The sequence below is a fragment of the Pristis pectinata genome, chromosome 25, assembly GCF_009764475.1.
Source record: "Pristis pectinata isolate sPriPec2 chromosome 25, sPriPec2.1.pri, whole genome shotgun sequence".
Lineage (NCBI taxonomy): Eukaryota > Metazoa > Chordata > Chondrichthyes > Rhinopristiformes > Pristidae > Pristis > Pristis pectinata.
The window spans coordinates 4,217,773-4,289,861 of NC_067429.1; the positions used below are offsets into that span (position 1 = coordinate 4,217,773).

Genomic DNA, 72,089 nt, shown 5'->3' on the forward strand with positions numbered 1-72,089 from the left:
CTGTGGGGAGTTTATACATTCTCCCCGTGTGTCTGCGTGGGTTTCCTCTGGGTGCTCCGGTTTCCTCCCACATTCCAAAGACGTACGGGTTAGGAAGTTGTGGGCATGCTATGTTGGTGCCAGAAGAGTGGTGACACTTGTGGGCTGCCCCCAGCACATTCTCAGTAACGCAAAAAGATGCATTTCACTGTGTGTTTCGATGTACAAGTGACTAATAAATAAATACCTTATCTTATCTTATACTGTGCAGATCAGGCAGCATCTGTGGAGTGAGAGAGAGATTAGTCTAAGTCAATGACCTATCAGAATGCTCCCTAAACCAGGTGAGATATTTCCAGCAATTATTTCTGTCTCCCAGGTTTTGCTTCAGTAAATGTTTGTCATTTTATTAACCCTGGTTCCACTTTTCCTCAGATTGTTCATTAATATTACTATCTCACTGTCTCAGCGTTTGATCTTGAACAGTTTTTTTTCCCCTCACTTTTCACTTCATCCTTCAGATTCTCAAACTCATTTTGAATATTGTTTTCCTCCCATTTAACTCCAGATTAATTCCTCCCATTCCGTTGCTCGTCACCCACCATTAGTTCCAAACTCTGGCTAACTCTTCAGAGTTCTCCCCCGATCTTCTATTGCCCCACTGCTACTGGTAATCCCACCTAAGCCCTGTATCTGGGATGTTTGCTGAAGTCCCACAGAGCCATCCTCATGCACATTCCCATCACTGGTAACCGGATGAGAACTAGTCTGACACCCATGGAACTATTCCTTCACTGGGGAGGGAGAGAGATCAAACAAGAATGATTTCTTAATGCATCAAGGACAGATTAGCAAGGGACTATATTATCAAAAACTATTGTCAGTGCAGTATGCAGGTTTACTCAAGATGAGTCCTCATGGTAAATTTGTTAGCATAATGAGCTAATTTGTTTGATGCAAGCCTGTTTATAATTCATTGGTTATGATAATACTGAATGTCTTTCACACATAGAAGTTGTTAGGTCAGTTTGCAAAGTTAGCATCCAATTTTACATTCATTTGAGAAAGCAAATGGGGATTCCACTTAACAAAGCATCCCATAGCTTAACTGCTATAGTGCAGCATTCCTTCAGTACTGCCCATGGGTGTCAGCCTCAATTTCTGTGACGAGTCCCTTTATTTAACATACAGCAAGGTCGACAATGAAGGTGCGACAAGACCAGTGGGTTAGCGCGACGCTATCACAGCGCCAGCGGTCGGGGTTCAATTCCCGTCTCTGTCTGTAAGGAGTTTGTACGTTCTCCTGTGTCTGTGTGGGTTTCCACCAGGTGCTCCGGTTTCCTCCCACATTCTAAAGACGTACGGGTAGGTTAATTTGGGGCTTAAAATGGGCAGCGCGGACTTGTTGGGCCGGAAGGGCTGTAAATAAAATTTTTTAAAAATTAAAAAAAAAATTTTAGAAAGGGTGAGGGAGAAGCAGAGGATAAAATGGCAATCATGGTTTACCTTGCTGGACTTGGTCAGCAGGCCAGATACTACAACAGTGTCTTTAACATACCAGAAGTCCCAAGTTGTTTCCAGAAAGTAAGTGATGGCAAACCTTAAGTAGATGAGTCATTAAGTCATTCCTCAAAGAAATAGGCCCTTCGGCCCATGTATCCATACTGACAATCAAGTACCTACCTATACCAGTTCCAAAAAGAGTTTGAGGAGACATCCAAGGTTCAGAGCTGATGTCTGAAGTTCAAGTAGTGAGGTGGTGGGGAGATAGGGTTGGGGGGGTGGGGGGCACTGTTGAGGGTATAGGGACTGCTGAAAATGAGGGCTGTGGATGGGGTTGGTGAGGTGTGGGGTGCACTGAAGTTTCTGTAACCATGGTGAGACTGTGGAAAGTCAGGCTGGAGGTTGCAATGGAAACAGAGACAGAGTGTGACTGACGAAACATTAAGAGTGGAAGGAATCTTCCATTTAACAATAAATACACCATTGACTGAAATCTCCATTGGTTCCCTCGGTTGTGCCTATGCAGCAAATAATTTGATCACTGAATTTTATATTTATAAAATTCCAATTCTTTTTCAGATGAGCATCTAGATATAAACAGCAAATGTACAGATAATTATTTTTTGTGTAATTATGGAACATTTTCAGATGATTGTTTGTTTATATTGATACATTAGCAAATACAATCAAGGCAATGTCTATATCAACATAGCATTTTCTTATATAACATTGAATTCAACAACAGGATGTGGATAGTCCATTTTTGTGGCTTCACCATGACTCTGCACACCAAGTGGTCTGAATGTTGAGTAGTCTGAGGTGTGGCATCGTGCATGAGAAAGATGATCCTGTGATGTAGATATCTAGTCATTGCAAATAAATGAATGCACTTACTTTTAATTAATGGTCATGCAAGAATTAATTTTTAATCAATGGCCATGCCACTTTCTTGCAGCTACCATTGGGCAGGAGGTACAGAAGCCTGAAGTCCCACACCACCAGGTTCAAGAACAGCTACCTCCCTTCAACCATTTGGTTCTTGGACCAACCTGCACAACCCTAATCACTACAGTTTAGCAACACTATGACCACTTTGATCACCTTGCACTAAAATGGACTTTGTTTTTGCTGTTCTAATTGTGTACTTTCTTGTAACAATTGTCTTTAACTTTAGTTTAATTCATGTTTTTCTTGTGAATGCTGTTTATCTGATGCTATGTGCCTGTGATGCTGCTGCAAGTAAGCTTTTCGTTGCACCTGTGCACACACGGACTTGTGCAGATGACAATGAACACAACATTGACTTCTAAACTTGACTTTGACTTATTCCAAACCAGTAATGGGCCTCCTGTTAATTAACTTTCAAGTTGAAGGGCGGCACTTGTTCCCCATTCCTGATTACCCTGAGAAGGTGGTGATAAGCCATAACCTTGTACTGCTGCCGTTCCTGTGGTGAAGGTACCCCTAAATTTTTTTGCGGTAGTGAGCTTCAAGCCTTTGCCACAACAGCAGCGACATATTTCCAAATGTGCATGGGGTGGGGAACCTGCAGGTGGTGGTGTTCCCATGCACCTGCTGCCCTTGTCCATCTTGGTGGTAAAGGTCACGGTTTAGAAGGCGCTGAAGTGTGAGCCAAGGCAGATAACTTCAAAAGAGTAGCGCGGTGTGGATGGGCAGAATGGTCTCTCCTTCAGTGAAATATCTATGATTCTGTGAGAGCAATTGGAAGGCACTGGGTTTGAGACACTGGAGCAACAAACAATCTGCTGGAGGAACTCAGCGGGTCGAGCAGCATCTGTGGGAGGAAAGGAATTGTCGACGCTTCAGGTCGAAGCCCTGCCTCAGGTGTTAGACACTGTCGGTTTTGTACAAGGTGGAAGCGCTTGCCCTCAATAGAAAATATTCATATCACTGAAAATCAAAAAAAACTGCAGATGCCGGAAATTTAAAACAAAAACAGTCCCGACCAGAAACATTGACTCTGTTTCTCTTCCCACAGATGCTGCCCGACCTGCTGAGTGTTTCCAGCATTCTCTGGTTTTTGGTTTAATATTCACATCCTTGTTCAATGCAGCAGGACATGAAGAACAGGAAGCACTGGGTGGAGTGAGCACCCAGCAGTAAGCTGATTGACGTTAGCTGGGCAACCACAGGAATTGCAGTAACCCATTTGCAAGGTGAGTCAGCGTTTTTTTAATCTAATCATGATTGTGTATAATTTGTTTACTGAGGAATTTCATTCAGGGTCAACTAATCAATGATCTCATCTGACCTCAATGTCAAAATAATACAGCAGGGTTCTTGTTAACCCTGTGCTTACCAAGCAGCTTCTCCAACCGTTTGATCTACTTAGTAAGGTCTACTATAATTATTCTCTTGAAATAAAAACATCTTCCCAACAGCTCTTCATTAAACTTTTATTTCTTTTATTCTTCCCTCCCTGTGCGCCTTTGTTCGATGTGATGGTGTAGTCCTGCTTCATGGTTTTAAAATTCTCATTCCTATGTTCAGACACCTCCATGTTCTCACCTCTTTCTAACTCTGCAACCTCCTCAATGCCTCAGCCCCCTGAGCTCAGCAAACTCCCAGTTCTGGCTTCTTTACGTCTCCAATGTTGGTTTCCTTATCAATAGCGGCCATGCCTTCAGCTCCCTGGGCCCTAACTTCCTTAATTCCTTCCTTTAATCTTTCTCCTGAAACCTCTTTAGCCAATGGAGACGCAAGAGACTGCAGATGCTGGAATCAGGAGCAAAAAAAAGCAAAACTGCTGGAGGAACGCAGTGGGTCAGGCAACATCTGTGGAGGGAAGCGAATGGCCGACATTTCAGACCGAGACCCGTCCAGGTGAAGGGTCTGGACCCGAAATGTCGACTGTCCATTTCCCTCTGCAGACACGGCCTGACCTGCTGAGTTCCTCCCGCAGTTTGTTTTTGCACCTATTTGGCCAAGCTTTTGGTCACTGGTCAAAATATTTTCTTACATTGCTCAATGTCAGATTTTGTTTGTAACACCCCCGATGGGTAACTTGTAATAGGTTTACTAGACTACAAGTGCTAGACAAATGCAAGTTGTTTTTGTTGAACTCACTGTAAGGCTTCATGAGGTACACTGGTCAGAAAGAGGGGCATCAGATTTGGACAGGCCAGTTAATAACAAGAATGCATCCTTACAAAATGGGTTAAATGCAGTTGCATAAGGCATAATTGTTAGTAGGTAGATATGCAACATTTATTCAAGTGAATCTCAAAGCTTTTATGGAGAATTCTTTCATAAATCAAGAACAAATGTCAGAGCTTTGAAGGTGATCACTGTGGATCCAACCAGAGGCAGTGCTAATGATCTGTCACTGTTAACCCCATGACCCAATGACTAGCTTCTGGGGAGAGGAAAGTTTTTGTGTTCTGGGGATAGAAGTGAAGTTTGCTTGTAAAGCTTCTTGACTGAAGAACAGCAAGGGAGTGGAGCCTTTGCAGTAATTTGCCTTGTTAGGTGTGGCCAGGCCTGTCTTAGAAAAGTGTGAGCAGCTGATTGCCAGCTCCTTCTCTTTACTGTGGGTGTTGGTGGTATATCCAATTTGCCAGATTAATTGTAATAATATTGGTACCTTGGGAAATGTTTCTTGATACAGGCCTGAAGGTGCCATGTAAGTACAATTGCTGCCGGTGTTGCTATTGACTGCAGCCTTTGTAGCTGGTGGAACATCAGTTCTACTGAAGAACAAAATTCCTCCCTCCCCCGTTTGACACTGACTGCCCCCATAACTAGAGGTGTCTGCTCCCTGAGAGAGAATGGACAACGTTTAGTCACAAGGCACTGAGAATTAACTTTATTTTTGATGTTGTGAGTGTTTCCAACCACTCATGATCTCCTGCAATAAGTCCAGAAGCAGAGGAGACCAAAGCAAGGGTCAAAAATATTAGATAGTCACAAATAAGTTGGATGTTGGCCTTCATTGTGAAGGATATGGAATATAAAAATGTGGGGGGGGGGGGGGGTGTGGGTGTGATGCAATTTTACAATGCATAGGTGACAGTACACCTGGAACACCCTATACAGTTTTGGTCTCCATATTTAAGGAATGATATACCTGCATTGGAGGTTGTGTGAAGAAGGTTCACTACATTGATTCCTAGGCTGACAGATGAGGGAAAGCTGAGCGGCAATTGGCTGATTCCGGCTCCTGTTTTTTTTAAGTAAGAAATGAAGAACTGATGTTCTGTGTAGCTGCTATTGAAATATGACACATTTCACTAAATGTGCAACCAGTGACCTTGCTTCCATCATAAGGTCAGAGGGAGGGTGCCTGCTAACGATTGCACAATGTTCAATTCCAAATGCAATTCTTCAGCAAATGAGTTACTCCGTGTCTGCAAACAGCAAGACCAAGAAACCATTCAGGTACGGGTTGGCAGGTAACATTCATGCCACAAAAGCTTCAGGTAATGACCATCTCCAACAACTGAGATTCTACACACTACCCTCCAGTTGCCAGGTCCCCCGCCATCAATATCCTTGGGGTCACCATTGACCAGAACTTTGACCGGACCTGCCATATAAATACCATGGCTACAAAAGATCAGAGGCTGGGTACCCGGCAGCAAGTGACTCACCTCCTGACGCTCCAAAGCCTTTTTGCCATCTGCAAGACAGAAATCAAAAGCTAGATGGAAAAATCACTCCACTTACTTGGATTAGTGTGGCTCCAACGTTCTCTCAGGAAGTTCAACACCATCTAGGACAAAGCAGTCAACCTAAATAGCACCACACCCACCACCCTAAACATTAATTCCCTCTTCCACAGGTACGCTGGCTGGAATGTATACCATCTGCAAAATGCACTGAAATTACTTGCCTAGGCTACTTTGGCAAACCTCCCAAACCTGTGACCTCTGCCTCCAAGAGGGACAATAACAGCAAGTGCGTGGGAACACCACCCCCAGCAGATTCCCCTTCAGTCACACACCATCCTGACTTGGAAATATATTGCTATTCCCTTGCCATCACTGGGTACAAATCCTTGAACTCCCTCCCTGGCAGCACTGCGGGCACAACGGTTGAAGAAGGCAGCTCGTCACCACCTTGCCAAGGGCAGTCAGGGATGGGCAATAAATGCTGGCCTTGCCAGTGATGCTGAGATCCTGAAAAATGAACCAAAATAAAAAGAATTGCCTCCTCTTCACAGAAGGAAAACAGCAACTCTTGGGACTAGGCACAGTCTCAGGCCAGTGTAATCAGCATATTTACAGAAAATGCATTTTTAACTGTGAAAATCTATACCCACCTGTCTTGCTTTGTAATGTACAGATAAGTACAAATCTTGCCTCCATTCCAAGCATTAACTTCTTTCAGTTAAGCCTTCAAATCTAAGGGGTTCAGATTTTAATCCTTTTCTCTGAGATCACGAAGTCTGTTTTAACTGCCCCCATACACCCTTGCTAACCTTACATCTGAAATATTAGGGCTGCCAATCAAAGCTGCTACCCTAGGTGTCAGTCTGACCTTCATTGTGGAAGCTTGTTGGTTCTCTGACCCCTGCCTTGGAAATGGAGAAGATCCCACCAGCACATCAGTTCCCACATGGAGTCATCTCCCCAGAAAAGCACCAGATGTTTAAAATTATACGTACAACCCTACCACAGAATAACTTATTAACACTTCAAATCACTATAGTAACCAGACCAGTTCCACACTACTGGCTTACTATTGAGAAGTAATATAAAGTGCAAGCTTAAGAATTAACCCTTTAAGTGTCAAATCAAGCATTGCAGGAGGGTGTAAGTTAAAAGAACGAATGGATTTTTGGACTGTAGAGGAATCGAGTGTAATGGGTATCAGGCAGGAAAGTGGAGGTGAAGCCAAAGATCTTTTTTTTTCAATATATTCATTCGAGGCTTCGCAGGCTGAGCCACCATTTAATTGCCCATCCCTAGTTGCCCTTGAGAAGGTGGTGGTGAGCTGCCTTCTTGACTCACTTCAGTCCTTGAGGTGTGGGTGTACCCACAGTGCTGTTAGGGAGGGAGTTCCAGGATTGTGACTCAGCGACGGTAAAGGAACGGCGATATATTTCCAAGTCAGGGTGGTGCGTGGTTTGGAGGGTAACTTCCAGGTGGCCCTTTTGCTGCCCTTGTTCTTCGAGCTGGTCGAGGTCGTATATTTGGAAGGTGCTGTCTAAGGAGCCTTGGTGAGTTGCCGCAGTGCATCCTGTAGATGGTACAACCTGCTGCTACTGTGCGGTGGTGGTGGAGTGAGTGAATAGTGGTGGATGGGGTGCCCATCAGTCACAAGGGAGCAGGCTCATAGGACTGAATGCCTGTCTCTCACTCCTAGTTCTTACATTATGGATCCATCACAGGTAAGTATCCATTTTTCCAAACTTTTGCCAATGAAGCTTAGGAAGTGGTCACTCAATGGGCTTTAAGTTGATAAAAATACATCAAAAGTCGAGAGAGATTTGATAGGAGTCACAAGAGACTGCAGATACTGGGATCTGGAGCAGCACAAAAGCTGCTGGGGAACTCAGCGGGTCAGGCAGCATCTGTGGAGAGAAATGGACAGTTGGTGTTTCAGGGTAGTCCAGATAAAGAGATCTTATATGTTTCTGTTTAGCAGCTCTAATGCAGGGTCTTTGATTTGAAAAGTTAACTCTATTTTATTTCCATAAATGCTGCCTAATCTGCTGTGGGCTTTCAACATTTTCTGTTTGTATTATATTTGAAATGTTATCAAGGGCCATCATGTGATTACTGAACTGAAAATTACTCCTACTAACTATAGAAGCAATAAGAGAGAGCAGCCAGAGAAACTTTCAAGAGTAGGAGATGTAAGCAGGAGCAGGGCACTGAAGTGTGGGGGAGGAAGGAGAGAGAAGGAACATATCAGGGATGGGAGGAGCTGATGTTATGTTTGATACAAGGTCATGCGTGTAAACCAATTTGAATGAAACAAGACAGGGAAGAACGTGTGGTAAAGGGGGATCCTAATGGAGGTTAATATTCCCAAGGATGAAGTTTCTCAGGGGAGGAAGTTTTACTAGAATTTAGCATGGGATTGAGTTGTCATTTTTGACCTATGGAGTTGGGACAAATTCTCCAGGATAAGGTTGTGGGTGAAAGATAGCTTTGTTCGTGAATTCCATGACTCATTCTACAAACCAGCACAGCTCAATCCAGCAATTAGTCTGGAGATCTTCCTGATTTGGAAGTCGCAATATCCCAGAGAAGAGTGGAACACAATCAGCTATGCCAGCAATCATTAGTTCATTAATAGCTGCACTTTTATCTCTGCTTTCATACTCTATCAGATTTCAAAGATACAATCAATTCGTGTAAATATACTTTTTATAAAGAGGTTTGCCGTCTGTATTTGGCTGGGGTTACTGAGTGAATGATTACAAGGGCTAGTGAATCAGCAGCTTGGCTGTTTGTGTTTGGAAGCTTACATCAAATCATGATCCATTATAATCCTGCATAGCTGACAAATTGCTTATAACTTGATGATGATTTAATTATACCAACAACATGATGGTAAATAAATAAAGAGGTTTAAGAAACGATCAGAATTTAAAGCAAGAAATCTGTGTTTCTGACCCCTTGCCACAGTTGAGGTGGGAGAATGCTTGCCCCTGAGCCAGGCTGACACCCTAGTGAAGTCTCAGGGGGGTGCTGCACTGCCGTCGGTGTGGACATTTGCATGAGATATTAGAGTCAGAGAGATCCAGCACGTAAACAGGCCCTTAGGCACACTAGGTCAGTGCTGACATTAATCCCATGTTTTCTCTCCCCATATTCTCATTAACTCCAGGCCAAGAGGGCACAGTCTTAGAATTCAAGGGTACCCATTTAGAACAGAAATGAGGAGAAATTTCTTTAGCCAGAGGGTCGTGGATTTATGGAATTCGTTGCCACATCCAGCTGTGGAGGTCTGATCATTGGGGATGTTTAAGGAGGAGATTGAGAGGAGGTATCTAATTAGTCAGGGTGTCAAGGGATGTGGGGAAAAGGCCGGGAATTGGGGCTAGATGGGAGAATAGTTTAGCTCATGGTGAAGTGGCAGAGCAGACTCGATGGGCCAAATGGCCTACTTCTGCTCCTTTGTCTTGTGATCTTGTGATCTTGTAAACTCGCATCGTTAGTGTTCATGGGACCTTCTCTTGCACAAATTGACCACCACATTTTCTATGTTAAAACAGTGACTGCAGTCTTTACTCACTACAGAGTGCTTCGGGAAATCCTGAGGTCAGGAAAAGTCCCATTGAAATAGAGTGTCTCTCTTCTTCTACCTCCTGAAAGCAGAGCGGTTTTACCTGGGTACTCCTAATCTTGTCGGTGGAAAGCAGAGGATGGGAGCAGACCTTCACCCAGGGAGGGGAGACAGTGATGGAACAATTACTCCAGGGTCGTTCTTACCAAACTTAGTTACAGGCAACACACGGGAGGGCATGTGAACCGGTCGCATATTTTCTCAAGCAGCAAGAGGAGTAAAGTAGTAACGATGAGAACGAAGGTCATTTACAGAGAAACAAGAGACTGCAGATGATGGAATCTGGAGCAAAACTAAACTGCTGGAAGGACTCAGTGGTTTGAGCAGCACCTGTGGAGGCAACAGGGCTGTGTCGACGTATCAGGACTGGGTGGGTGGGAGGAGGAAAGATCCCCAGTATATTGAGGTGTTGGGGAGGGGTGTGTCAGGAGCCGGTAGGTGATAGGTGGAGCCAGATGAGGAGGGGAATGATGGGCAGATGGGCCCAGGTTGGGGTGTGTGGGGTGGAGGGATGGCAAAGGTGAACCAAGGGAGAGAGAACCCGTGTGGACCAGTTGGAGTGGGAAAGGAACACATGGGGAGTGGGATACCTGAAAGTGGCAAACTTCAATGTTCATACCATTGGGTTGTAGACTACGCAAGCAGAATATGAGGTGTTGTTCCTCTCGTTGGTGTTTGACCTCACCGTGACAGTGGAGGAAGTCGGGGTGGGAACGGGAAGGGGAGTTGAAGTGACATGCAAGTTCAAGATGGCCATTGTGGACAGAGCAAGACAGAGATAAAGGTCATTTATACCTTTCCATTGTACCAGGACAGTAATTTGTTGGGCCGTTGTCAGTTACTGGTTGCTAGTCTCCTCTGCGTAATGTGCAGATCCATTTCCTCTCCTCCCCTGTTGCCAGTTGCTGGCTTGAGCAAGATCCTCTTCATTTGCAAAAGCATACGATGCAATTCCTTTTTTATAACTGATTATTGGTGAAAGGATAAGTTTATGGTAGGGCACAAAAGAGAAGTTAGAGTCACGGAGAGATACAGCGCAGGAACAGGCTGCTTCAGTGCGCCGTCCACGCCACCTATCAAGGGCTTTCTATTCCTACCCAAATCCAGATTATTCTCCCCACATTCCCATCAACTCCCCCCAGATTCTACCCCTCACCTGCACACTAGGGGCGATTTACAGGGGACAATTAACACACCAACCTGCACGTCTTTGGGGGTGGAACCGAAAGCATGCCGGGGAAACCCACGAGGTCACAGCATGATAATGCAAACTCCATGCAAACAGCACCCGGAGGTGAGGATTGAACCCGGATCACTGGAGCTGTGAGCCAGCAGCTCTATTAGCTGGCACTCTGCCGCCCAAAGTTCCTTGCTCTTTTTTGATTCGACGTACAGGGTCCCTTTGAGAGGAAAGTGGGCACCTCCAGTTACTGCTTCACCTGAAAGACAGTACTTCTAACGTGCATTACGTCTGCAGTACTGGAAGGACAGTCTTGGTTTTGAATTTGTCTCTGAACCTGGTAGTTGTCATCGATTGACTTGCTGATGGAGAACGTTCCATGGTTGCTAGTCACTTTCCAGTGTCCTTTGTCACCCATGACAAATGAACATAGCAAGATATTTAACCTTGATCGCATCAACGCCAAGTATAGTCCTGCTCACATTTCACAGTTAGAGCAAGGGTGAGCAGTCAGAAATTGGGATGGATACCTTGCAGAATTTTCCCTTCTCTGATTCAGGAGTGCTGTAGAAAATGATAGGATCTATTTGACCATCATGGATGGGATGAACAAAATCCCCATACGTACCAGTAGAGTTACAGGAGATGGGGACTGGGCAGGAAAATGGGCTTGAGGCAGAAGATCAACTATGACATTATTGAATGGCAGAGCAGTGCGAGGAGACACCTAGTCTACCCCCACTTCTCTTTCTTACACTATCTGATCCAGAGCAGATGTGGTAATAACCTTTCTTGCCATATATGGCATTTCAGATCAATAATAAACCCCCACAGAGCTACATATTGTTTGTTGTTGCTCCTACATGATGCTCACACAACTGGAGAAGAGGGGTATGATAATATTACAGCAAATTTACCAGGTTACTTGTTTGTCTTTCCAATTCCAAAGAAAGCCGGTGGTGAACTATTTACTGCACCTAATACTGCAGAGCTGGCCCTGGAACTTGGCTCAGGAAGTACCTCCTGAGTCTCCTTTATTTCTTTAAGTACCTCATTCTTCATCCTTTTTCATTCACTGAATGGTTTCTACTCACTCGTTCCCCAACAACCCAGTGCAATGCTGCACATTGTGACTCCATGATATTTTGTGGGGCTGCCAACTCTTCAGGGTAAGGATTTAAAGGCACTGCAGCCCAGGGAGATGCACCTCCAGAGCATTAAATAAACCTCGTTCTTCAAACCAACCTTTGACCACCTTTGTTTGTTAGTCGTGCAGCTAATGCAGGGAGGTAAAGGGCCAATTGACTGACAGTCAAGGATCGTCAGACAAGGAAGAGTCAGTTTTTCAAATGACTGTGGCAAGGCAAGTGTCACCACAACAGGCTGCCATCCTGAGCAAAATATCGCAGCCATCTCCTGCCCTCTTCATCTACCTGATCTCCCCCCACTTCTCGCTTTACCCATTCCCTCCTGTTTCTCACCTCAACCACTCCCTATGTGTGACTCCCACATTCTCACCCTCAAAGTACAGAAGGTTCTCCTGAATTTCCAGCTGGATTTATTACTAGTCATTGCCCTAATCTTCACCTCTTCACAAAAGGAAACATCTCCTGTGCTCCTAGCATCACCCTCCCTAATTTTCAAGACCTCTTGAGAGTCACAGGGGCATCCACATGGAAAAAGGCCATTTGGTCCACCAAATTCCTGCTGACGATTGAACACCCATTCTCACTAATCTTACACTAATCCCATTTCATTCTCCCCACATTCCTCTCCAACTGCCTCCAGGTTTTACCATTCACCCACCAACATGCACACCTTTGGGACGCGGGAGGAAACCTGAACTCTGGAGCTTAGAAGAATGGGAGCTGGTCTCATTGAAACATAAGATTCCATGAAGGGACTTCACAGGATGGATGTGAAGATGTTTCCCTCGGTTTCATGACTTCAGATTATGGGGTCATGCATTTTAGACTGAGGTCAGGGGCTGTGGGTAAATGGAACGAGCTGCCAGAGGAAGAGGTAGAGGTGGGGACAATTCCAACTTTTGAAAGATATTTGGACAGGTACATGGATGGGAAAGGTTTAAGGTAAGATAAGGTAAGATTTCTTTATTAGTCACATGTACATCGAAACACACAGTGGAATGCATCTTTTGCGTAGAGTGTTCTGGGGGCAGACCGCAAGTGTCGCCACGCTTCCGGTGCTAACATAGCATATCCACAACTTCCTAACCTGTACGTCTTTGGAATGTGGGAGGAAACCGGAGCACCCGGAGGAAACCCAGGCAGACACGGGGAGAACGTAGAAACTCCTTGCAGACAGCGGCCGGAATTGAACCCGGGTCGCTGGCACTGTAATAGTGTAACGCTAACCGCTACACTACCGTACCTGCATGGGTAACATCTAGGTGTTACCCTAAATGGGTAACACCTTATTGTTAAACATTGACCCTTTGTTCTAGATTCTCCCCAAGAGGAAATTCCTCTCCACATCCACCCTATCAAGATCCTTCAAGATGTTACATGTTCCAATTACATCCCTTCTAACTCTTTTGAACTCCAGTAGATACGTCTTGTCTGTCGAACCTTTCCTCATATAGACAACCTGCCCATTATTAGTCCACTAATCCTTCTGTGAACTGCTTCCAACACATTAACACCTTCCTTAAGTAAGGAGACCAATACTGTACACTCCAGATGTGGTCTCACCAATGCCCTACATACCTTGAGCTCTTTGCTCATTTACACATTATCCAAGGAATATGTGCCCACCTTGTTTTTCTTACTGAAACCCAACTGTTCCCACTTACCTAAACTGGAATTCCTTTGAAAGCTGACATGCCCTTTCTGCCTGATTTTGATGTCAACATGTGCCTTCCTTGCCTTCTTTGTAATTGTAAAAATAGACTTTGCACTCATTTAGCCTTCGTCTTCACTCCCAGCTCAGCACTGAAACTATTTACTGCCACCTCGTGGCCCCTGGACAATCTACAGCTGGTGCAATGATTTGTGATTCTCAGAATCAGAATCAGGTTTATTATCACTGACATATGTCGTGAAATTTGTCGTTTTGCAGCAGCAGTACAGTGCAAGACATAAAAATTACTATAAGTTACAAAAATAAATAAATAGATTAAAAGAGGAATAACGAGGTAGAGTTTGTGGGTTCATGGACCATTCAGGAATCTGATGGTGGAGGGGAAGAAGCTGTTCCTGAAATGTTGAGCGTGGGTCTTCAGGCTCCTGTACCTCCTCCCTGATGGTGGTAATGTGAAGAGGGCATGTCCCAGGTGGTGAGGGTCCCTAGTGATGGATGCCGCCTTCTTGAGGCACCGCCTCTTGAAGATGTCCTTGATGGTGGGGAGGGTTGTGCCCGTGATGGAGTTGACTGAGTCTACAACCCTCTGTAGCCTCTTTCAGTCCTGTGCATTGGAGCCTCCATACTAGGCTGCTCTCCACCATACATCTGTAGAAATTTGCAAGAGCCTTTGGTGACATACCAAATCTCCACAAACTCCTAATGAAGTAGAGCCACTGGCGTGCCTTCTTCGTGGCTGCATCAATGTGTTGGGCCCAGGATGGAGGTATTGAAGCAGTGATCCCCATATTTAATAACCTGAGCCTTCAGCATGCATTGGCAGAGGGTGAGTGGTTGCAGGTACAAAATCTGAGGGTCCGGGAATCCTGACGATTGCGAGCCTCAGAATTCTTCTCCAACTTTCCTGACTGACAGCCGGTTTGATGGACAGCTGGCAACCCACCAGCTGAGAGAGTGCAGTGAAAGAACAGAGCAAAGAACCAGAGAGAAGGAGCAGGGAGAGAAGTTGTGGGTGTCGGGGTGGGGTGAAGTTGAACAGTTTAGCTTGTTGGACCTGGAAGAAATTCTCCTGCTGTTCATTTCCTCTGCATACAGCTACTCATGGATCTAACACACAGAATCTTTTCCTTTACCAGTTGAACACAGGAGGATATAAATTGTATAAAACATTAATTAAACCAGAGCCAGAGTATTGCCTGAAGTTCAGGCTCCACGTTAAGGAAGGATATAATGTGACTAGGGAGGTAAAGAGGTGATTTACAAAATATTGTCAGGAATCAAAAATTAAAGCAGACATTCCTGAGCTTTCTTTGTAGAAGTTTTTGATGTGTGTTTGACTGAGTCTGCAGTTGTTCAGTGTGGGGGACTGTTGCCACTAATCTGGACCATGCACTCAAGTTTGATGGTTTCTGTCCAATCAGACAAGTTGGGTAGGACCACATGTGGAATACCATGCGGTGCAGCGATCTCTGCACAACAGAAATAAGAATGCATGAAGTCTGAGCGATTGGAGCAGCTTTTGACTGACAAGAAAGATTGAAGAAAATAAGGCTCTTTTTACCTGGAAAAAACTAAAAGTGACTTGATGGGCCAATGAATGGGAATGTTTTCACTTGAGGGGATATCCAAATTCTAGTAACCATAAATATAAGATATTTATCAATAAATCCAAAGGGAATTACAAAAACATGTTCAGTGATATTGCACATGGAGCTCACTAACACATAGAAAGGTGGATCTGAAGAGAAAGACCTTCACTTGCAGGGAAATTTTCACATCTGTTTCAGAATGCTGCTATTTGTAAGCAAAGTTATCATTTTTGAAAGATAGTTACGATCAAAAATGTGACAGCCAATTTGTACGTACAAAGCTTCCACAAACAGCAATGCAATAACATTCTGTTTACAGCTGTTGATTGATGGATAAAAGTAGTCAGGAAATCCTTGATCAAAATATGTCATGTCATCTTTTATATCCACCTGTGAGAGTGAAATAGAACTTAGTTTAATGTCTCATCCAAAAGACAGATAGTACAGCACTCCCTCAAGTCCTGCACTGAGCATCAGCCTGGTTTTCCTTCAGGTGTCCAGAATAGGATTCGAAACTGGTACTTTCTAACTCAGAAGTGAGGGAGATTCCTATTGAGCCACAACTGGTGTGGTGGGTGGAGGGGGGAGTGGGGAGTGGGGAAGGTTTGCTGGGTATGTTCAGGAATGAGGGAGCAAGGAATTGAAAGGTCTGTTGATAAGGGAGAGGATTGAAGGAGACTTACGTAGAACATAAACATCAAATGATCTATTTCTGTGCAGTGACATTTCTTGTAACACTGTGTAATAGATGGATTTGTACAGAAGAAAGAGCTAACAATTAATTCTGTAGCATCAGAGCCCAGCTTCCCAAACTCCTCATATGGTGTGAACAACTATGTAAGGAGAATATTGAAGAGAAAGAAAGTTCCAAGTAAAACAGTGGTCTTTAGCTCACTGCAAAGTATGTGCATAGGAGAACAGAATGTACAAAAGGGACCTCAGCCCTCATGGTCTCGAACTGCAAGGCAGCTTGATGTGGGCGTTGAACTGAGGATGTTCACAGAGATAATTTAATCTTGTTTTTATAGAGAGAGCCATAGAGCTATACAGCATGGAAACAGGCCCTTCAGCCCAACTCGACCATGCTGACCAAGTTGCCTAACTATGCTAGTCCCATTGGCCTGCATTTGGCCCTTATCCCTCTAAACCTCTACTATCCGTGTACCTGTCTAGATGTCTTTTAAACATTGTAATTGTACCTGATTCTACCACTTGCTCTGGCAGCTCGTTCCACATACTCACCACCCCCTGTGTGAAAAAGTTGCCCCTCAGTTGCCCCTTTTAAATCTTACCCCTCTCACTTTAAACCTATGCCCTCTAGATTTGGAATCCCCTCCCCTGGGAAAAAAAGCACTTTGGCTCTTCACCTTATGTATGCCCCTCGTGATTTTATAAAGCTTTTTAAGGTTTTGCTTTATGCTGGAGGGCGGGGCGAACAATAGGCTCCAGTGCTCAAATCACTTACACTGAACTCAGGAGCTGGAGTGGAACATCATTGTTGTGCTTTGGGGGCTTCCTTCCAGGTTGCTGAAAAATTGAAGGACTCTCATGGTTAAAATGTCACAATAAATCATCTTAAAATTTTACAAAACATTATCCTTTCAGATGAAATGTTAGCTTCTCTTGTGGATGCAGAATATCTCAAGGCACTATTCAAAGAAGATCTGAAAATTCAATGAGAAACAGATTAGCTCTTCATTATCAGTGCTGGTTGGGAAGCTTGCTATGCACAAATTAGCTGCTTCACCTCTTACATTACATGCACAAGATATAGTTCAAGAAGTAATTCAATGTTTGCAAAGTGTTGGGACATCCTGAGACTCTGAGAGGTGTGGAAGAAATGGAAGACTTTACTTTGCACAAGAAGGGTTATAGTTACTGGGATTATTGGGTAACTAGTCACTCAGTAAAAGTGAAGGGCTCTGCCTGAGGTGTGAATGCTTCCCTTTTCCTACTGATCCTGCCCAACTTAAACGAGGACAGAAAGTGCTGGGAACACTTGACTGGTCTGGTAGAGAGAAAGGCAGAGGTAACATTTACAATTAATGACTTCTCATCAGAACTGAAAGAAAAGGCAGAAGTTTTAAACTGGAGCAAAGGGAAAGAAAGATCAAAAGGGAAGATCTCTGATAGGGTGGACTGTAGGATGGATTTATACGGATAATGGTGCAAGGGAAAATTAGCTAATAACTCCCTCACTGGTGTGTGAGAATCTCTGCCCTGTGGAAGAAGAACATCTGGAGTGTTACTGAGAAGCCTCCTCTCCATGGACCCTACCTACACCTCGCTGTCTCGGTAAAGCAGCCAGCATAATCAAAGACCCCACCCACCCTAGACATTCTCTCTTCTTCCCCCCCTCCCCCCCCCCCCCATCGGGCAGAAGATACAAAAGCCTGAAAGCACGTACCACCAGGCTCAAGGACAGCTTCTATCCTGCTGTTATAAGATTATTGAATGGTTCCCTAGTACGATAAAATGGACTCTTGATCTCACAATCTACCTCGTTATGACCTTGCACCTTATTGTCTACCTGCACTGCATTCTCTCTGTAGCTGTGACACTTTATTCTGCATTCTGTATTGTTTTACCTTGTACTACCTCAATGCACTGTGTAATGAATTGATCTGTACGATCGGTATGCAAGACAAATTTTTTACTGTACCTCAGTACAAGTGACAATAATAAACCAATACCAATTCCAACCTCAAGTCTTTTTCGGATGGATCTCAGCCGATACCACCACCCATCCTGTCATGTACTCTTGCTCCTTATTCAGCACAGTCTGTGGATCCCGTACTGACCTCATCAGCCACTTCAGAACCCATGGAACTGGAGTGGGAGCAAGTTTTCCTCAATGCACAGGGGCTGCCTGAGAAAAAGGTATAAAATATGTGTCAAGAAGAGGTGTAAATAGGAACTGCAGAACTGTTATCTAAAACTGTCGAACTCAGTTTTGAGTCTGAAAATCTGTAAAAGTGGAAAGATGAGGTGTTGTTCCTCAAGCTTACCCTGAGGTTCATGGGAACAGCATAGGGGGTCTAGGGCAGAGACCAGGCTTGGAGTATGATGGAGGCTGACCAGAAGTTCAGAGTCACATTTGCAGACAGAAGGAGCTATTCGAAAAACATGGAGACACAAAAAATTCTGCAGATGCTGGAATCTGGAGCAATACACAAAAAGTGCTGGAGGAACTCAGCAGGTCAGGCAGCATCCATGAAGGGAAATAAACAGTCGACGCTTCGGGCTGAGACCCTTCATCAGGACTGGAAAGGAAGAGGGCAGAAGCCAGAATAAGAAGGTGGGGGGAGAGGGAGGAACACACGCAGGTGGGGGATAGGTGAGAAACAGTCTGTGTGTTTGGTTTCTGTGTGGCAATCACATTGACCCTACTAAATTCATGGGAATACAAATGAGTTGCTGCTTGAACAGGGAAACATTTTTTGAGGCTTTGGATCATAAGAGGGGAAGGGGAGAAAGGACAGATATTGCATTTGACTTACTAAGCATTTCCAACCTTTGCTCTTTTGTCTCAGGTTGACTAAAATAACAATGACAATGTAATCCACTAGCAAAGGATACTTCCAGGATTTCTTGGTAATATTCTATTGAGAGAATAATGTGGTTTTTATCTGCCTAGAATCAACAGTGACTATGACAAATATTTGCCAATATCCTTCCCATCATTAAGTTAAAAGCCATGTTAATTGCTGTATGATAATTACATTGTTTGAACGTGCCCTAGAGTACTTTAGAGAGAATTGTTTTTGTATAATGCACTGACATCCTGGAAATGTTTATTTTACAAAACTCAGTTCTTGCTGTTGCTGGCTGAGGGGGGAATGTTGGTTAAAGCCAATGGCTCTTCGGAAATAAAGCCCAAGAATCTTCATCACCCACCTGAACCAGTGAGGCAGATCATTAGGTCTTGGTTCAACACCTCAGCAGAAACTAGGCACATCAGTTAAATACAGACATGAGGGATTAGATGCTTGAGTACTGGCACAAATTTCCATCAATTTTTCAATAAGCAGGGGCCCATAATTAATGCAATTGGCAAAAAAATCAGAAGTGGGATGAGAGTATTTATTTAAGATGTTTATTTGTTAGTCACATGTACATTGAAACACACAGTGAAATGCGTCTTTTTGTGTTACTGAGAATGTGCGGGGGGCAGCCTGCAAGTGTCGCCACTCTTCTGGCGCCAACATAGCACGCTCACAACTTCCTAAACTGTAAATCTTTGGAACATGGGAGGAAACCGGAGCACCCGGAGGAAACCCACGCAGACACGGGGAGAATGTACGAACTCCTCACAGACAGCGGCCAGAATTGAACCTGGGTCGCTGGCGCTGTATTAGCGTCACACTAACTGCTACACCACCATGCACAGTGAATTGGTCTAAACTGGGATGCACTGGGTATTGGAAATAGATTTGATTGTAACTTTCAAAAAAGAATTATTACTTGAGGAAGTAATAATTATAGGGTGCAGGGGGACTAGGACTAATTGGTAAGCACATTCAAAGAGTTGGCAGACATAATGGTCTGAATATCTTCCTTGGATGCTGTTTGATTCTGTTCTTGGGCTTTGGACATCACCGGCAAGGCCAGCATTTGTTACCCTGTCCCAAGGCGAGGTGAGCGTTCTACTTGATCTACTGAGCTAGTGGTTTGAGTCTGAAAGTCTGTAAAAATGGGAAGGTGAGTGTGTTCCTCAAGTTTACGTTGAGGTTCGTGGCCACATGAGAGACAACCCTCTCAGAATCTAAAACTAATAAATAGAAAATAACCACCCACGAATCCATTCAGGAAATAAGGAGAAACGTCCTCACTTGGAATGATTGGAATGTAAAACTCCCGGAAGCAGGATGTGGTGGAGGAAAATGGGTTAGGTATTTTCAAAATGAACTGCACATGTGCGTGTGAGTGAAGGGACAGGATGATCAGCTGGAAGGAGATGGAACAGATGGGGATGTGCATCGATTGTGAACACTAAATGAGTGGCCTGTTTCTGCCACGTGCACTTGTTGGCGTTGACCTGGAATCTCATGCAGTCCACACCAGGTAAGTACAGCAGGTTGCCGTGACTACAAACCTACAGTGATGCGTTACCATTTGATTGGCGGCCCATCCGCCACCTTCATCACTTATCCCACCCGTCGTTGGTGCACAGTGGCCGCACTATGTGCCACCTACACAATGCACTCACCTTGGCTGCTCCAAGGGCACCACCCAAACCTGATGCAAGAGGGAGCTGGCATGTCGGAAGATTATCCCCTCCGAGTTTGCCTTCAAGCCGCACGCCATGCTGACATGTATAGCCATTCCCTGGTCTAAATATTAGAACATAAAGAAGTAAAGTAGGAACAGGCCATGCAGTCTGCTCTGTCATTGTAAGATCTGGCTGAGGTTTTATCTCAGCACCACTTTCCTGCACTAACCACATGATATCTGGGGAGGTCTGCTGGTCTGGGGAGGTCTGCTGGTCTGGGATGGTCTGCTGGTCTGGGGATGGTCTGCTGGTCTGGGGAGGTCTGCTGGTCTGGGATGGTCTGCTGGTCTGGGGAGGTCTGCTGGTCTGGGATGGTCTGCTGGTCTGGGGAAGTCTGCTGGTCTGGGATGGTCTGCTGGTCTGGAAATGTCTGCTGGTCTGGGGATATCTGCTGCTCGGGATATCTACTGGTTTGGGGAGGTCTGCTGGTCTGGAGATATCTGCTGCTCGGGATATCTACTGGTTTGGGGAGGTCTGCTGGTCTGGGGTTTGCTGCTCTGGGGATGTCTGCTGGTTTGGGGATGTCTGCTAGTCTGGGGATGTCTGCTGGTCTGGGAGGTCTGCTGGTCTGGGATGGTCTGCTGGTCTGGAGATGTCTGCTGGTCTGGGGAGGTCTGCTGGTCTGGGGATATCTGCTGCTCGGGATATCTACTGGTTTGGGGAGGTCTGCTGGTCTGGGGTTTGCTGCTCTGGGGATGTCTGCTGGTTTGGGGTTGTCTGCTAGTCTGGGGAGGTCTGCTGGTCTGGGGATATCTGCTGGTTTGGGGAGGTCTGCTGGTCTGGGGATTTCTGCTGCTCCGGGGATATCTGCTGGTTTGGGGATGTCTGCTAGTCTGGGGATGTCTGCTGGTCTGGGGAGGTCTGCTGGTCTGGGATGGTCTGCTGGTCTGGAGATGTCTGCTGGTCTGGGGAGGTCTGCTGGTCTGGGGATATCTGCTGGTCTGGGGATATCTGCTGGTTTGGGGAGGTCTGCTGGTCTGGGGATTTCTGCTGCTCCGGGGATGTCTGCTGGTTTGGGGAGGTCTGCTGGTTTGGGGAATTTGTTATGTTGTTGCTGAGAGTTAGTAGCTTAAAAGAGTTGGAGTCTTTGGAGTTTAGAAGGAGGGGTGATCTTATTAAAACACATAAGGTCCTGAGGGGATATAACAGGGTGGATGGCAAGGTGTTTTCACTAGTTCAAGAATCTTGAACAGGGGCACCTAATTTTAAGATTAGGGGCTGGTCATTTAAAACTGAGGTGCAGGGAAATATCTTCTTGCACAGAGAATTCTCTATCCCAGAGAGTTGTGGGTGCCAGCTCATTAGAAGTATTTAAAGTGGATATCGATAAATATTTGAAAGATCAGGAGACTTGAGGACAACGGGGGTCTGGCACAGAGAAGGAGTTGTCAGGTCCATCAGCCATGATCATACTGAATGGGACCTACTTCTGCCATTGTGTTCTTGTGGAGAAAACTATAAATAGGAAACGATGAACATTCTGGTAGGAAAGAGTAGAGTGAATAGTCTCAAGATGTCATGAATATTTACATGACCAATATGTGGGTTACTGAGATTTCTTAATATTGACATAGAGTCAGACGACAATGAATGAACTTCAAATTAATCTTTATTTCACAAAGGGAAAAGCCTGGCAATGCTGATCTCCATCCAGTGACCTCTGCTGGAAAATTAATTGATTGAAGCTCCACTTCAAAGTCCCTGCGAGTGAATAGTTCTTTGTCACCCAATATCAGACTCACGTGTGGGGAATGCTGAGCTGGGTGAAATGGTGGAGAGGAAACAGTATCCATTCAGTCCTCCTCCAGTGTCGGTCAGCCCCTTCACTGAACAACAGACGTGACATAGGACCTGGAGGAAATAAAACGTAGACCTTTAACTCGAGACACAAGAGACTGCAGATGCTGGACTCTGGAGCAACACAAAAGACGCTGGAGGAACTCAGCAGGTCAGCCAGCATCTGTGGTGGGAAACGGACAGTCAACGTTTCAGGTCGAGACGCTTCATCAGGTCCAGATGAAGGGTCTCGGCCCGAAATGTCGACTGTCTATTTCCCTCCATAGATGCTGCCTGGCCCATAGACCTCTAACTGCCATCTTGACCAAGATGATCGAGGGACTGGACCTTCCTCACATCTCCCATTCACCCTGGTGTTTACTGAATGGCTCTCAATGACGCAACATCTCCCATGCTTCCTCCTGCTTTCTGTAACCTCCTCCAAACCTACTGCCCTCCAGGATACCAGCTTTCCTCTCTTTCATCCCAGATTTTCATCACATCACCATCGATAGCTGTATCTTCAGCACCACAGTTCTGGAATTCCATACCTAGATCTCTCTGCCTCATTGAAGGCACTTCTTAGAACCCTTTGTTCCTTGTCCTAGTATTTTTGTCAGCCTTGGTTTTAAATGTTGTTTGAAACCTCTTCTGTGAAGTACTTCAACACAGTACAGCACAGGAACAGGCCCTTCAGCCCACAATGTTATGCCAAACTAATTAAGCTCATGATCTTTAATTAAACTAATCCTTCTGCCTGCACATGGTCCACATCCCTCCATTCTCTGCACATTCATGTGCCTACCTGAGAGCCTCTTAAACACGACTATCATATCTGCCTCCACCACCACCCCTGGCAGCACATTCCAGGCACCCACCACCTCTGTGTAAAAAATTTGCCCCGCACATCTCCTTTGAACTTTCCCCCTCTCACAAATGCATGCCCTCTAGTATTAGACATTTTGACCCTGGGAAAAAGATACTGGCTGTCTACTCTGTCTATGCCTCTCATAACTTTATAAACTTCTATCAGGTCTCCCCTCAGCCTCTGCCGCTCCAGAGAAAACAACTCTAGTTGCATGCCCTCTAATCCAGGCAGCATCCTGGTAAACCTCAAGTATCTTGGGATGTTTCACCCTGATGTAGGTGGTATATAAGACCATAAGACCATAAGACAAAGGAGCAGGTCTGCCATTCGGCCCATCAAGTCTGCTCCGCCATTCTATCATGAGCTGATCCATTCTCCCATTTAGCCCCACTCCCCCACCTTCTCACCATAACCTTTGATGCCCTGGCTACTCAGATACCTATCACTCTCTGCCTTAAATACACCCAGTGACTTTGCCTCCACAGCCACTCTCTGGCTGAAGAAACTTCTCCGCATCTCTGTTCTGAATGGGTGCCCTTCAATCCTGAAGTTGTGCCCTCTTGTACTAGACTCCCCAACCATGGGAAACAACTTTGCCACATCTACTCTGTCCAGGCCTTTTAACATTCGAAATGTTTCTATGAGGTCCCCCCCATTCTTCTGAACTCCAAGGAGTACAGCCCAAGAGCCGTCAAACATTCCTCATATGTTAACCCTCTCATTCCTGGAATCATTCTAGTGAATCTTCTCTGAACCCTCTCCAACATCAGCACATCTTTTCTTAAATAAGGAGCCCAAAACCGCACACAGTACTCCAAGTGAGGTCTTACCAATGCCTTATAGAGCCTCAACATCACATCCCTGCTCTTATATTCTATTCCTCTAGAAACGAATGCCAACATTCATTTGACTGCATTCAGATGAATGACTGCATATAAATGGAAGCTGCTGATGTGTTTTAGACAGATGTGTGCTGAACCACTGGGCAAAGATATGCTTTCCAGCTTAAGGTAAGGGAAACTGGGAGCTGTGTTGAATTACACTCTCAACCTCCACCTCTATATATTCTCTGCTCCTGTGTACACATCTGCCAGAAGAAATTAGCTAATGAGTCAAAAAAAACCTGATGAACAGATGGGGAGCCAGATAACTCACTGGAATTAAACACTTTTACTCTTCCTCCTGCAGTAACGAGGCTTTTGAGAGGCTTCCTAGATATACAATCTTATACCTGATGGCTTCTGTCAATATTTGGAGATTTTATACTCACAACCAGGGAACGTTACAAACGGGAAATCATTGCTCTGGAACTGCTCAACATGAACACTCTGCATGTAATAAAAGCAGTTCCTCTCTCGTAGGCACTCAGTCACGGAACCAATGTTTCATTCCCCTCCTGAAGTTTTCGAGCTACATGGGCCACTGATCAGAAGTTGCTTCCTTACCCAAGTGGCCATCTGGTAATTTGAGGACATCTGACTGCATTAGACTCTGTTCCCTCTGTGTTCTACTCTGTTCTCATGCATGTACTTTGAAGCAGGTATCAGGGATAGTAGAAGGAAACCTGTTCACTTTTCCTTCACAGTCATTACGCATGAGAAAGAAAATATTGCTCAACAGGACGCCCTAAAGCTAATGAAAATCCAAAAACTGCAGATGCTCAAAATCTGAAATAAAGAACAGCAAATGCTGGAAATTTTCAGAGCGTTTCCATCATTTTATGTTTTTATTACAGTCTATGAGTTTCCTTTCTTGAAAAAGCACTTTTAAACTTTTGCCACTGTTTAATCTGAGAAACACGCCAGACAGATTGGGCACAACATGCTCCAAGAAAAAGCAAAGTGGAAGTTTGTTTTGTTGATCAAATAATAAAAATTTTCACCAGGAATCTGGAAGGAAATCGTCCACTGATGCTGCCATGGGGTCTTATATTTCTCTTCAGAGCCAGGATGTGACAAGTCCTGTCCCAGACCGAACTGTCCCCCTAAGTCCCCACCTCAATATTCCAGCCACCTCACAAGGAGTCTGTGCAGACTGAACCTCTGCCTGACAGCGGTGAGACTTTGATCAGGGTTTGTGCAAACTGAGCTTTGTGACATCCTCTCTTCACTCTGTAACCTTGCACCTTCCCTTGGTTAACCATCCATCTATCAGAAGAAAAGGGACTTTATTTTTAATTCCTGTGATAATGGTTGGAATCTTGTCTATTGTGAGGCAAGATTCTAGCAAGGTATTTTAATCAGCGTAAAGGGATAAGTATTAGAATCAACGTGGTTAACTCAAAATGGCAGAGTAAAATCCTTGGCCTGACTTGGCCTGCTTAATATCCTGAAGTCTTTAAAATGCATCTTCATCTCACACCAGAGCAAGAGTGGAATCGTTCAGTGTGAAGGTTCTCCTTCATTCTCCACTACTCCCAGAAGAGAATGGTTTCACATTTAATGAAATGGCCTCTTGTTTCGGGTCTGATTGTGAGTTTCTCCCGTACTCTGAAGGGATGGAGCTGGACCGACAGCAGCCTCTTAGCACTTGCATGAACATCTTGCGGAACTGTTTGGAGGTCACGTTGTAAAGGAAAGGGTTGATTGCTGAGCTGATGTAATAGAGAGTGTTGGTGATGGGCTGCATAGCAAGGTAGGATCTGTAGTAATGTTCTGTCCACTCGGTCTTGGACTGAATAGCTGTCATTAGTCGCCTCGCTTGGAACGGAAACCAACAAACAGCCAATGTTCCAACAATACACCCTGTGTAGATAAACAATATGTTATAGGAGCATATATTGTATTACAGCACAGGAACAGGCCCTTTGGCCCATGATTTCTGAATTGACCATGATGCCAAATAAAACAAATCCCTTCTGCCTGCACATGATCCATATTGCTCCACTCCCTTCATGTTGATATATCTGTCTAAATGCCTCTTGAATGCCACTATCTGTGACCTTGCACCTTATTGCACTGCACTTTCCCTGTAGCTGGGACACTTTACTTTGTACTGTTATTGTTTTCACCTGTACTACATCAATGGACTCTGTACTAACTCAATGTAACTGCACTGTGTAATGAATTGACCTGTACGATCGGTATGCAAGACAAGTTTTTCACTGTACCTCGGTACAAGTGACTATAATAAACTAATACCAATACCCTGGCAGTGCGTTCCAGGCACCCACCACTCTCTGTGTAAAAAACTTGTCCTGCACATCTCCTTTAAACTATCCCCCTGTTACGCAAACCTGTGTCCTCTAGTATTTGACATTTCTACCCTAGGAATGAGACTCTGACCGTCTAACCTATCTATATCATAACTTTATAAACTTCTGTTAGTATTGGTTTATCATTGTAACTTGTACCGAGGTACAGTGAAAAACTTGTCTTGCATACCAATCGTACAGGTCAATTCATTACACAGTGCATTGAGGTAGTACAGGGTAAGAACAATACAGAGTACAGAGTAAAGTGTCACAGCTACAGGGAAGTGCAGTGCAGGTAGACAATAAGGTGCAAGGTCATAACAAGGTAGATTGTGAGGTCAAGAGTCCATCTCATCATATAAGGGAACTGTTCAATAGTCTTATCACAGCGGGATAGAAGCTGTCTTTGAGCCTGGTGATACGTGCCCTCAGGCTCCTGTATCTTCAGCCTGATGGGAGAGGGGAGAAGAGAGAATAACCTGAGGGGGGGTGGGGTCTTTGATTATGCTGGCTGCTTCACCAAGGCAGCAAGAGGTATAGACAGAGTCCATGGAGGGGAGGCTGGTTTCCGTGATGTGCTGGGCTGTGTCCACAACTCTCTGCAGTTTCGTGTGGTCCTGGGCAGAGCAGTTGCCGTACCAAGCCGTGACGCATCCAGATAGGATGCTTTCTATGGTGCATTCATCAGGTTTCCCCTCAGCTTCCAATGTTGCAGAGAAAACAACCCAAGACTGTCCAAGCTCTCGTTATAGCTAATACTCTCCAATTCAAGCAGCATACTGGTAAAGCTCCTCTGCACCCTCTCCAAAGCCTCCACATCCTTCTCATAATGGAGCAACCAGAACTGCACATAATACTCTGTGCGGCCTAACCAAAGTTTTATACAGCTGCAACATGACTTTCTCACTCTTGTACTCAATGCCCCGAATGAATGTCAAGCATGCCGTATGCCTTCTTTATCACCCTGTCTACTTATGTTGCCACTTTCAGGGAGCCATGGAGTTGCATGGCAAGATCCCTCTGTACTTTAATTCTCCTAAGGGTCCTGTCATTTACTGTGTACAATCCCCTTACATTTGACCTCCTAAAGCGCAACACCTCACACTTGCCCAGATGAAACTCCATCTGCCATTTCTCCGTCCATATCTGCAACTGATCTATACTCTGCTGTATCCTTTGACAACCTCCTTCACTGTCCACAACGCCACCAATTTTTGTGTCATCCACAAATTTACTGATCAACCCAAGTCATTAATATATATATATATATATCACAAACAGAGGTCCCAGCACTGATCCCTGCGGGACACCACTGGTCAATATACCACCGTATTGCAGCCAACCTATGCCATTAACAAATTTGCCTTTCGTAAAGGGATGCAACACTAAAGAACAGTGGAGACTGTTCATGCTCGGATGGTCATCTCATTCAATTGGATGGACAGTGGCTTTAGTTTCTGAGGCCTTGACCAGTGAGTTCACTGTCTCCAGCATGCCTAATACCATCTGAAGAGTCACAAAGAGCAGGTCTGATGGTTTCCCACAGGAAAAGAGCAAAAATTGAAGACAAATCGTACCCTTCACCTACAATGGCCAGCTGCAAAGCACAGCAGCCTGAACTACAAGCTCAACCATCTCAGGATGTCTAACGGGTACATCTTCACACTGAAGTAAGTCTAGGCGTTGCTGTTTGTCTATGACCTGCTGCTGAATTAACTTCTCCCGGCCCTAACTTTAAAAGGGGAGTGGAATCGCGCGCCATGCATTCTAGTCCAAATGTACTTCACCTTCTAAATTCCCCTGAACATGCACTTAGTCTTGACTCATCTTCCACGGTGCTCTGGGGGACAAGCTAGTGTCTGGTCCTGTCCCATTTTAACCATGACAACCTAACATTCTCCGATTCACGTCAGTGCTACGGGAGGTTTGTCAGAAAAACTTATAAAATGGTGAAATCTGCCCTGCATTGAAAATGTCCAAAAAGGTTAGAACCTGTGGAACTCTCACCAGTTCTGGTCCGTTATGTACCCCAGTCTTCATTACAACTCCATTGGTAACCAAGTCCTTAGCTGCCTGTGTCCTGAACTCTGAAATTCCTCTGGCTCTACATCTCACCCCCTTTAAAATGCCAGGTTAGGCCAACCTCTTTGGTCAAACAATTTACCACAACCATTTACCCTGAGAAACTGAAGTAAATCATATTGTGTGTACCCCCGCCACCATGTTAAGCATTTTTCCCCTCCAGGACCAGGGCACCATGGCTGCAGTGTCTGCTTCCTACAAAATTGCTTCTGCTACTGCAGCAGCATCTTCCAGACCTGTGACCTCAACCAGCAATCAAGGACAGCAGGATGCATGGGGACACCACCACCTGCAGGTTCCCCTCCTGACTTGGAAATATACCCCTGGTCCTTCATGGTCATTGGGTCTAAGTCCTGGAACCCCACCCAACTGCTTCAGCAGCAGTTCAAAGAGGGGGGCTCACCACCACCTTCCCAAGGGCAGGCAGGGATGGGCAATAAATGCTGGCCTTGTCAGTGACACTCAGATCCTGACAAAATGAGTGTTAAATGGAGACACAAGAGACTGCAGATGCTGGTATCTGGAGCAACACACACAGCTGGAGGAACTCAGCAGGTCAGGCAGCGTCTGTGGGGGGGCAGGCAGGGTAGTGTAGCAGTTAGCATAACGCTATTACAGCACCAGCGACCCGGGTTCAATACTGGCCGCAGTCTGTAAGGAGTTTGTACGTTCTCCCTGTGTCTGCGTGGGTTTCCTCCGGGTGCTCCGGTTTCCTCCCACATCCCAAAGACGTAGGGGTTAGGAAGTTGTGGGCGTGCTATGTTGGCGCCGGCAGTGTGGCGACACTTGCGGGCTGCCCCCAGAACACTCTACGCTCTGTGTGTTTCAACGTACACGTGACTAATAAAGAAATCTTATCTTAAATGGACAGTCGACATTTCAGGTCGAGACCCTTCATCAGGACTGGAAAGAAAGAGGGGAGAGAGCCAGTATAAAACGGTGGGGGCAAGGGGTGGAGCCAGAGCTGGCGAGTGATAGGTGGATGCAGGTGAGGTGGGGCTGCTAGGCAGGTGAGGGGGGGGGGAGAGCGGGAATGATGTAAGAAGCTGGGAGGTGATAGGTGGAAGTGACAAAGGGCCGAAGAAGATGGAATCTGACAGGAGAGGACAGTGGATCATGGAATGAAGGGAGGGAGGAGAGGAGGGGAACTGGATGGAGGAGTGTGGCGGTGATGTGTATTATAAATGTAGATTTATAATATATGCAGTATTGTTCTTGCCAAGATTAATCTGATTGCTCAGTTTCTCTGAAGCAGGTGGTTAATTTCCAGCGTATCCCTGACCTCTGTACCTCTCCCGCACACGCACTGCAGATCCCTCTGTCCTACTTACCCAGCATCACCACGTTTTGCCGCCTCATCTCCTTAAACTTTGGCAGGGTCCTGCCTGCAGAGCTGGTCCTTTGGAGTGCGATGGACACGGGCCGGCCTCTGAGGAGGGTTTTTATCATCTGTCTGCAGGTAAAAGCCACCAGCAGGAGCACCAGAACATAGAGAGAGAAGGAGAGGTAGATGACCAGCTGAAAGAGAGGCATTCTCCCAGAAATATTGGTACATATGTTGAGAGAAGATCTGGTCTCCCCTCGGGCCCTGAAGGGCTTCCAAGCATCTTCTACACCGATCACAAAAGCGACAGGCAACCCTGTGATGGAAGCCATGGCCCAAACCAAGCCAATCACTTTGGTGGTCCTTGATGTCGCCATTAACTTGATCTGCATTGGGTAACAGATGGCAAGGTAGCGTTCCAAACTGAAGGTCAGGACGTTGAATATTGATGTGTAGCTGCAAACCTCCCAGAGCAAGTAGAAACCCTTGCAGCCAACGTTTCCAATTGGCCAAGGGTGAGGGTACCAGATGATGGCGTACAGCTCGATGGGTAGACCGATGGTCAGGATGAGGAGATCGGAACACGCCATGCTCACCATGTGTCGGCTCAGCCTCCTCTGCATGCAGCTTTTGCTTCTCAAGATCCAAATGACCCAGATGACCAGGACGTTCCCGGCCGTCCCACAGAGGAAGATGGTCCCATAGACCACAGAAGTGGCGACTTTAGCTGCCTTGCTCATCTGGACGACACCCCGGGTCCCGTTGGCTGGGTCTGCCCACTGCCCGTCCTCTGAGAAGTCCATAGCTCACTCAGTGCCCTGGAGCAGTGTGTGAACACTCTCTCTCTCTCTCTCTCTCTCTCTCACACACACACACACACACAAACACTCACAAACACGCACACACACACACAGAAACACACACACAAACACACAGACACAGACACACACAGAAACACACACACACACATACACAGACACTCACACTCAGACACACACACACACAGATACACACACTCACACTCACACTCAGACACACACACGGTCAGGCGGAGACCATGGTTACGTTCCACAATCAGTTAAGTTGTTGATGGACTCTGCGGCAGTCCCTGTTCCGGCGCAGGGTCCCGTCCTGAGATGCTCACCGCCGCACGCAGTGGGTGTCCAGTGCCGCACTGGAGTGGGTCAGAACCGATCCCGGTCTCTCCATCTCCGCCAACTCACCCTCTCCCTGTGCGGCAGATCTCTCTCCCAGCGGGCAAGTTCCTGGAGATCACCGGCGGATCACTCTGACCGTGGAGATCCCTCAGTTTTGCTCCCTCTGTCTCGCTGGAGGTACCGGTGCTCTGTTCCCCGGCGGAGATCTCTGCTCCTGCCCGGCTCCAGCACCCGCTATCCGGATCCCACCTCCAACACTCTGTCCCACGCCCAGTCCGCAGTCGCCTGCGCCGTGTATGGGGGGGTGGGGGGGGGGGGGAGCCGTGCCCGGGGAGCTCCTTCCTGCAGGTCGTTAACGGCGTGTAAACTTTGGGAATTGGAATTAGTAGGTTGGTTTATTATTGTCACTTGTACCGAGGTACAGTGAAAAACTTGTCATAGAACATAGAAACATAGAAAACCTACAGCACAATTCAGGCCCTTCGGCCCACAAAGCTGTGCCCAACATGTCCCTGCTTTAGAAATTACTAGGCTTACCCATAGCCCGCTATTTTTCTAAGCTCCATGTACTTATCCAAAAGTTTCTTAAAAGACCCCATTGTATCCGCCTCCACCACCGTTGCCGGCAGCCCATTCCACACACTCACCACTCTCTGAGTAAAAAACTTAGCCCTGACATCTCTCCTATACCTGCTCCCCAGCACCTTAAACCTGTGTCCTCTTGTGGCAACCATTTCAGCCCTGGGGAAAAGCCTCTGACTATCCACATGATCAATACCTCTCATCATCTTATACACCTCTATCAGGTCCCCCCTCATCCTCCGTTGCTCCAAGGAGAAAAGGCTGAGTTCACTCAACCTGCTTTCATAAGGCATGCTCCGCATCCCAGGCAGCATCCTTGTAAATCTCCTCTGCACCCTTTCTACGGCTTCCACATCCTTCTTGAAGCGAGGCGACCAGAACTGAGCACAGTACCCCAAGTGGGGTCTGACCAAGGTCCTATACAGCTGCAACATTACCTCTTGCCTCCTAAATTCAATTCCCCGATTGACGAAGGACAATAAACCATATGCCTTCTTAACCACAGAGTCAACCTGCGCAGCCGCTTTGAGCGTCCTATGGAGTCAGACCCCAAGATCCCTCTGATTCTCCACACTGCCTTGTCTTGCATACCGTTTGTACAGATCAATTCATTACACAGTGCATTGAGGTAGTACAAGGTAAAACAATGCAGAATGCAGAATAAATTGTTACAGCTACAGAGAAAGTGCAGTGCAGGCAGACAATAAGGTGCAAGGTCATAAGGAGGTAAAAAAAACACGATGATGCTGGAGGAACTCAGTAGGCCAGGCAGCATCCGTAGAGAAAAGCAGGCAGTCAACTTTTTGGATCAGGACCCTCCTTCGAGACTGAAGATAGGAAAAGGGGAAGCCCAATATATAGGAGGGAAAAGCAGAGCAGTGATAGGTGGACAAAAGAGGGGAGGCGGGGTGGGTACAAGGTGGTGGTAGGTAGATGCAGGTAAGAGATAGTGATAGGCAGGTGTTGGAGGGGGGAGGAGGGGACAGCAGATCCACCAGGGGATGGGTCAAGGGTAAGGAGAGAAAAAAGGGGAGGGTAGAAAAAAGAGAGAGAGGCTGGGAAAGGAAAGAGGCATGGTGGGGGGTGTGGTGGGGGGAAGAGGTGTGGGGATTAATGAAAGTGGAAGAATTCAATGTTCATGCTGTTTGGCCTCCCCTCTTTTGTCCACCTATCACTGCTCTGCTTTTCCCTCCTATATATTGGGCTTCCCCTTTTCCTACCTTCAGTCCTGACCCAAAACGTTGACCGCCTGCTTTTCTCCATGGATGCTGCCTGGCCTGCCGAGTTCCTCCAGCGTCAATCCGTTTTTCATCCAGATTCCAATATCTGTGGTCCTTCGTTTCTCTCATCATAACGAGGTGGATTGTGAGGTCAAGAGTCCATCTTATCGTACTAGGGAACCGTTCAATAGTCTCATAACAGCAGGATAGAAGCTGTCCTTGAGCCTGGTGGTATGTGCTTTCAGGCTTTTGTATCTTCTGCCCGATGGGAGGGGGGGGCGGAGAAGAGGGAATGTCCGGGGTGGGAGGGGTCTTTGATTATGCTGGCTGCTTTACCGAGGCAGCGAGAAGTGTCGACAGAGATAGCAATTTCATGACAATTGCAGGAAACATTAGATTTATGGGTACTTTGAATTCTTAGTAAACTGAAGAGGTAACATCAGTGAATAGTCCATGTTGAGTGTTCTCTAAGAGAACACAGAACAGTACAGCACAGGAACGGGCCCTTCGGCCCACTATATTTGTGCTGACCATGATGCCAATTTAAGCTGCACACCTGCCTACACATCGCTCCGTTCCCTGCCCGTCCATGTGCATGTCTAAATGCCTCTTAAACGTTGCTACCATATCTGCTTCTTCCTGACAGCATGTTCCAGGCACCCACCTCGTAAATTTCCTTTAAACTTCCCCCCTCTTGCCTTAAAGCTATGCCCTCTAGTATTTGACTTTTCCATCTACAGTATACCTCTCATAATGTTGTATCGTTCCATCAGCCTCCAACACTCCAGAGAAAACAATCCAAGTTTGTCCAAACTCTCCATCTAAGATTAAACTCCATGAGTCCAATATAACATGTTGGGGGAGGGTGATCTGCTGTTAAAACTCCCCCTGCCACATTCCAATGAGACTTGGATCAGTGCTTGAAATGACACGGTTCTGGGGGAAGAGCTGGCGACTGGGACGCTCCACCAAGAGCCCGCAGAGTGGTGAGGGCAGAATGGCTGACTTCTGAGTCCTGATGCAGGGTGTCGACCTGAAACATCAACCATCCCTCTGCCCACACAGATGCTGCTCGACCCACCGAGCTCCTCCAGCAGTTTGTATTTGCACCAGATTCCAGCATCTGCTGTCTCTCGTGACTCTGCGGCCGCCTTCTGTGCTGGATCGTTCTACCTTTCTATAAATCTGTTCAAGAAGGGTCTTCAATTTGCCCTCATTCCCCAGGTATGCAGGCAGTAATATCTCAGCGAGGGAGCCGTCACCAATTTAACCTGATATACTGGGACTTTTCTGCCTCTGAGAAACAAGCTTCCCTTTCAGGGATTCGGAAGTTCCCCATAACTCCCCATAACTGGGTATCCAGTGCAGGGTAATATGAGTGCCCACAGTTCCATCTCTGATGGGATTGGTACCCAGTTCAAGATAACATCAGTGTTGTCTGCAACCATAAATACTAATTGGACACTTTGGTGTTGTAAGGAATCCTTGCCAGTTTGGAAAGGGTCCATGTGTGGTGTGGATGCACTGCAGTCGATGTCATGGTTTTTGAGGTGTTCTTGCAGTCAGCTAGAACAATCATGACCACAGTGAGTGGCAGATGTGGCCTCAATTCCTCTCCAATGGATGGAGATGATTTGTATAACTCTGGTCTCCATTCCTATCAGTCAAGGAATATTGGCACTGTTCTTTGACTGGCAGTTTCACTGCAGCCAGAATCACACCAAATTACCGATAATTGATAATCTCAGTCACAGAGTCATAGAGTCATACAGCACGGAAACAGGCCCTTCAGCCCAACTCGTCCATGCTGACCAAGGGTGTCCATCTAAACCAGTCCCATTTGCCCATGTTGAGCCCATATCCCTCTAAACCTTTCCTATCCATGGACCTGTAAGCACAGTGTGAAGTAACTTTCTTAGGAGAGGATATTTTCCAGTGCATCACTGGTTGAAAGTTAAAACAAAGGATCTAATTTGGATCAAACTGGGCAGAGACAAATCAAAGCTGCCTTAGTGCAGGAAAGAAGAAGAAAAGACTTCATTTGTATCACACTTCAGGACCTCCCAGAGTGCACTGTAGAGAGGCACTTTCAGAGCTGTGGCCTCTGTTTTAATGTAGTGAACATGGGCTCCAATTTGTACACAGCTAAGCTCAGAAGCAACAACAAGGTCCTCCAGTGTAGAAGCACTGCACTGTCGCACTGTCACTGCTTTCATCTGAGGTTACTGCTTTCATCGACTACTCTCGCAGGTTCATGTAAGCAGTACAGAGTGCCCAGATCAGTATTTATCTCCGAACCAATATCACTGAAAAACAGATTATTACATTATGTTGCTTGGGAGCTTGCCATGTTCAAATTGACTGATGCATTTCCTGCATCACAGCAATGACTTTGGTTCATAAAATAGTTCATAAAGTGGTTGTAACTGTGATTAAGATATCCAGAGATCATGAAAGACAATTTCAAAATCCAAGTCTGTCCTCAGGTAATCTGGTTTTAGGCAATATTTCCTGAGAAATATTGTTCAGGACTCCTCAGATTTCTTGCTTTCAGTTCAAGCAGGAACTCATGAAAACAAATTGTTTCCTTTAATTCTAAGCTCACAATCCTTTTGGATGAATCTTGACCTGAGTGTCTCTGGAAAGAGCAATATCTCCAGATTAATTTAAGGTAAACTGCAATCACTCTTTCCCATCTACACATGTAATAACTGCTTAAATGTTGAAACTGGAAACTGACTTTGGAATTTGTTTTTGCAGTTTCGGTCTGATTTATTGCCTTAGTGAAGTAACACTTTCAGTCCACTAAATGGGGTTTGAATTATAAAAATTTCAGTGAAGATTAACAGGCTGTTTCTACTGACACTGACAATAAATCTTTGGAAGTTGGCCCCCTCTCATTTTGTCAAGAGGACACATAACTGCAAGCAATGTCTATTATCTTAGCTCAGTATGAGGTGAAAGCTCTGCAAAGTGCATTGCACTCAAAGAGAGATGTGCTAGCTCTGGTATGTTTTTAAGTTATATTAATTTTAGAGATTTAAGATCATTAAATCATCGCAAAATTATCGCTGGGAAATATTTGATATCACATACCAAACAGGACTCAAGGGTGCTGCAGACTCTATAGTCCAACATAGAGAGCACTCGTGTGCCTTTTTTCTGTAATGCACTGTGTCATCATTCCTGTTATTATTTTGGTTTACAATGTTTATGACTGACAAAACTAAACCAAATCACAAAGCTGAGATTATAGAAAGCCAGGAATAAGAGGAGCTTTCCTTTAGTGTTCTCCCCTGACACCTTTTCTCTTCAGGCCTGCGCTTCACCCTACACTCTCCATGTTTCATTAACGTGAGCATCCAAGTCTGTGCTGCAGGTAACTTCCCTCTTGTCTCGTTTAACCATCTCCCTGTGCTCACAGATCTACACTGACTCAGTCCACCAGCACCTCAATTTTACAATTCAAATCCTTCAAGATTTCTGTGGCCTCACGGATCTCAGACTTGTCAGCCTCATCCAACCCTTTGGGATCTTTGGGATCCTCCATTTCTAGTCATCTGCATGCACCCAATTACCACCCACCATAAGCAACAGCACTTCTGGTGGCCTGGACCTTAAGCTCTGGAATTTCCTCCCTCAGTACCCCCACCTCTCCTCCTGTAAAACCTACCTCCCTGACATGGATTCTCTCCCCATCTAATTATCACTTACTAAAGCTTGGTTTAAAAAATATTTCTTATGACATCCTGCAAATACCAGAAGACATTTCAACATATTAAAAGTACTGTGTAACTGCAACTCCTTGTTATTTTAAGATGCAAACGCACCCTGAACTAATCGTTGCCTTGATGCTGGATAATGGCTTCAGTCTCACATCACAGTGGGGAAGAGTGTCGCAGTCTCAGACTGGTGCTCTCCTCACTTTATGTCCCTGTCTACGGACACCAAGAGATAAGATAAGATATCTTTATTAGTCACATGTACATCGAAACACACAGTGAAATGCACCTTTTGCGTAGAGTGTTCTGGGGACAGCCCGCAAATGTCGCCACGCTTCCGGCGCCAACATAGCATGCCCACAACTTCCTAACCCATAGGTCTTTGGAATGTGGGAGGAAACCAGAGCACCCGGAGGAAACCCACACAGACACAGGGAGAACGTACAAACTCCTCACAGACAGCGGCCGGAATTGAACCCGGGTCGCTGGCGCTGTAAAGTGTTACGCTTAGATTGAAATGGCAACTAAAGGCTCTGGAATCATATAAGCTCATCTGAATCTACAAGTTGCTGTTGGTCGAATCATAGGGTTATTGGGATTGGAGCACAGATGATAATCATTTGCCTGATGTGTCTTTTTTTTTTTGCTGATTAATGGTTCACGAATGGATCTTTTGTTGGGACTCATTCAGACTCAGGTCTGTCCTGTCAGAATCCGGTGGCTCTCGATCAGGAGTATTAATATTTTAATTTCACTCCTGAGCCAAGGCACACATAAAACAATATTAGACACAAGTATCACAACATTTGTCCCAACCAGTGTGTGTTGGCACTTAGTCTTCATGTGAGCAAATCGTCCTCATCATATTTACTATCAGTGTTCCTATATTCCATTTTGATCTTGTAGTTGGCAGGGTAGATAATGGGGAACCTGAAGCATATCTGCATCTCTAATAAGGTACATCACAAAATTCTGTTACATAAAACAACATAGAAAGTTACAGCACTTGTGGATAGTGTAGAAGATTGCCAATTAGGGCACAGTTATGAGTACCTTGCATCGGTATTTACCAAGGAGAAGGACGTGGAGGACAGTGAGATCAGTGTGGAGCGTGCCCGTATGCTAGAGCATGTTGAGATAAAGAAACCATAGAACCATAGAACAATACAGCACAATACAGGCCCTTCAGCCCACCATGTTGTGCTGACCTTTAAACCACGCCTAAGACTATCTAACCCCTTCCTCCCACATATCCCTCTATTTTAAATTCCTTCATATGCTTATCTAAAAGAGGTAATATGAGGTATTGTTGGGTCTCTTGAAGAACATTAAGGTGGATAAGTCTCCAGGACCTGATGGCATATACCCCAGGTTATTGAAAGAAGCAAAAGATGAGGTTGCTGGGGCCTTGACCAAGCTCTTCGTGTCTTCTCTAGCCACAGGTAAAGTCCCAGAGACTGGCGAGTAGCTAATGTTGTTCTGTTATTCAAGAAGGGAAATAGGGATAATCCTGGAAATTCTAGACCAGTGAGTCTCACGTCAGTGGTAGGGAAGCAATTGGAGAGGATTCTTAGGGATACGATTTATGAGCATTTGGAAATCCATGACCAAATTAGGGACAGTCAGCAAGGCTTTCTGTTAGGCAAGTCACATCTCACTAAGTTGATTGAGTTTTTTGAGGAGGTGACGAAGGTTATTGATGAAGGTAGAGCTGTGGATGTTGTCTACGTGGATTTTAGTAAGGCGTTTGACAAGGTCCCTCATGGGAGGCTCATCCAGGAGATTAAGATGCATGGGATCCACAGTGATTTGGTGGTTTGGATTCAAAATTGGTTTGCCCAAAGAAGACAGAGGGTAGTGGTCGATGGGACTTATTCCGGCTGGAGGTCCGTGACCAGTGGTGTTCTGCAGGGATCCACACTGGGACCTCTGCTGTTTGTGATGGATATAAATGACTTGGATGAAAACGTGGATGGGTGGGTTAGTAAATTCGCAGATGATACAAAGATTGGTGGTGTTGTGAATAGTGTAGAAGATTGCCAAAAAATACAGTGAGATATTGATCAGGTCCAGATATGGGCGGAGAAATGGCAGATGGAGTTTAATCCGGCCAAGTGTGAAGTGTTGCACTTTGGGAGATTAAATGTAAAGGGACAGTACACAGTTTATGGCAGGACCCTTAACAGTGTTGATGTACAGAGGAATCTTGGGGTCCAAGTCAATAGCTCCATGAAAGTGGCTGCACAGGTTGATAGTGTGGTAAAGGAGGCGTACGGCATGCTTGCCTTTATTAATCGAGACACTGAGTTCAAGAGTCAGGAAGTTATGTTGCAGTTTTATAAAACTTTGATTTGGCCGTATCTGGAGTATTGCATTCAATTCTGGTTGCCCCATTATAAGAAGGATGTGGAGGCTTTGGAGAGGGTGCAGAAGAAGTTCACCAGGATGGTCCCTGGGTTAGAGGGCCTGTGCTATAAGGATAAGTTGGACAAACTTGTGTTGTTTTCTCTGGAGCGGCGGAGGCTGAGGGGAGACCTGATAGAAGTCTGTAAGATTACGTGAGGCATAGATGGAGATAGACAGCCGGTATCTTTTTCCCAGAGTCGAAATGTCTGTACTAGAGGCCATGCATTTAAGGTGAGAGGGCGTAAGTTCAAAGGAGATGTGAGGAGCAAGTTTTTTACACCAGGGGTGGTGGGTGCCTGGAATGTGCTACCAGGGGTGGTGGTGGGGGCAAATATGTTAGAGGTGTTTATGGATGTGCAGAGAATGAAGGGATATGGACATTATGTTGGCAGAAGGGATTCATTTAGTTGGGTGTTTAATTACCAGCTTAATTAATTCGACACAACATGGTGGGCTGAAAGGCCTGTTCCTGTGCTGTACTGTTCGATGTTCTATGTTGGTTCAAGAAAGCAGCTCACCACCACTTTCTTAAGGGCAAGTATGAATGGGCAATTAAATGCTGGCTCATCCTGAAAAGCCCACATCTCTTGAATGAATATCAAATGAAAGAAGGATTTGATTGGGTAGAGAGGATGTTTCCATGGTGCGATGGTGGGGGGGGGGGGGGGGGTGAAGGGGAGTGGAAAGAAGGGAGAGATGACTGAGGGAGAGGGGGAGTGAAGAGAGTCCAAAGCAGGGGACCATAATTACAAGACACTAATAAATCCAAACGTGAAATCAGGAGAAACCTGTTTTCCCAGAATGGTGAGAATGAGGAAGATGTTCCCACTGGGAGCTGTGAGGTCAAAACAGAGACAAACTTAAGGAGAAGCTGGATAAGCAAAGTCAAAGTCGAGTTTATTGATATCCAGTATGCACAAGTACATGTCTGCAATGAAAAACTTACTTGCAGCAGCATCACAGGCACATAGCATCAGATAAGCAGCATTCACAAGAAAAAACATAAATGAAACATAAATTATACACAATTTTTAAAAGAAATAACACAACTAGAACAAAAAAAACTATTTCTGTTCAAAGTTTCCATGGTGTTGCTTTACTGAGGTAGCGATTAGGGTTGTGCAGGTTGGTTCAAGGACCCAATAGGTGAAGGGAAGTAGCTGTTCCTGAACCTGGTGGTGTGGGACTTCAGGCTTCTGTACCTCCTGCCCGATGGTAGCTGTGAGAAGATGGCACGGCCCGGATGGTGGGGATCTTTGATGATGGATGTTGCCTTCTTGAGGCAGCTCCTCCTGTAGATACCACTGATGGTGGGGAGGGATGTGCAGCATCTATGGAGCGTCAGATGAAGGCCAGTCCAGATGAAGGGTCTCGACTCGAAACGTTGACCATCCATTTCCCTCCAATAGCTGCTGCCCCGTCGCCGGGTTCCTCCAGCGCTTTGTGTGTTGCTCCAGATTCCAGCACCTGCAGATCAAGGGGTGGGGCCGAACGGCCTCATTCCTGCGGTACAGCTGTGATGCTGCGCTCTCACCAGAGAGGGCGCTCGGTGCCGCCGCCGCTCGGTCCTCCCGCCGGTGCCGGACCTCCTGCTTCCCGGCAGGCCGTGCGGCGGGGAAGATGGCGGCGTCTATGGGCCGGCTGCTGGTGGCGGTGGAGAGGCCGCTGGGTCGGGGGGGCGGCGGCGGCCGGCTGGTGAGGGGGGGGGGGTCGGGGGGCGGCAGGTGAGGGGGGGGTCGGGGGTCGGGGGGCGGCAGGCGGCAGGTGAGGGGGGGGTCGGGGGTCGGGGGGCGGCAGGTGAGGGGGGGGGGGCGGCGGCCGGCAGGCGGCAGGTGAGGGGGGGGGGCGGCGGCCGGCAGGCTGGTGAGGGGGGGTTGGGGGGCGGCGGCAGGTGAGGGGGGGGGTCGGCGGCCGGCAGGTGAGGGGGGGGGGTCGGGGGGCGGCAGGTGAGGGGGGGGGTCGGGGGGCGGCAGGTGAGGGGGGGGCGGCCGGCAGGCTGGTGAGGGGGGGTTGGGGGGTCGGGGGGGCGGCGGCAGGTGAGGGGGGGGTCGGCGGCAGGCTGGTGAGGGGGGGGTCGGGGGGCGGCAGGTGAGGGGGGATCGGGGGGCGGCAGGTGAGGGGGGGGGTCGGGGGGGGCGGCCGGCAGGCTGGTGAGGGGGGGTTGGGGGGTTGGGGGGGCGGCGGCAGGTGAGGGGGGGGTCGGGGGAGCCGCAGGCAGGTGAGGGGGGGTCGGGGGGGGCGGCCGGCAGGTGAGGGGGGGGGGGTCGGCGGCAGGCTGGTGGGTCGGGGGGGCGGCAGGCTGGTGAGGGGGGGTCGGGGGGGCGGCAGGCTGGTGAGGGGGGAGGGTTGGGGGTCGGCCGGCAGGCAGGCAGGTGAGGGGGGGGGGCCGGCAGGTGGGGAGGCTGTAGGTCCATGGGTGCCCCGGGAGGAGCGGCCAGCAGTTGGGGGTGGGGTTGGGGATGGGAACCGGCGGGACGGGGGGTGGGTGCCGCTAGGGGTCCGGGAGGGTGTGTGTCCTGGGAGGGAGGACGTAGGCAGCAGATGGACGGGCTGAGGTCACTCGGCAGCGAATGGTGGTGGGCTGATCAACTACATGAGCCATCACAGTCCAACCTCTGACAGAGGCTATTCCACTGTGTGGGGCATCACAACTCATCCCAGATATTTACACAGTTTCTGCACTTGTCCTCGAGACAGGATTCTTTCTAGACTGATGGATGATTCATTTTTCTCTCCACCACATTTGTTTTAGAATGCATAAAGGCAATTGAGTGATTTGCATTTTTGTACAAAGACTTCGGTAGAGTATTTAAAATATTTGTGTAAAGAGAGTGGACTTCGTCAGGAAGTGGGAAATTAGTGGGGTTCCTGAGCTTGGTCTAAGACATGGCTCCTGAGGGAAAGAGGGTTAAAGAATTTGGGGAGCAGCAATTCTAAATGGAATTATAACACAGTGGCTTTGGTATTAAGCAGAAGCTAGGTGTGGGTTTTTTTAATATGATGCCAACAAATTAACTTGAACCAACAATGACTGTGGGGTCAGTGGGGCTTGGGTGGGGTGGATTAGGGAGGAGGAGGGGAGAAATACAGGTGGTGCAGTGTGTTCACATAAATTGACAGAAGGATGGAAATGAACAGCATCAGTGCCTGTGAGAAAACCAACTTCACAACTACAGATACTGGCTTAAGGTGGAATGTAGATGTTAGTTTTTATGTGGCTGACTGTAAAGCATTGTAAGATAATAGAATCATAGAACAGTATAGCATAATACAGGCCCTTCGGCTCACAATGTTGTGCCGACCTTTAAACCTTGCCTAAGACTATCTAACCCCTCCCCCCCACATATCCCTCTATTTTAAATTTCTCCATTTGCTTATCTAGCAGGTGTCCCATTTGACTCCTCACATTAAATTGCTCCTAGATCAATAACTTGTTTTCATAATTTGCAACTTGTGTTAAGGGAAATCAGATGCTCAGCAAGATTTGAAATGGTTGTAGCTGGGACTAATGGGCAGATTTAGAAGAGTGCTTTAAACATGGAAGGATTTCGAAAGAACTTTCTATAGATCAGGTCTGTTGACAACCCTTGTACCAAAGAAGGCACAGAAAGAGGGTTCACAGGGTGGAGCAGACTGAAAATGCATTGTGTAGCTTAAGATTGGACTAGGCTGTAAAGGTAGACTGAGGATTTGTAAACTGCCAATGTTTCATACATGTTCACAGAGATAATTTCAGGTTTAATGCATAGAATATCTGTGTTTACCTGACAGGTTTGCCTTGGTTTGGAAGCATTGCTTAGCCCTGTTAAGCTGTGTGCCTCTGCAACCATCATTCCCGTACGAACAAAGAAGAGGCATTACGTTCCACCACGTAAACAGGACAGCTCTGCTGATCAGGAGAAACTAGCACGAGCTGCAGGGCTGGTGATTCGGCAGCAGTACATTGAGCGGCCCATCAACATATCGTGTACAGGTATGGATGATCTGTCACTGGCAACACAGGCTTACAATGCATGAGTTATGGAAGAAGACCAAATTGTGTGCTAAGAGTTGTTAATAATTTGGTTGCAATGATCGCCTGATTTTTGTTCCCTATCTAAGCATCGTTACTTTTTAATTCAAACAAAAATGCCATTTTCCTCCTTTTTCCTACTCCCTTCCGTCTATTATACTTTGACCCATAAAGCACTCCTGTCACTCTTCAACATCCCACACTATGGCTAATTTTTATGTGTGACCTTGGCTGTTGTGATTTGAAATGAGAGCTCATATCTGCAGCTACAGAGACACATAAATACAGGTTAACAGGAGTGTTGAAGGGTGCAACACCGAGGGAGCTGTCATCATTCAGATAAGATAATTTAGGATAAACGTAAGAAACACTACAGCACTGTTTCAAAGTGCGAGAGTTATCGTGGTAATCTAACTGGGTGCTCCAGTTTCCTCCCACATTCCAAGACGTACGGGTTAGGAAGTTATGGGCATGCTATGTTGGCGCCAGAAGCGTGGCGACACTTGCGGGCTGCCCCCAGAACACTCTATGCAAAAAATGCATTTCACTATGTGTTTTGATGTACATGTGGCTAATAAAGATCTTACCTTATCAATATTTATCCCTCAACCAATATCACTAAAAAGGAAAACAAACAATTTATTTGGTCATTGTCAATGTGGGAGCTTGGTGTGCACAAATTGGCAGCACATTTCTTACTTTACAGCAGTAGCTACATTTGTTGGTTTTGAGGTTGTGAATAGTGATGTATAAGTGCAAGTCTGTATTTCTTTACGTTCAATTCCTTTTTTAAAAGTTTCTGTTGACTCGGCTTCCCTGTTTGTATTCTGGACCGTCACCGCTCACTACACAAAGAATTCTCCTCCCTCCTGTCCTCTTCCAGCCAATTGGAAACGGACAGGCAGGCAGCTGCTAGGTTACACATTTGGGTTAATGGTGACTGTTATTAAAACGGTTTTTATGTCCAACATTGTCCATATTTTTATAATTAATAAGTGTTCCAAGAAAACTTTTTCTTCAGCTTTTTCTTGCTTGCAGCAGTGTCCTGGAGGTTAATGTTCAATTCTTGGAGATTTTGGGAAAATCTGGGTACACTGGAAATCTAAAGCCTTATCTAGCCTGCAGTAAGTCCTTGCTCAGGGGTGGAGCGTTAAAATCTGCTGGGGTCCCTCTCTGCATCTAGTGGCCACTGCCAGAAGCACACGTGTCCCATGGTTGGTTGAGGTGAGGATCAGACTGCTGCAATGACCGATGGTCAACTGACACACCTTCCAGCAGATATTGTAGACTGGTTCAACCACGAAGCAGGAAATTCAGCTTATTATCTAATTATAAAATACCTTTTTAATATGAAAGCATTTTATTATGATTTATTATGATTGTGATTTATTATTATTTCATTGAGGAATAAATGAACAAATTAATTATATTGTTCAATGAGGTCCTGGCTGGGGAGTGGTTGGTGACTCTGTTATCTTCAAGAAGTTGTCGAGCTGGTTCCTGTCTGTTGCTGAGATCACATCAAAGTGTCCTTCCAGGAAACTCTTTGGCCACTTTGCCCTAGTTACATCGTGGTTTGGTACGACAATTTGAATGCAAGAATGTAAGAAGCTGCAAGGAGGAGTGGACTCTGTCCAATACATCACGGGCACATCCCTCCCCACCATCAGGAGTATCTACAGGAGGCGCTGCCTCAAGAAGGAAACATCTATCATCACAGATCCCCACCATCCAGGCCACGCCATCTTCTTACAGCTGCCATCGGGGGTACAGAAGCCTGAAGCCCCACACCACCAGGTTCAAGAACAGCTACTTCCCTTCAACCATTCAGTTCTTGAACCAACTGCACAACCCTAATCACTACCTCAGTATAGCAACACTATGACCACTTTGCACTACAATGGACTTTGTTTGATTTCCTAATTGTGTTCATCCTTGTATAATTTTGTTTAATTTATGTTTTAGTTGTGAATGTTGTGTATCTGATGCTATGTGCCTGTGATGCTGCTGCAAGTAAGTTTTTCATTGCACCTGTGCACACATGTACTTGTGCATGTGACAATAAACTTGACTGTGACCTTCTGGACCGGTTTTGGTCAGCTGTTGAGGTCACAAAGAAATTACTTTTCCTTGTTGGCACTTTATGGCTGCAGGAAGATTGAGTACAGGATGTATATTTGGGGAGGTGGGTTGGGTGGTGGAAATCGATGCTCCATCCTTCCTTCAGTGGGACGGGCTTGTCTTGTGTCCATTGACCATGTTGCTACCTCTTTCCCTGCAGCTGGGATATTTGATCCGTATGTTCCACCGGAGGGTGATGCTCGCATGTCCACTCTAACGAAGGCAGGTCTGAAACAACGCATGGAGCAGGCCAAGCAAAGTGCAGCCTCGCAGCTTGCGTAAGTTGCTCTTGGGGTTTCTCGCCCCTTCCATGTAATGAATTAGTGGATAGCTTTGCATTGCTCTGCTTTCTTGGGCTTGAGTCCCACTTATTGCAAAAGTTGAGTCAGTCAGGGACCTGACTGTGATTTGTGAACCTGGTTCAGTTCTTCATTATCACCAGTTGCTAGTTTAGTCATATGTACTGAATGTTGAGGTAACTGCTGGGAATCCTGGTAGTGTATGTTAATGTCGTAAGTAGCATTTCACAATAAAAAAGGGCATTTATAAACTGCAGGTACCTTGGATCACTCAATGGTTTATGGTGACTCAGAATGTCATGGACAAAAAAAAACACCTGCAGATGGTGGAAATCTGAAATAAAAACAGAAAATGCTGGAAACACTCAGCAGGTCAGGAAGCATCTGTGGAAAGACAATGAGTTAGCATTTCTGGTTGACCACTGAACTGAGAAAGGTAGAAAACTAGTTGTTTTAAGTGGCAGGGATGATGGGGTGGATAGGATAAAGGGAATATCTCTGATAGGATGAGGTTAGAGTTACCATGGGATAAGTTCCAGAGGTCATTCGACGTAGGTTAGTGGTACAGTGAGTGAAGAAGAGTGAAAGCTATAGTTGAAGGCCGTTTTAGTGATAATAGAAACAAAGGAGCATAAAAGTTGCCAAATACAGGTCTCTAGAACACGCCCAGTGGGTAAGACTGTGAACTGAATCAATATCATAGAGGAATGACTTGCAGCAGAAGTGGCCAGCTCTGATATAGACAGAGAAAGTGAGTTACCTAGAGTTGTAGAATTCAGTATTGAGTCCAGAAGGCTGCAATGTGCCAAACAGCAGATAAGGTGCTGTTCCTCGGGTTTACATTGAGCCTCGTTATTACAGGGCAGGAGGCCAAAGGCCGATTGATCAGAGTGGGATGAGAATTAAAGTGACAGGCAACAGGGAGCTGGAGTCACGCCTGTGGACTGAGCCCAGGTGCTTCACAAAGTTGTCAACCGATCTGCATTTGGTTTCTCCAATGCAGAGGAGATCATATTGTAAACACCAAATGCAGTATAGCTTGAAAGTAGTACAAGTGAATCAATGCTAGGAAGGGTCCCTGGTGGGAAGAGAAGAGGGTGTTACAGCTCCTTTGGTTGCAGGAAAAGTGCCACAGAAGGGATGCAGTTGATCCAGATAGAAGAGTAAACATGGAGTTGCAAAGGAAACAGTCCATTTGAATTGCTGGGAGGGGAAGGGAAGATGTGTCTGGGGGTGGAATCTCTTTGAAACAGACAAATTGCAAAGGATGATCCTTTGAATGTAGAGGCTGGTGGGGTGAAGTGTGACCAGGAGACCTCTCTCCTTGCTGTGTCCAGGAGAAGAAGGGATGAGAGTAGAGTTGTGGGAAATAGATAAGATGCAGTCAAGGGCTCTGTCATCTATTGTAGATGGGAAGCCACTGTTCAAGAAGAAGGAAGATATCTTGGGAGGCACCTATATAGAAGGCCTTGTCATCAAAGGAAATATGTGCAGATAGAAGAACTGAGAGAATGGAATGAAATCCTTAAGGAATGGAGTAGGAGGAAGTATGGTTGAGATAACTGTGGGGGTCTTGTAATGGATGTTTGACGCAGGCCTGTTCCCTGAGATGGAGAGATCCAGAAAGAGACGAACCTATGAAGATGAGAGTAGGGTGGAAACTAGCAGCTACAGTAATGAAAGTTCCAGGTTCTGTATGAGTGCAGGAAGTGGCACTAATGTGGTTATCAGTGTACCTGAGAGAGAGTTGAGGGAGAGGGCCCGAGGTAGATTTGAAACAACGACTGTTACTTGTGTCACACAAAAAGTTCTCGTAGCTTTCTCTTCGATCTGGCTAAAGTGACTGCTGTTCAAGGAGAATTTGCTCAGTGATGCAGCTAGTAGTGTCACTACCTCACAGTTCCAGAGACCCAGGTTCAATTCTGACCTCAGTTGCTGTCTGTGTGGCGTTTGCGCATTCTCCCTGTGACTGTGTGGGATGCCCCTGGATACTCCAGTTTCCTCCCACATTCAAAAGTGTGAAATGTAAGTTAATTGGCCACTGTAATTTGCCCCTAGTGTATAGGTTAGTGGTAGAATCTTGGCAGGAGTTGATTAGAATATGGGGAGAATTTTACTAAATAGGATTAATTTAGGATTAGTGATGGTCGGCATGGCCTCAGTGGGCCAAAGGGCCTGTTCCTCTGCTGTATGACTCTGTGACTCTGGAACTGAGAGTTGTGCACAGGTTCCACTCTTGGGGACAGTGCACCATCAGAGGGGCAGTATTGAGGGAAGGCTGCCCTGTGGGAGGTTCCCTGCCCTTAGTAATTAAATGGAATCTTTGTCCCTTCTCAGATGGTTGTAAAAGTTGGTTTGGGTCTTTGGAGAAGTACAGAGGAGTGTTCTTGCCAAGCTATATTCCTGAGCCGATGTCACTTAAGTAGATACATGGCGGAGTGTGACCTTGGGACAAAATTGATCCACTTATCGATGCATCAAGGTGAACAAAGCAACACATGCGAGTTTATCTTTAAGAGCAGTGATATTGCTTTACCATTGGACTTGGGCCAGGAAGACTGAGATAAAGTGGTCTATGTTCAGCTGTTAAAGTTAACCAGAAATAAGTTTAGGAGAACTCACTCCAGGGGGATATGTCCCAGTTTCAGAAATAATTTGTGCTAATTTCACAAACTGAATCTGAAGTTACTTAAAGGCAAATAAAAATACTGCACTGATGGGGACATGAAGTTGGTGTGGAGCTATCTTGCGTTGATTATTGGAGGTCTGCTTCATCTGAGCCATTGTACTAACTAGTAAATACAAAAGAAACGACATACTCTGGGGCCATTATCTAGTTGATTGTCCAGTCACCAGAACAGCAGACATGCATTTCGGTTAGCGTAACGCTATTACAGCGCCAGCAACCTGGGTTCAATTCCGGCTGCTGTCTGTAAGCAGTTTGTACATTCTTCCCGTGTCTGTGTGGGTTTCCTCCGGGTGCTTTGGTTTCCTCCCACATTCCAAAGAGTACGGGTTAGGAAGTTGTGGGCATGCTGTGTTGGCGCCAGAACCGTGCCGACACTTGCGGGCTGGCCCCCAGAACACTCTACACAAAAAAGATACATTTCACTGTGTGTTTCGATGTACATGTGACTAATAATGATCTTATATAAGAGAAAGACACCATTCAGATCCCATTAAGGTAATCAGAAAGCACTTCACAGCAAATAAGGTATTTGTCATTAAAAAGTAGGAACTGCAACAGTTGGCTTGTGCACAGCAAGCTCCCACAAACAACAATGTAATAATAACTGGATAAACAGTTAATGATTTTGAATGAGGGAAAATTATTGTCTAGGGAACTCAATCTTTTCCATCCAACTGAGTGATCAGACAAAGCATCAGTTTACCATTTTAACCAGAGGGTGGCTCCTTTGGCAGTGCCCCACCCCCTCAGTGCCCCACCATAGCTTTTCACGTTCAAGTCTCTGGAGGAGGTGAATTGAAATCACAACCTACAAACTCAGGTGAAATTGCCATCAATTAAGACACAATTAATACAAAACTGCAAAAATTTGAATAGACGTTAGCACAATTTGTGATGCATTATTGAGCCAGGTGGATGTCAGGTTCAACTCCTGATATGCTGAGGGTGTTGATTTCACCCTGGATGTCAGATGAAGTAACTCCAGTTTTCCCACACATCCCCAAACTCAGAAGGAAGGATGACGGCTGAAATTCTCATTTGGTAAATTGGTTTATTGTTGTCTCACGTACCGAGGTACAGTGAAAAACGTTATTTTGCATGCCATCCATACAGATCATTACAACAGTGCATTGAAGTAGCACAAGGGAAAACAATAACAGACCACAGAATAAAGTGTTACAGTTACAGAGAAAGTGCAGTGCAGGTGGACAATAAGGTGCAAGGTCACAACAAGGTAGACTGAGGTTAAGAGTCCATCTTATCGTCCTAGGGGACCGTTCAATAGTGGCCACTGTGTGAAATTGTCGAAATTGGCTGAGTCCAGAAGCAGGCGAGGCTGTGGTGCCCATGGTTAAGTAGCCTAATAACGTTCATTGTTTAGACTCTAATAGGAAAAGTAGTCTCTTGGAGGTGGGGCTGGAGGGCTAATGGCGTGTGAAGGTTGGCAAACATCGTGGGTGAAGCTGAGCCAATATGAGCTGCAACTGATGAGTTTACTGGAATTTCTCTTTTTTCTTCAACTTCTTCATCCTTGGCCAAGAGGAAGCTCACTCTTCATCAATGGCTACTAATGGTCCTTCTTTTAACAGAATCCGGAAGGTGAAGGAATACGATAGTGAATTCAGCACAAAGGACTTTGCCTCAAAGGCCCAAGACATTTACATAAATGCACATCAGTGCCTTGTGGAGTAAGTAACGTTTCTGCGAGCTTTTCAAATGAAAATGTAAAATCACGGTCCTGCGTTTTCTTGCTGCATTGGGACAAGGGAATCTACCCGTGACCATCACTTGAATCTCCTCTCGCCCTACTACCTGAGGTCAATGTGTTCTTCCAGTCCTGGCATTTTGTACTTCCCTCGATTTTCAACACTGCACCTTTGGTGACTGCCATTGCTATTGTGGGGAGGTTTTCAAGAACTACTTTCACTTATGGTTTCTTGAAGGTTGGATTCTCCTTCACCTCTTGTTACCTTCTGTACAAAAGAAATAAATTAACTACTGAGAATGTCTGTAGACAGAAACTGGAATTAAAGTACAGGCTGGTGGTCTCTGCCTGTTTTTATGTGGGGGAGCGCTACATTGATGAGGGACTGTTTTTCAACGCTGGCCTTCTCTTCTATTTGGATTAAATAGACATCATGGTACAGTTTTGAAGCAAACACAGGGATTTTCTCCCCCAGTATCCTTGCCTACCTTTCTACCTCAACCAACACTTAAAAATGGTCTGGTCATGGTCACTTAGCTGGCGCTGCTCCCTGCTGTGTGTGTCGACTAGTTTTTTCTACATTAATCACAGTACTTTTTATTCCTGTTGTGTAGAAACACAGCTATGTTTGGATAAACAGACGCGACGCCAGTGACTACTGTTGTGTAACCATTGAAAATGTATAGACACAGGCTGTCCAACTGAGGGAGATATTCCAGCCCTATCCTCCAATGATAATATTTGTCCATTTCTGTACAATGGAATTAATGAACAGTGAATCCCAATAGCAGATTATGTATTTATCCATGAAACCAGCAGCGAAACCATGAGGTTTAACAGATCAATGTCCTTAGCTACGTGTTTGTTGACGTGGGGAGGTTTTTAAGAGCTACTTTCCATTATGGTTTCTTGAAGGTCGGATTCTCCTTCACCTCTTGTTACCTTCTGTACAAAAGAAATGAATTAACAGTTAAGAATGTATACGGACAGGCTATTCAACTGAGGGAATTACAATTTAAGGGATGAGTAACTTCTTTTAGCTGGACTCGGAAGAAAAGCTAAGATTGTTCTATTGAGAACAGAGGAGGTTAAGGGGAGATTTACTAAACTCATGAATTTTCAAGAGTGAAATATAAACTTTACACAAATAAGGGAATCAAACCCAACACAGATTTAAAGAGATTCACAAGGGAACCAGCGGGGAGTGTTTTTTATGTAGTGCGTTATTTTGATCTGCTGAAAAGGGCAATGAAATGGGCCAAATATTTGAAGTGAAAGAATTTGCTGAGATGCAGGACACTTGCAGGGGGTTGGGACTAACTGGATAGTTCTGGAAAGCCAGCAATCACATGATTGAGTTTATGGACATCCTGTGCTTTCAGCTTCTATTAGTTCATTCTGTGGTGTATTGTAATGCATTTAAAGAGAATTGGTATATTTGTTTCACAAACAAAATTTATTAATTTGTATTTCTTTAACAGTTTTGACAAAGTAAAGCTTCATAAATTGGTAACAGAGCGATGTTACCCGGTAAGTACAGTGTCTCCTTCTGTGTCTTTACCTCAACAGTTTAAAGAAAAACAATATTGCAATTGGCTCTTTCTCTCCTTTCACAGGGAGGGAGATATTTTAAAGGCGTATGTCAGTCTTCATTCACTAGGTAGCACTTTCACCTCTGAAGACTTTGGGTTCAGAAACACAAGAAACTTGATCACAAAAATCTAGACTGTTGCTACAGTACAATAATGAGTGAGTGCTGCACTGAGAGGTTCCATCTTTAAGTGTGAAGTTAACTGAGGCTCATCTGCTCTCCTAGTGGATGTAAAAGATCCCATTTCAAAGGACAACAAGGGAGTTAATCTGGCTGAAATGCATCCTTCAGCTAACAGTGCTAAAAATGACTAGATAATCAAGTCATTTTCATACTTCTGTTTGTGGGAGCTTGCTGTGAGAAATTGGAGGCTTTCCCTACATTTAGCCATGACTACACTTCCAAAGTACTTCATTAGCAATTAAACACTTCGGGTTGTCCTGAGGTCATGAAAGGTGCTATAAAAATGCAAAACAATGTTTAAACACCAACAAAATTGATCCTCCCTCCTATTTAGGAAAGCAGACTAATGGGAGTCTCTGGTCTTTCCATCAGGATATGGTACGTGGCAACAGGTTCAAGACGATTCGCTGGAAGTTCCTGCAATCACTGGAAGCACCGAAGATTGTACACATCCGATGTCCTGACATGGTCAGCAAGGGGAACGTGTACGGTCAGGTCACCGTCCGATTCCACACCCAGCAGGTATTTTGCCAGCCCTCTTTACTGAAAATGATGGAGTTAATGTGTGCAGTGGAATGGAGCAGTGAAGGGCATTTCATTAAAGGATTCAAAATCATGTTGGGTCAAGATAGAATAATGAGAAATGATTAGAAACTTTTGAGTTGCAGAAGGATCAGTAACAAGGAGCCCAAGTTTAAACCAATTGATTATAGATGGGACATGAAAATCTTTGAGATGGTTCTGGGATTTGTATTGCTCTGTTCGATGGGTTGATGATGTAGATTCAGTGGTAGATCTTAAGACTGAAAGATAAATATTTGAGGTGGGAAGAACTAAGAACTGGACTGCTCCTTGAAAGAGTTGGTGCACTCAAAGGTGACCTTCTCTTCTGAGACTTGCAGCTGGATGTCTTTGACGGTATCAAAGGAAATAGAATGTATTCCAGAATAAAAACAGAAAATGCTGGAAACACTCAGCAGGTCAGGCAGCATCTGTGGGAAGAGAAACAGAGCTAATGTTTCAGGTCAGCCTCTTTCCACAGATGCTACCTGACCCGCTGAATGTTTTCAATATTTTCTGTTTTTATTTCAGATTTCCAGCATCTGCAGTTTTTTTCTGATATCCGTGACGTTTTCCAGGTCTGATTATTGATGTCACATCAACAGCAACAACTTGCACGTAGCAAAATATTCCAAAGTACTTCACAGAATTATTAAATAGAGCGCGATACCAAGCCACGTAAAGGTGATATTGGGGCGCGCAACTCACTCCATGTATACAGAATAGAAGCATGTTTTTTTGGTTCAATGGATCTGTATGGATATTTACGGCTTTCCCAATCCATTTCATCTATTGCTACATCCTTCTGTATTCCTATCTCGTGCACTTACTGACTTTCCCCTTGACTGCATCAATGCCATTTGCCTCAACTATTTCATGTGGGAACACTCCATTCTACCCACTCACATGGTAAAGCAGTTTTTCCTGAATTCCTTGTTGGATTTAGTTACTGACTATTTATGTTGGCAACCCCCCAAGTTTTGGACTCGTTATCCATTGTTACAAATGTTTTGATTGTTGAAAGTCTGTACCTGCTTTTCTACTCTCCACGTGAAGAGCAATTTGCATGAAGTTCTGTGAAGTTTACAGACCCTCCTTTTGTAACTAATTGGTACTCAGAAAATGGAATTGTTACTGTGACAAAAGAAATCTTCCATATAGTTTCTCTACACTTAGTTTCCAAATGTCTTTTTTAAAAAAAAGATGCGACCATGATGCAGACAATGTCTGGGTCACTGATTCCCTTTGAAGGAGCCAAGAGCCTCTTGTTTTAGATCAACATTAAATGCATCTAATTAACAAATGAATACATGATATGTTTTAAGGTATTTTAGAGGAGGAAAACCAACTAGGGAGGGAATTCCAGAGTTTAGGGCTTTAGTGGCTGAAGGCACAACTGTCATGTGGAGTGAAAACAGGTTGAAGAGGTCCCAGTGCGAGGGATACAGAGAAGTAAAGTATTGTAGTTTGAGAAATGGTTCTCCAAAGCCCACTTGTGCTCTGAATATGGATGTGTCCCTCATGAGAGCTTCATTGATCTGATAGGTTTTGCACTTGGATCCATCAGTCCCTCCTGACCTGGATCCACCTATCACTTGCCAGCTCTTTTCCAACTCCTCCCCTTCCCCTCCACTCTATCAGTCCAGATGAAGGGTCTCGATCCAAAACGTCGACTGTCCATTTCCCTCCACAGATGATGCCTGACCCACTGACCTTCCCCAGCAGCTCATTTTTTTTTTGCTCCAAGTTCCAGTTGCTTGTGTCTCTGAGTTTTATTAAGGCTTATGATTGAGTAACAAAATTATCACAGGTAAAAAAGACAGTGTCATTTGGGCTAGGCTACTTTGTGACATTTCCAGAGCTGTAGTTTGGGACATCCTGGATTAACCTGGTTATGAAAATGGTCTTTGGGTAATCCAACTGTCTTAAGTGATAGGTAACAAGTATCATTTCCCCTACACTGTGCCCAAGGTATTTCCCTAAATTTAAATTTCATGTTACAGGGATTCTTGGCTCATGCATGTAAGGAAAAGAAAAACAAAATGATTTTGAATGAACCCAATCACAGCATCACTGCTCATGGTCAGTATGTTATTAGAACAATAAATCACACAAACGGGACTATCTGATAAAATTAAAAAATGATGGAAACACTCCATAGGTCAGCTGGCACCTGTGGAGAGAGAAACAGTTAATATTTTCAGGTTGATGACCTTTCATCAGATAGAAGGCTATTGACCTGAAATGTTACTTCCTTCCCTCTCCAGGAATGATTATTGTCCTGAAACGTGGTCTTTGTCTTTCTCCACAGATGCTGCCTGACCTGATGAGTGTTTCCTACTTGAAAAGGGTGTGATTCCTGAAAAGAATATGATCTATAAAAATCTGATAGGATTAAGGCTCAACCTTTGCTTTTTTCACCTGTTACTGTTTTGAGAGGATCTGTTTTCACCCATTATTGACCATACTGAACAACTTTGATATCGGCAGACTGTTAAATGTAGAAACAGAGTAACCATAAACGACTCTCTCTGACTTCTAGACTTTAGCCATTTATGACCGATTTGGTCGGCTGATGTACGGCAACGAAGATTTACCAAAAGATGTCTTGGAGTACGTGGTGTTTGAGAGGCACTTAGTCAATCCCTATGGGTCATGGAGAATGCACGGAAAGATTGTACCTGCTTGGGCCCCACCCAAGGATGCTATCATTAAGGTAATTTTGTGGGGTGTTATACCTGTTAATATTTTCCCATGGCCGTTCACCTCCCTGTCTCCATAGTATAAAAATACAGATTGAATGTGGCTTTAAAAAAGGAACTTAATTACAATCGATCTTGATGCCCCTGATTACAATGTCCCTGATCTTCCAGCCCCACCTTACAGAATGAGCTTTTAATGCAGTAGAGAATTGGTGGTCACACTGCAAAGTGTTTCTGTGTCACATATAGCCTTTCAAAAAAACCTATTTGTAATATGAGGGATGCCCTAGATTTTGGAAACTGAGCTGTGAATAACCTAATTTCTGGTCTATGTCTCAATTGCTCTTTAGTTGTAGGAGGGAATTACCTTATTTTTAATTTATATAAAAGCTTTTAATTTATTGAGTTGCAGAGCAGTCGTGATGAAGTTTAATCCACCCAAACCAAAGTAATAATGAACAATCATAAGGGATTGGCATTCATTCCAAAATGGCAACATCTGTGATTAGAAAGCAACCAGAGTCAAATTTATAGAGGCTGTCCAATCTTTCCAAAACCAGTCCAGTTGGTAGATTTCAAAGTGATTATTCTTAAATCATGAAGTAATTCAGCCAAAATATGAGAAAAGCAACATACAGAAACAGCAGAAGAACAAGGAAGACTTGCATTTTAGTGGTGCCTTTCATGTCCCTAATAAAATGTTCCAAAGCATTTTATAATTGATGAAGTCTATCAGAAGTATGTTCACTATTGTAACATGGAAATGCTGCAGCCTATTTGTGGCAAGCTCCCATTAACAGACACCACATATCTGTTTGTTGATTGATGGATAATTAATAGCCAGGATATCAGGAATGATCCTCCTGCTCTTTAAATAATGCCATGGGTTTTTTTTACAATCACCATGGGGTTATAGTTTACTCATCTGACATACAGCATGTCCAGTGGTGGGGGTCTCCCTCAGCTAGTATGTCAGGTTAGATTTTCTGCTCTAGTCTATGCATTGGCACTTGAAACCACAACTGACTGGGAGACGTGTATGCTACAGTCACAGTGGGAGATTTCTTTAAAAGCTGAGACCTGTGACTTTAAACTATTCCACTGACTCTCAGTAGAATGGGTGATGGAATTACTTTTGAATCCTGTTCTTGTTTAAAGCAGGAAAACTTGCCAGGTATATAATAATTTTATTGATGGAAATGATAATCTTGTCTTATTTTTAAATACCAGACCATTATGATTCCTGGACCCAAGCTGCAGCCGTGGGAAGAGTTTGAAGCAAAGAATATCGAGGTTCCTAAAGCTGAATCTATACAGTGGAGCAAGTGAGAAAGCCTGCAGGGAGAGAGACAGACTGAAAATGTTTCTGTGTTGCTGTTTGTGCTGGGACATTGTATTTCATCAATTGCAGAGGACTCGTTAAATTTCTGTACAGCCTGGCATCCTGCATCCATCTCCTCAATCTGCATTAACTGACCAGTGCCAGACCCTGCGATACAAACCAACTAGCACTGAACCAGTACATATATTAACCCACTTATGTGTACATTTCCTTCACATGTTTTCCAACAGAATCATTTAAATCAGAATCTAAAGCTGTATTATTGAATCCCAGTCCAATCCCAGCACAAGTTTATTTCACTTGTTAATTCTTGTTTTCTCTCTGACCAACCTGCAGGAACTGGTGTCTCACAGTAACTGTAAAGTGGGTTTAGCAGCTCAAGATGTACAGGCTGATGTTGTAAAACCTACAGTGAGCAATGCCCTAGCTGGTCTTTATACCAAGAGCAGAGACGTGCTTGTAATGATTCATCACTGATTCATCCAAATTCTTATAAGTAGCTATCTACAGTGATCATGGCATTCCTCCCAAAGTAGTGATTCTAGTTTGGTTTTCACTGCACTCTGTACAGATGGTGAGTACTTAGAGAAGAGCAGCTAGTTTGTAGTCTGATGGAAGAAGAACTGAGGAATCATGTTCTCTCACTGATGGAGTTGGCAGGCATCAGCAAAAAACTGTGAGATGCCAGCCCTATCACCCAGTCTGTGAACATCAGACTGAAGGGCACAACTTTATAAATGATGGTAATCACAATCCTTGATTTTATAGTATACTTGTCAGAGTCCAAGGTTTGCTGTTTCCATTTGATAAATAATAAAATATAAGTTTGGATGTTGTGTGTGCTTGTGGATTAAAGTATCATGATACTGTATGTGCTGTGGAGCAGTGGAATTGGGGTTGGTTTTCAGTTGTTGGCGGTGTTACCTGCTGTGTTCCCTTCCTGTCAACTGATACCATGCACTTCCCGGTGGTGAGAAAGAGCAGGCTAACCACTGGCTGTTAGAATCTGCATCAACAGGTGTCCTGGAGAAGAATCCCTGCCCACTGCCCTGAAAGCTGAAAGAAGTGTCTTACCCCTTTCCAACACTTCATATCCTCAGGACGTCCCAAAAATCTTTGCAGACAATGAGATACTTTGAAGTTGCAGTCACTTGGGGAATGCAGGTTCACTTTCCTCACAACTTTGTTCCTTGAGCAGCAATGAGAGAGGTAATCTGGGCTTTTAGTGATTGGTTGAGAGAACTATAGCCAGGATGCTGAGACGAATTACTTTTCTTCTTCAAAGTAGCGTCATGGAATCTTTTACAGGCACCAGAAAGGGAAACTGGTGTCTCGGTTTAACATCTCAGTTGAAAGATGGCACCTCAGACAGTATGGTACCCCCTCTGTACTGCACTGGAACAATCTGATTGGAGCCAGGGAGAAAGTCTGACCATATTTTGTTTCATTACCATTATAATTTTCAATATTAAGCCCCTACTGCTATCTGGAGAATGTGATGCAGATGTGTACAACAGTGAAAACTGCACCATACTCATTTTCCCCAGGGTATTGCTGATCTGGAGCAATACTGGGACATTTTGGCCAGCTTTGTTTCCTTCATGTTTCTGGATGCACTCTTGGTCTGGCAGAGCTGGTCCATAGGCTGGTTCCAACTTCTCAGTTGCAGTCGTTTCCACCTTTGAGCCATTTACTGAGCAGTGTTACCCCACCTTCAGATATTCCTTGGAGTGCAGGGTGAAGTTGTATTTATCCTCCTGAGAATGTGGGATGGGATGAAACCCATGCTGGAGAAACCAGTGCTTCTCTATGTTAATTTTTTTTTAGGTGAAATTTCGCTCGTTTTGTTTTCCAGTACTAGTTGTAAACAGAAAGCAATATCAGGTCAATAAATCACGCAAGCTGGCTGGGATAGATGTGTTTCTACCTGGGTGATGGCCTTCAATTCTCATCCCTGAAAGACCACTCACTTGACCATCAGTGTGAATTCTCCCCCTTGCTCCAGCATGAGCCAGCCTTGTTGAGTTGACAGTGCAACCAACCATTTATTGCTGAAGTTTGGGTAATTTCTTGCCTTTGCACTGGTTCACAGGAGGGTTGGTGAATTCTGCCGAAATGTTATCATTTCCAGGCCACAGAGACCAGTGATTTTGAACCCATCAGTCTGCTTGGAATTCAAAGCCTTGCTCCAGCAAGGAAAACTAAAGCCTTTTTTAAGTAATGAGTTTCACATCCCAGGACCTTTAGAACTGACACTTTATAAAGTGCAACTTCTTTTGCTTTGCCCTGAGGATGGTTGGAATTTGTATGCAAGAAGATCCCACAAGGAGCAATGAGATGGGTAACCACAATGTGTATTTGGTGGTGTGTTAGTTGAGGGAATAGTGGCCATGGCATCCCAAAGGAAAGAGTTGAATTTCTAATCTTTCACAGTATTCTAAGTAGTTTCCGGTTAATGAAGTACTTTTAAACATTTCTATATTCCTATGAAAAGCTGCAGCCAGTTTATGCACAGAAGCCCCCATTAACAGCGATGAGAAAATGTTCATACAACCTGTTTTTAGTTGAATTAATTGAGGAGTAAATACAGGATGGTACATGAGATCTTTTTCATCTACCTGAGTGAACTTCCGAATGATGGCATTTTAACAATGTTGTCCTCAGTACTGCAGTTGACTGCCAGCCTAGATATTTGTGGTCAAGTCTCTGGAATGTGACTTGAACATACAACCTCCTGAGTCAGACAGGAGTGATACTAACTGAGCCATGGCTGCCAGATGGGACCATCTGAAAGCACCTTTGACAAGGCAGCACTGCCTCACCATTGCATCAAAGTCTGTGTCACTGGAAGACCGTGTGATAACCAGTGCCATTCAGTCCCCAAGCCCCTACTGCACTCAAATCAGTGAAAATGCACCTTGTAAAATTGTGATGATTTTGCCAAGTAACTGGTGATAGCTAATATTTCCTTTGCCAGTTTCTTGAGATTAGTTGATAACACCCAAGTGATTACTGGAACCAATTATTCCACTGGCAGCGTTCAAGGTCAAAATCACTCTACATTCAAAGACTTACTTTTAAAAAAATATCAGCATTTTCTTGACTTGTGTCTGGAAAGTTGTCGGAACACATTTCAGATTCATGGGGGTGCTGGCTCTCAAGTGAGAAATGTCCTGGCTGTGAGAATTTATTCAAAGTACCGTCTGCTTGCAATCTGTCAGAGGGATGTAACTTGCGCATGCTGATTTGATGGTCTCAGGAAGAGTTTGCATTTATAAAATGTCTTTTAACAAAGTCGAACATCCCTAACTGCTTTACAGGAGCATCAGCAAATGGAATGCAGCACCACCAAGCCATGCAAGGATGCATCAGTGAGAGGGACTGTAAGGTGGGTCAATAGATGGCTTTTGAGGAGCATCAAGGAAGAAAGTTAAAGTTTAGGGAGGGCAATCCAGTTCGTAGGCCCTTCATATCTGGAGAAGGGGCTGTGAATGCGATTAAAATCGGGGTGTGAGAGGTCTGAATTAGAGCAACACTCTAATGTCACAGGTTGTAGGCTGCAGGAGGTTACACAGGTAGGGAGGGTGAGAGGCCAAAGGGGAATTTAAAATAAGCAGAGGAATTTAAAAATCAAGACAGCATTCAAGTGGGAACAATCGCCACTCATGAGTGATAGGAGAATAGGAGAATGGGAATCTGGTTCCAGTTAAGACTCAGGACAGTGTTTTAGAGCTTCAGCCACCCTTCATGAAGTTGAGAGATTGGCTGGGTGTGCATTGGATACTGGAGGCAGCAAAAGCAGGAATCATGGTTTCAGAGGCAGGTGAACTGGCACAGAGATGGAGACGGGTGATGTGACCAAGGTGCAGGTCTTGGTGATGGAGCTAATTGCAGCTCATCGAATCAAACGCATACAGGTGGTGCAGCTGGTCAGGTTCGACATTAGTGAGTTGCCAAAAAATAATGCAATAGTCTTTGTTGAGTGAAATATTTTATATAAATTGGGGGATCAATTAGAGTCTTGCGTAAACGCTCCATGTAAAACAATTACCCATTGCTCTGCCTCAAGAAGGCAACATCCATCATCAAAGATCCTCACCATCCAGGCCGTGTCATCTTCTCGCAGATCCCATCAGGCAGGAGGTACAGAAGCCTGAAGTCCCACACCACCAGGTTCAGGAACAGCTACTTTCCTTCAACCAGTCAGTTCTTGAACCAACCAGCAAAACCCTAATCACTACAGCTTAGCAAAACTATGACCACTGTGATCACTTCGCGCCAAAATGGGCTTTGTTTTTTTTTGTTCTAATTGTAAAAGTAGTGTATAATTTATGCTTCTCTTATGAATGCTACTTATCTGATGCTATGTGTCTGTGATGCTGCTGTGTAAGTTTTTCATTGCACCTGTGCACACATGTACTTGTGCAGATGACAATAAGCCCAACTCGGCTTGACTTGACTTGTATTGACTTGGTCTCTTTACATAAGGGCAAATCTAATTGTAGAGGCAGTGCAAGGAAGGTTCAGTAGAATGATTCCTGGGATGACGATTTCTGTTTTGAGGAAAGGTTGAGCAGTGTGGTGCTATACTCTCTGGACTTCAGATAAATGAGATTCTAAGGAAGCTGGACGGGGTAGATGCTGTAAGGATGTTTCCCCCAGGGAGGAGATGTCATCTCACAATAAGGGGTGTCAACTTCAAACTGCACGGGGCTCAGAGTTTTGTGAATCTTTGTCATTCTCAACCCCAGTGTTGTGGATACTGAGTCATTAAGTACAGGACCTCTCCAGCTTACGAACGCCTGACTCAAGTACAGCCTGTACATACGAGCGAGTGTTTGGGAGACCGGTGGGATGGACTTCCTGGTTGCTCCAGGGCTGCAGGCATCTTCTGTCACCTGGGAACTCAAGTTTGCGGCTGTATTTCTGACTTGCAAACTGTCCAGGTTGCAAAGACTTCACGGGAACAGAACCCTGCTGTAACCTGAGGAGGGCTTGTATGTTCGTGACAGAGATAAGATCAAATCAGCCATGATATGGAAATGATGCAACAGCCTCATGGGGCCAATGGTCTGTCATTCCTAAATACGTTCCTACACTGGTAAATGGCATTGAATATGTCACTTTTGTAAAGGAACATGAACATTGGTGCTGTGTCACCGAGTTCTGGGACACTGATAACTGTGTCAGCAAGGCAGTGATGCCAAAGGACTTGGCTGCTGGCAGGAAGAAAGCTGAAGCGATTAGAGAGAATCTAAATTAAGCAAAGCAATGTTTTTTTCTAAATTGCTTTGCCCCTTTCTAACAGCAGAGCGACAGAGTTAGTCTTAACTGGGGGCTGGGAGAATTGAAATTGATCATTTTATAACTTTTATAGCACTTGGTTTTAATTCACTGTGATTTTAGAGCATGAATTTAGGATTCATTCTGACAGATATGATGGACCAGCCACCCAGAAGTTGTGAGTTCATTGCCAACGTAGCAAGTTGGGTCACATCGTTCTAATTATTTTCCAGATCTGAAAACAAATTATAATCAAGAACAACTTACTAGGACATCAGCATTTCTAAGAATTTGCAGATTCACTCTTGGCCTTGAGGACATAAGAACATAAGAAATAGGAGCAGGAGTTGGCCTGTAGCCCGTCGAGCCTGCTCCGCCATTCAATAAGATCATGGCTGATCTGGCCATGGACTCAGATCCACCTACCTGCCTTTTCCTCCATAACCCTTAATTCCCTGACGATGCAAAAATCTAACTGTGTTTTGCACATATTTAATGAGGTAGCCTCTACTGCTTCCCTGGGCAGAGAATTCCACAGATTCACTATTCTCTGGGAAAAGCAATCTCTGTCCTAAATTTATTCCCCCGAATCTTGAGGCTATGTCCCCTTGTTCTAAATTGTCCTAGAGCTGTAATTGATTCAATACTTTCAACAAAGGGGACAGCTATACACACCCGGGGCAAACACAACCTCATTTCCAAACAGAGATCAACTCTTTCTGCTTGCAAGTAAAATCAGGTCGGCATTCTTGTGGCAAATTGAATTGGGCAGTTGGTTCAGTCTGAATTGAGTTTTCACAAAATAATAAATAGATTAGCTGGACAATAGGTGAAGTGCTAGCTGTTATTAGCTTCTGCCTGGAAGCTGTGTGGTTCTTAGTTGGAATGTAGTATGTTCAACACCTGTTTGAAAGCTGACAAACTCTCTATATTCCAACATAACGCAATACCAAGTGTTCTCCACTGTCAGAGGGCTATTCCTCTTGTTAAAGGTGTATTCCCCACTTGTGGATGTGAACAATACATAGAACACTACAGCACAGTACAGGCCCTTCGGCCCACAATGTTGTGCCGACATTTTATCCTGCTCTAAGATCCATCTAACCCCTCCCTCCCACATAGCCCCTATTTTTCTATCATTCATGTTTCTATCATACCATGAGACTATCTTGAAAAAGAGCAGGAGAAATTATCCTCTGTGTTCCAAGCAAATATTTATCCATAATTTAATATAATTAAACCAGAATATCTTTTTTATTTCATTGCTGGATGTCAGAACTTCCAGTGAGCAGATTTCCAATTTTATTCTGTGGATGACCACTCAAAAATTGTTTTATCAGTTGTAAGTGCTTTGAGGCATCTTGAAATTGTGAAAGTACTATTTAGCCATGAATTTTTTTAAAAACCAATGCACTAAACTGGGGATATCTGCCAAGGATCTGACTCCACAGTGCTTTATCATGGAAGGATCACTTAAATTTGTGTCAGATGAGCCCTTGCTGCAAGGTTTTGACACGTGTGACTCCACACAGTGGGGAGTGGGTGCACGTTCAGGAAGTCAGGTGATAATTAAAATATTATTCCAGGGTATGACTGTCGGGTTGGAACAGGGATCAATATCTCTGCCAGTAACACCGATTAAATTTGTGTGTCCACATGGGTGGGTTCAGGACTTTAAACCTGACAGGTTTTGGCGGGGCAAATTATCTGCATCATCCAAATATGTCACTCTTAATGTCCAACGCATACATTGGGAGGGGCTTTGGCCATACTGCCCCCCCCTCTCCTGTGTAGGTGCTGCCTGGCACGGTATAAACATAGCATCAGACAGAGTTGGAATGAGGAAATATACTGTCTGTTTGAAGTAGAAATGATGTTTTATTTTTGAAGTTGCATCAAGGAAATTTAATTTCATTTAGGACTTTTTAACATACTTCCTGTCCCTGGTGATAAGACAGTCACATCATCACCCTGGACATGTGGGCTGAAGGGCCTGTTTCAGATTGCCGTATGACTCAAGGCTTCTGTGACCATTACTGTTAGGAGTGTGTAATTTCCACTTGCTTTTATTACATTTAGGAACAGGCAAAATTGAATATTGAGTTACCCACGAGAATATTATCAGCCATGCTTTTGGGAAGAAGGAGTTTATTGTGTTGCACACTATATATTTACACTTGAAATCTTGCAATCAATGATTTATTTTCCTGATGCTTTGGGAACACTTTCCATAAAATCGAACCATTTCACAGTCTGTGAGTATTTAACTTTGGCATCTCAACAAACTCGAATTTCATGGACAGCTGTCAGCCGAGCCACCAACATTCTCCTTATCTATTGGGTGCCCACCTTCCTTATTAACCACATGAGTTGCCGTCACTGCCTCCATGTCACAAGGGGAGGTTGAGGTTACGTCACTTTTAGCCTTTGCAACTGTTTGACTTTCCCCCGTTGCTGCTGTGTCTGTCTCCCAGGGACAAACATCGGAAAGATTGGATCTATCCATGGGCTGTGATTTTTCCTCATTGCTCTGAGTATCTTCTGTTTCCCAAGGACAGATATCCTCAGCTTTCGATTTATTCATGAGCAATGATTTTCCTTTGTTCTCACTGTCTTTCGCATTTCCCTTTGCTGTTCTAAGTTTCAGTGACAGTGCTGACCATTTGGATTGTGGCAAGAAATCATTTACACCTTTTGCTTTCAAGGTGCTTTGTAAAAATGATCCTGGGATAGCAGCAAAAACCGACTGAGACCGTCCCTTCTTCTGATTTTCATTGATACTCGTTATGGATGTCTCTTGGGTAACCGTATCCCATGGACAGATATCTGCAAATCTGGATTCATCAGTGGGTGATATTTTTTCCTCTTTCCTCTCAGTATCACCTGCATCCCAGGGACAGACATTTGCAAGTTTAGATTTATCAATGGGTAATGAAGTTTCCATGTTCTTGGTATCTCCTGTGTCCCAGGGACAGATATCTGCGGCTTTGGATTTATCAATGGGTAATGAAGCTTCCTTGTTCTTGGTATCTCCTGTGTCCCAGGGACAGATATCTGCGGCTTTGGATTTATCAACGGGTAATGAAGTTCCCTTGTTCTTGGTATCTCCTGTGTCCCAGGGACAGATATCTGCGGCTTTGGATTTATCAATGGGTAATGAAGCTTCCTTGTTCTTGGTATCTCCTGTGTCCCAGGGACAGATATCTGCGGCTTTGGATTTATCAATGGGTAATGAAGTTTCCATGTTCTTAGTATCTCCTGTGTCCCAGGGACAGATATCTGCGGCTTTGGATTTATCAATGGGTAATGAAGTTTCCTTGTTCTTGGTATCTCCTGTGTCCCAGGGACAGATATCTGCAGCTTTGGATGTACCAATGGGCTGTGCTGTATCCTTGCTTTGAGTATCTCCTGCATCCCAGGGACAGATCTCAGCAACTTTATCTATGGGCTGTGATTTGCCATCTTTGTTCCGTGCCTTTCCCGGTGACATGAGATGTTTCAGTGACAATGCTAATCGTTTATTCTGTTGCAAAGGACTATTTGCACCTTTTGCATTCAACGTGCCTGGGAGAAATGATCCCGGGATTCCAGCACAAACAGATGAAGACCGCCCCTTCTTCTGCTCTCCACTCACACCCACGGCTGATGTCTCTTTCAAAAGTAAGTCCCACGGACAAATGATCGCAGAGTTTGTTGAAAGACCAACACCTGAGATTATGGATTTATCTATAGACAATCTTTTTTCCTCGTGTTTCTCCATATCACCTGCATCCCGGGGACAGCTCTGTGTGCCTTCAGCTTTATCACTTTGTACTGATGTTTCCTTGGTCTGGGTATCTCCTGTGTCCCATGGACAGATATCGGCAATTTTAGATTTATCTATGGCCTGTGATTTGCCATCTTTATTCCCTTTGTTCCGTGCCTTTCCCGGTGACATGAGATGTTTCAGTGACAACGCTAATCGTTTATTCTGCTGCAAAGGACTATTTGCACCTTTTGCATTCGACGTGCCTTGTAGAAGTGATCCTGAGACACCAGCACCAACAGATAAAGACCGCCCCTTCTTCTGCTCTTCAGTCAAACTCACGGCTGCTGTCTCTTTCAGAACAACATCCCACGGACAAATGATCGCAGAGCTCGTAGATCCTCGTTTTAAGAGGGTCATATATTTTTCCCGCTTGCTTCCACTGTGCCCTGCTTCCAACGGAGAGATGTCTGAAGACATATCTTTAGATACATCTGTTGGCTGTAACTTTTCTTCTTTGCTCTTGTTCTCTCCTTCTCGCGGACAGAACTCTGTAGACGTAGATTTACCCATTGAACCCACTGCCTCTGTTATACTTCCCTTCTGCTTGTCAGGGCTGCCCTTTCCTTTCTCACCCGCTTTTGTGGACTTCTCTCTTCTGCTGCCTTTCAGCTTTCCTGGTGTCACGAGATGTTTCAAAGACAGTCCAAATCCTTTAGGCTGCTTTAATGAGAGATTCGTGGCCTTTGTTTTGAAGGAGCCATGCATAAGTGAATCTGGAGCCACAGTACAAACAGACAGAGACCGCCCCTTCTTCTGGTCCACACCTATGGTCGGTGTCAATGAATCTTCTTCCGTTACATCCCATGGACAGATAATTGCACTGTTGGTTGACGCTTGTTTTATGAGTGAAATGTATTTTTCTCGCTTGTTCTCTCCTGTTTTGACTTGACCCATCTTTTCAGAAGGAATTTTATTAGTCTTGGAGGGCACCTCTTCATGCTCTGCCGGATGAATGGATTCTGGTTTTAAAGATTCAACTGATTTACCAACTCTTGAGGACATGTTGGCTCCAGAACGCTTACCTGTTGTCACCTCGGGTTCACTCCGAATTGTTGTCGTCTCCTTCACATCCCCACCCTGAGCACTGCCTGGACCAGTGTGACGAAAGCTATGATGCTTCCTCTCCAAATCCATGGATCTCTTTCTGTGGTCTAGCTTTCCCGATGAGTGCGATCTATCAACACCACCGGTCTTGATTGTTTCATAGGTGACGTGCTTGTGGAACTTTGCCTCGGAAGACGGAGGCTGCAGGTTCTGAGAGTCTGGGGAGTAAACCGGACTCCTGTTGCGACCATCCTGTAAGTGGAGCCTTGCTGTTCCTTCAGCGGGTGGCTGCTGCCTCTCTGAGTTGGATGTTTTAACTGCTTCTTCCGGCTGTGTCACAACAGTGGGGAGCTGGAGGCTGGTTGATGCATGCTTGGTCGACGGCTTCTTTTGACCTCTCTCTCCCACCTGTTTTGAGTTCTCTTCACTCCTCCTGGTGAGCATCAGCGCCTTTTCTTTTGCGCAGGTAACAACACTGAGAGATTTCTGCAGGGTGCCAGGCTTGGAGGGTAACGAGGGCTTATCCACTGTTAGGTTGTGTGCACTAGCCGACTTGCACACCAACGGAGCTGCATCCAACGATTCAGTGTCAGATCTTTCCGAGGCTTTTTTTGCCAGTTTCTTCCTCATCAGAGAATCCAGCAGGGAAGGATCCCTACTGGAGGAATCTGTTCTTCCAGTGTGACCATCCCGATGGCCCCTCATGTGGTCATAGGTACTGTGTGACTTCCTTATTGAAAAAACTCGATGCTTGAAGGAATCTTCTTTGACTTTCATGCTGGAGCTGGAAGGCTCATTAAACTTCTTCTTGTAAGAGCCAGAGTAACTCCCTGTTCCAATAGATCCACCCCTCTCAGTCCTACTGCACTGCCTACTCATTGAGTCAGGAATTTCAGTGATGCGTTTAATGATGGACCGGCCAAGTCCCCTCCTGGAGCTTCTCTTCTTTGGAAGGTGTGGGTTGTTGGCAGTCATTTTCTTTGTTTTATGGATCTCCAGTTGAGCATACAGCTTCTTAAGCTCATCCTGCAGGAGAAATAAGGAAGTATTAGTGATTTGCAAAAGTTCCTGGTGGAGTCATAGCAGGAAACAGGCCCTTCAGCCCGACTGGTCCATGCCAACCAAGATGCCTACCTACATTAGTCCCATTTGCCCATGCTTGGTCCATATCCCTTTCCTATCCGTGTACCTGTCCAAATGTCTTTTAAATGTTGTTAACGTACCTGCCTCAACCACTTCCTCTGGCAGCTCGTTCCATATACACACCACCCTCTGCGTGAAGAAGTTGCCCCTCAGGTTCCTTTTAAATCTCTCCCCTCTCACCTTAAAACTCTGCCCTCTGGTTCTTGATTCCCCAACCATGGGAAAAAGTCTGTATGCATTTACCCTGTCGATGCCCCTCATGATTTTATACATCTCTATAAGGTCACCCCTCAGTCTCCTACGTTTCAAGGAAAAAATTCCCAGCCTGCCCAACCTCTCCCTATAACTCAGGCCCTCGAGTCCTGGCAACATTCTTGTAAATTTCCTTTGTACTCTTTCCAGTTTAGTGTAAAAGGAAGCATGTTGCTGATTGTCCTGATAACTTTTCATTGTTCCCTGGGCTTTATCATTCACGGGGGATGTAGAACCATAGAACACAACAGCACAGAAAACAGGCCATTCTGCCCTTCTAGTCTGTGCTGAAACTTTATTCTGCTAGTCCCATTTACCTGCACCCAGTCCATAACCCTCCAGACCTCTCCCGTCCATGTATCGATCCAATTTATTCTTAAAACTTAAGAGTGAGCCCGCATTTACCACATCAGATGTGGGTGGAAGGATGTTGAGGCTACTGGACAGCTAAAGGGGTTGAGGTTCTTTTGATATGGTGGTGGAGATACACCAACAATTGCTCCTTGTTTATATCTGTAGCACTGGGAGTTGTCCACCCCTTGGCTTGGCCTGAAGACGATGCAAACAACTGGGGGACAAGCCATAAGAGCAAAATTAAATTAAAAATACTACCCTAATTTTCTTTAAACAACTAAAATTTTTTAGGAAAGGCTTATTGTTTGACTGGTCATCCAGTTGGATACTGAGTAGCCCACTAACTTTACACTTTGTCAAGGAAAGGCAGGGATGCATCCAAAATTCTGCTCTGCAAAGGGTCTGTTGTTGCTTTGAAGCCACGAGCTGCTCTTACACTGTACACTTCCATCACACCACAGTGCTCACGGAAAGCACCATCAAACCCAAGACTGATGCAACTCTCATGCACCAACGCACCACATCCCAGCCTCCCAGGGCACAATCTTAGGGGAAGAGGGTGGTTTAGACAAATATTTTGGGATATTCCTCCACTACCCAACCAGGCAGGATCCAGAGACCTTTAGTGATCTACTGGTAACTGCATTGGCCCATCGACCTAAGGGGGGTTTGGGAAGTACATGAGGAATAAAGAGTAATACAGCATGGAATCAGGCCCTTCGGCCCAACTCATTCATGCCAACCAAGGTATCTTCCTGAGCTAGACGAGAGAGACACAAGGCACTGACCCATCCTAATGCAGGGTTTCGACCTGAAATGTCGGCAATTCTTTCCCCCCCCACAGATGCTGCTCGACCTGCTGAGTTCCTCCAGCAGGTTGTTTGTTGCTCCACCTTGCTGAGCTGGTCCCATTTGCCCGCATTTGGCCCATATCCCTCTAATCCCTGATGAAAAACACCATGATACTGGAGGAACTCAGCAGGCCAGGCAGCATCCGTGGAGAAAAGCAGGCGGTCAACGTTTCGGGTCAGGACCCTTCTTCAGGAAGAAATGGAGGATATGATGATGGGGTTTGATGAAGTTAGGGATGAAGTTCAAGCGCAGCACAAGCCCCAGCCCTGAAACCATTGGCCCGAATGCTGCTGTAATTTCCACATCTGGATGGGAGGATGGAGGCTGACAGCTCAATACAACAGCCACCATCTGAGGATTCCCTTACTGCTAAATAAGTGAATCACTCCTTTAAGAACTTCGTTTTAATGGGAATTGCACCTGGACTGAGAGATTTTCCCCAGCCAATTGAAAATGAACAAGAAGGTTTAGAGACACAAGAGATTCTGCAGATACTGGAATCTGGATCAACACACACAAAATGCTGGAGGAACTCAGCAGGTCAGGCAACATCTATGGAGGGAATTAAACAGTCGACGTTTCAGCTCGAGACCATCGGGACTGGAGAGGAAGAGGGCAGAAGCCAGAATAAAAAGGTAGGGGGAGGGGGAGGAGCACACGCAGGCAGGTGGTAGGTGAGTGCAGGTGAGAAGGGGAAGGTAGGTGGATGGGCGATGAAAGGGAGTGATGTGAGAAGCTGAGAGGTGATAAGTGGAAGAGGCAAAGGTTTAGAGAGTAAGGCTGAAGATGGACAGGGAACATGTTTTGTGTGATCTTGCTTTGTACAAAGGTATTTGGAACTACCGACTGTAAACTAAAGAAGGTCCACGACAGTGGGAGTTTGTGCTGGTATGGAATTAGATACGCAGATAAGTTTGTCACTATCATACAACCTATCAAGTCCAAACACTTGGCTATCTAAGTTCCTCTGGAGCAATGTTTTCCACATTTCTTAGAGTCATAGAACTGGACAGCACAGAAACAGGCCATTCGGCCCAGCTCGTCCATGCTGACGTCTGTGTCCAATGATCTTAAAACTAGTTCCAGGGCCTTGGTGTGTCTGAGGAGATTTTTTTTATTTATGACTTGTAGGCAACGTTGGCAAGTCCAATGTTTACCGAGCATCCATAAATGCCCTTGAGAAGGTGATGATGAGTCACCATGAACCACTCCAATCCTTCTGATAATGCTGTGTAGACATCTCCAAGATTTGGACCCAGTGACAATGAAGGAACAGCAATACATGGTGACTTGTAGTGAAACCTGGAACTGGTGGTGATACATTTCCCCTGCTACCTTTGTCCTCCCAAGAAAGATTAGGTTTAAGAGGTGCTTTAGTGAGTTGCAGCAGTACATTTTGAAGATGGATCTAAATTGTCTACACCAGATTGCCGCCTGCCAGTCAATGTCCTTACTTGATAACTTTGATAACCAATTAAATAGCTTCTGGAATGAAAAGACAACCTTTTTGTCACATCTGAAAAATTGCAAGGTCAAATGCCTCTGTCTGTCTGTCTGTCTGTCTGTTTGTCTCTGTCTCTGTCTCTCTCTGTCTATCTCTGTCTGTCTGTCTCTCTCTGTCTCCCTGTCTGTCTGTCTCTGTCTGTCTGTCTCTCTTTGTCTCTCTCTCTGCCTCTCTGTCTCTGTCTCTCTGTCTCTGTCTCTCTGTCTCTCTCTGTCTCTCTGTCTCTGTCTGTCTCTCTGTCTTTCTCTGTCTCTCTCTGTCTCTCTCTAGTATTGCTTCGTGGATGTGACATTACTGGCAAGGTCTCATTTGCAACTGCAAGGTTGCAAGGTTCCAGGGATTAGCTGACAAGTAGATTTCTTCCCCCAGTCCCATCCCCAGCCAAGCTAACCTACATACTTTGTACAGTTGAACCATCTAATTTAAAGGTTTCCCTCTGCTCACCCTGATGTCCTCTGGGTCCAGGCTGTGTTCACTCCAGGCAGATGTGATGCTGCTGTTGAGATAGGAACCAGAGCATCGCATGTCAAGCTCATCCTCGTACACCTCGGCCACAATGTCCTCCCTCAGAGGCACTCCCACGTGGAGGAACTGCAAGCAGAAATCCAGATCAATGCAGACAGAAGGGACGGCAGACGCTGGAATCTGGAGCAACAAACAATCTGCTGGAGGAACTCAGCGGGTCGAGCAGCATCTGTGGGAGGGGGGAGGAACTGTCAACATTTCCGGTCCTGATGCAGCGTTTTCGACTCGAAATGTTGACAATTCCTCTCCCCCCATAGATGCTGCTCGACATTGCTCTGTTCCTCCAGCAGATTGTTTGTTGCTCCAAATTAATGGGGCTGGGTAGTAATCTAACAGGGAGATGGCATACCAACAATCCCTTCACATAGAACATAGATAATAGAACACGACAGCACAGTGCAGGCCCTTCGGCCCATGATGTTGTGCCGACATTTTATCCTGCTCTAAGATCTATCTAACCCTTCCCTTCCACATAGCCCCCCATTTCTCTATCATTCATGTGGCTATCTAAGAGTTTCTCAAATGTCCCTAATGTATCTGCCCCCACGACCTCTGCCGGCAGTGCGTTCCATGCACCCACCACTCTCTGTGTAAAAAACTTACCCCTGACATCCCCCTTATACCTTCCTCCAATCACCTTAAAATTATGCCCCCTCATGTTAGCCAGCGTCACCCTGGGAAAAAGTCTCTGACTGTCCACTCGATCTATGCCTCTTATTATCTTGTACACCTCTATCAAGTCACCTCTCATCCTCCTTCTCTCCAAAAAGAAAAGCCCTTGCTCGCTCAACCTATCCTCATAAGCCATGTTCTCCAATCCAGGCAGCATCCTGGTAAATCTCCTCTGCACCCTCTCTAAAGCTTCCACATCCTTCCTATAATGAGGCAACCAGAACTGAACGCAGTACTCCAAGTGTGGTCTAGCCAGAGTTCTGTAGAGCTGCAACATAAAATCTCCTTGCTAAGTAGACCTTACCACCACAAACATTGGTTTTGTTTGTACATTTTAGTTGCTTAGAAAAAAGTCTGAAGGGACAAGTCCTACATAACTTAGTAATATAAATGTTATTACCGAGAACATACAGTATGGAACAAAACTGTTTGATCCAATTGGTCTGCGCTGGAGTTTATAGTCTTCTCATCCCTGTCATCTCATCCTGTCAGTCTATCCCTCTGCTACCTTCCTC

General features: G+C 45.2%; 2 protein-coding genes and 1 long non-coding RNA gene across 3 annotated transcripts in view; 1 reads left to right on the plus strand and 2 right to left on the minus strand.

Moving 5' to 3' along the window:
* Positions 1-22,193: 22,193 nt before the first annotated feature.
* On the minus strand, positions 22,194-30,094 carry LOC127583119 (uncharacterized). Its single transcript, XR_007958212.1, has 2 exons — positions 29,853-30,094; positions 22,194-22,453 (listed from the first exon to the last, which is right to left on the minus strand). It is a non-coding gene; the product is annotated as an uncharacterized LOC127583119 (long non-coding RNA).
* A 10,382-nt stretch (positions 30,095-40,476) lies between these two features.
* Positions 40,477-56,968, plus strand: mrpl45 (mitochondrial ribosomal protein L45). Its single transcript, XM_052038683.1, has 8 exons — positions 40,477-40,627; positions 42,704-42,905; positions 45,226-45,343; positions 49,643-49,741; positions 51,240-51,288; positions 51,905-52,054; positions 54,636-54,809; positions 56,026-56,968. The coding sequence occupies exons 1-8, from the start codon at positions 40,553-40,555 to the stop codon at positions 56,122-56,124; spliced, it is 966 nt and encodes a 321-aa protein (XP_051894643.1). The 5' UTR covers positions 40,477-40,552; the 3' UTR covers positions 56,125-56,968.
* A 6,405-nt stretch (positions 56,969-63,373) lies between these two features.
* Positions 63,374-72,089, minus strand: part of gpr179 (G protein-coupled receptor 179) — a 94,684-nt gene continuing 85,968 nt past the window's right edge. The window contains exons 10-11 of the mRNA XM_052038653.1: positions 70,822-70,968; positions 63,374-67,298 (exon numbers count right to left, since the gene is read on the minus strand). Of these exons, the coding sequence (XP_051894613.1) occupies positions 63,714-67,298; positions 70,822-70,968 (3,732 nt within the window). The 3' untranslated portion in view covers positions 63,374-63,713. The remainder of the gene's footprint in view (positions 67,299-70,821; positions 70,969-72,089) is intronic.

Bases quoted from the DNA above. Each gene is read 5' to 3' on its own strand.
- mrpl45 (XM_052038683.1), top strand. From the start codon at position 40,553: ATGGCGGCGTCTATGGGCCGGCTGCTGGTGGCGGTGGAGAGGCCGCTG. The intron at 40,628-42,703 runs GTGAGGGGGGGG...TTTACCTGACAG, and splicing joins GGGGCGGCGGCGGCCGGCTG to GTTTGCCTTGGTTTGGAAGC. The intron at 42,906-45,225 runs GTATGGATGATC...CTTTCCCTGCAG, and splicing joins CATCAACATATCGTGTACAG to CTGGGATATTTGATCCGTAT.